Below are 69,895 nucleotides of genomic sequence, written 5' to 3' on the forward strand. Positions count from 1 at the left end.
ACACCAAACATAACTTTATCATAATTATGTTATAAAAAAAATTATTATAATTTATGTTATTATATACTGCAAACATACATTTGTTGTATATAAGATGGGTAAAGTTATTAGGTTAAAATTAGTAAATTGCCAAATACAAAAGTAAATCATAGGTTTTTATTAATTAAAACACCTATGCATTAAAAATTACAAAATTTAATTCTCAAACGATTAAACAAACAAGTCGTTAATTCAGATGTTAACTTAGACAAGATTGCTTCTCCTAGAAGATATCTACAAAAAAAAAAAAGTTAATTTTAATTTTAATTAAATTTTCAATTTGCTAAACATGATTTTATTAGTTTTAATTAAATTAACTACATATTAAAAGCGCGACCAGGTAGAATAAAGTTTTATTAGTGTTAGTAAGTCAAAGAGAATTAGTTGGCTTCACCAACTATTGTAGCTTTGAAAGTATAGACTTGGTATGGATGAAAGCATTTATGAAATATCATCCCAATTGTTTTCGATGACAAGGACAGGGCGGGACGCACCGCATTGTCGAAGCTCCACACTTCCCAACAAATAAAAACGGTTACTGCGATTTAGTTAAGTTCATCGCTCACATCACATTAACACCATCGCTCAGACCTCACCTCAACATTAACGACATCACTCGGAGCCTTTATTTATTAGGTTTGCGTGCCTCAATTCCACTTCCAACTTTGATTTTTGCTTTTGCATGTTCTTCTCTGCGAATTGCTTGCTGCTTCGATTCCAATTTGTTTGTTTTTTTTTCGTTTTTCGGTGCTGGATTCAATTAGGTAGGTGAAAGGAAAGCTCGTTGGTGTTAATCGATCTCTAAAGATGGGGAAGAAGCGAGTAATGGTGCCGGCAAAGGATGTTGACTTGTCATGTGTCAAATATGAGCCTCAAGTTGTGCAAGGTAATCTATCTGTTTGCTTCTTGCAATCAAGCTTCCTGATTTTCCTGTTTCTAATAATAACATTTGATTTGATTTTTTATTCTCTTTTATTTATTTGTTTAACTTTTGCAGCTCCACATTTGGCTGGCTTCATGTTTAGATTATTTGTGAGGATACTTGAAACTCCGGTGATAGGTCCTACTCTTATAAATTACTTGAAGAAGGACAACAAATTTGATGAGGTGTGTGTATGCATGGTTCTCTTTTTGCATGAAATTAGTGATGAATGTCTTGCATGTCATGATTAAAGGTTGTTTTCTTTGTGATGTTATGATTTATGAATACTTGAGTTGTGTGCATGTGCATGCAGTAACATTGTGAATTGACTAAATGTTGTAGGCTGTTTTTGATTTTTTGTTTATTATTATGATTATGAACAGATATTGCGGCAGACTGCAATACCTGAGGAGCCCATGTTTAAACCTGAATATCCACCACAAGGTTGTTCCTTCTCAACGGTAGTCTGAATTGCTGCTGCATGTCAGTTTGCAGCCTTAATGTATTTATATATTTGAATTGCAAGTTTTATTATATCTTGAATTTACCTAGATTTGAAGTTTTATTGCTAGTGATTGTTTGGGATAATTAGAATGGGACAGGAGGAACAAATCTTTGTAGAGATAATAGAAACTAGTGACTGTATCAAATCATATGCATTGCATTTGTAGAAGTATACTTATTATATAACCCACCTTGATGTCTGTGACATTAAGTTTAGAAATGGAGTCTGGTGTTGTTGTCCTTGATGAAGATGAGAGACCTGAAGGTCGACTTGAGTCTGCATTGAAGTGTCTTCCACATTATGATCCTGCCGGATTATGGGAAAATTTGTCTGCATCCTTTCGGTACTGGAAAATACGTGACTATGCTTATGCTTATCGATCTAGAAAAGTAACCCCATCTATGGTATGTAGCTTTAGTTAATAGCAACTCTGAGTACAGAATTGACTTTATTCAAATTAAATTGTAAAATGAAATGATTTCACGCTGAATATGTAGGTTGCTGAGCGCATCATATCAATTATAGAAGCCAATGGAAGAAATAAACCTCCAACACCACTATTGATATCTTTTGATGCTGCAGAAGTCCGAGAGCAGGCAGCAGCATCTACTGAGAGGTTTGAAGCAGGTAATCCTGTATGATTCAAATACTTAGATAGATGTTACAGTCTAAATTTTCATACATGTTTATATTTAGATACAACAGACATGGATGATTGTTCAACTTACACTCCAGGACTTTGATCATGTAGGAAACCCGTTCTCGATATTGGATGGAATTTTCATGGCCATCAAAGATGATATAGATTGCTATCCTCATCCATCCAAGGGTAAGTAAATATCTTACTTTGTATGAATAAATAAAAAGAAAAAAATTGAATTATATGTTTTGGTGATGACAGGTGGATCTGCTTGGATGCACGAGGTACGCACGGTAAAGAAGGATGCAGTCTGTGTTTCAAAACTGCGTAGCTGTGGTGTCATATTCATAGGGAAAGCAAATATGCATGAGTTTGGAATGGGTACAACAGGGAATAATTCTAATTATGGGTAAGCTTATTTATATATTATTATTCAAATGTTTATGTCATTATCAACATAAAAAGAAAAAAGAAAGTAAGAAAACTGTTGGGATGGAGAAACAGTAAAGATGATCTCTGCTTACTTTACTTGATATATTTAAGTTTTAAATGTGTCCCACTCATCCTCCTTCCAAAGTAGGAGACAAAAGTAATCAAGTAAAAATGTTAACCAACTGTTTTCTTATCTTCATTCCCTATTTATTCACTTTGTTTTGTTTTTTCTCTTGTTGATCACAAGCTTAAGAACTATTATTGAAAGGTACAAAATGTTATATGGTAACGTGATAGACACCCTCTCATAACTAGGGTTTATTACAAAACAAAATGAAAAGTAGCAGGGGATTGCACACTCGTGTACAATGAGGAGAGCATGAATTAGGAAATCTGCCAAAGTGGCAGCTGGGGGCAGGGAAGAGAATCTGTTAGAGTAACAAGATACAAGGAAAGAAGGGAGTGAGGAAGGGGAAAACAAGAATTGAGTGTCAGATTAGATGTGAGGTTACAGTTCTCTCAAAAGAACTATGTTGTCTTTTCTTCTTTGTTTTCTGTTATTTCTTTGTCAGTTCTATGTAATTCTGGATTTGAATCACAGTTTCTGTATTTGAGAAGACTTTTCTATTACAAAGACAAATGTCAAAAGTCTTTAGGAAATTAAAAGAAAATTTTCTAAACCATTTAATTTCTGTGTATCTAATATAACCTCAAACACCATTTTGGTTTTCTCATAATTCTCCTATGTTCTTCATAAAAAATACCTATGTTTGATTATTCTGAATTTTCTTGAGTTGCAGAACTACAAGAAATCCTCATGCTCCTGATAGGTACACTGGTGGATCTTCTTCAGGTCCAGCTGCAATTGTTGCTTCTGGAATATGTTCTGCCGCACTAGGAACTGATGGTGGAGGTTGTGCAAATCTAATGCATTAAACCAATTGTTTGGCTTTATTTTTTCTACATGCTTATTTTTTGAAAATTCTGGAGAAATGCAGGTTCAGTCCGTATTCCTTCTTCCCTTTGTGGTGTGGTGGGACTGAAGTCAAATTATGGCCGGACAAGCATGGAGGGGTAATTTCTCACACTATGTGATGGATCAGTCATTTGCCAGCTCTTTATATGTACTATTTGCTCAATTGCTGCACAAGAAAGTTATTTTTACTACATTGTGGGAGCGATTATATTTTGTGATCCTATTCTACATTATTTGGGGTTAGGATTGCCCGTTTTCTATTATGACTATGAAATGAAATTACTGAATTTTTTGGTCAGCGTTATTGCTTGAGTACTTAACAATCATATCAAAGACATGAATCTGGGAAGATTGGTAAAGGAAGACAAAGTCTGCAGTTGAAAACTAGTTGACAAGATCTTGAAGAGACTCCTTCAGTGCCTAATTTAAGAAAGCTTCTTGCATTAGACTTTAATTCAAATATGTCATAACTACGAGGCCAGAAATCATTAATTAAAGTTCTTAGGATAAAAACGCCTTTTTTTTTTCATCATTAAGGATATAATTCAACGTACCATTACATGGTATTGGTAGGAAAGTAGGTTACTTTATCAGTTTATCTAAAAGATTAAAATTTAAGTGATTGACCGCTTCCAGTTATTTTAGCTCAGTAGATAATACTCCTTTTTTATAGGGTGAATAGGCTGGTCTTTTGAGTGGTGAAGGAACTTTATTAACTTCTTGTTTGAATTTATTTTCCTTTTTATGGCGATGCTTCCTTTTATTGGTTGGCTGTATAAATTATAATGGATCACGGTTCTTGAGTTTCTTTGAGTTTTGTTTCACATTCTGGACTTTAGTCTAAGGCATTGGTGGAGAATAGTTATTGGGAGTTATGCAACTGTGCGACATTTTTATCTTGTAATAACCTGCATGTTCTTGTTGGACTCAAAAAAATAATCTATAAAATCATGTGATCAGATCATTTAGACATGCGTTTATTGTTCAGTAAATTTCAAAGCGCAATATGTCTGAATAGCACTTGTATGAAGTCTCCAAGAAATTTGACAAACCAGAGTTTGTAATATTCATTGTTTAAATTGTTATAATTAAAAAGGATATAGTTGCATTAGAAGACAATAAAAATGCTACCCTAACACAATTTATTATATATGGAACACAAACACATTATTATTATTTTTTATTTACAGGTCATTATGTGATTCTGGAACAGTGGAAATTATTGGACCAATTGCTTCATCAGTGGAAGATGTCATGCTAGTGTATGCAATCTTCTCTTCTTTTCATTCATGCTTTCTTTTTTACAGACTCTTCTATTTTACTTGACTGCTCTCTATTTTGCATGACTCGGAAGACAAACCATTTTCATCATTTCTCCATTAATAGGAAGTTTTTTTTTAAGATTTTACTGACCATTTTTTTTTCCAGTTCTGTATTTTAGCCCACTTCTACTTTTCATTGTCTCAGAATTGCTCCTACTTCTATTATTTTACATGCTAAAAGATTGGCCAAGTGTCTTAAAAGCTTATCATTGTTAGATAAATTAGCATGATTTTTTGGGTTCAAATTTCTGACTTTGAAGAACATGTTTATGTATGTCAAAGTTTTATCAGGGATTTTCAGTAAAAGTGTTTATTTGGTAAATTACTTATTAGAATCTAATAGACAGTTACAATCAACATAAATTAACACTCTAAATGCAGTAATGAAAACTAAACTGGTTAACTGCTTGAATTCTTATACAATGCCTAAGGTAAACAGTAACATCCTTGCTATTATCTTTATGGTTTAACCCCACTCTTTTGTATAACACTTTGTTGTAACTTTTCAAAATTACTCTACTTGGGCAGAAAATTTCAATGACTGACCATTGCCATCATTATAATTGCTCATGAGTGATAAGCACTGCTGTTCCAGATACAGCTAGTGCATTGAAGGTTTTTCTATAACGTTACTGACTTCTGCTTGCTACATATATTTTCTTTAATGGTTGACTCAAGTAAGAGCTTCCTAATTTCAATACTTTTTACTTGCTCATCAATTGAATATATACGTGACTTCAAGAGTACATGTGCAGTTGTAGTTGTTTGGTTTAGCAATTCAATTGTAAAGTATAAAACTAGATTAATATGGCTCAGCTTCTTGAAGATATATGACAGTTCTTTTTGGTCCTAATATTTCAGGTATGCGGCAATGTTGGGTGCATCACCTGCGAATAGAATCAGTTTGAAACCGGTAATCCTTTTCTATCTTTTGTTTGTATGTGCGTGCTTCTTCTTTTTTTTTGTGGGGGGGGGGGGGGGGGGGGGAGGGGGTGGAGGGATACAGAAACTGTTAATCTTTAATCCCACAGTTGAAATTCTTAGTAATAAGATATCGCCCCTAAAGCTAGCTCAAGGTAGAAGATTGCCCAAGGTTTTTAAAGACTACGTTGGCCACATTCCTAGTCAATTTCCATGTGGGGCATCTTAATGCACCCTCTTGGTTTCCAAAACATGATATTTGAAGTGTGAAGTTTACAGGATTGGACTTCTACAAGTGGCCCAATATCAAGATTGTAATAACTCTATTACCATATTAGAAATGAATCAGGCTTAACTCCCAAAAACCAGTTCAAGGAAGGATTGTCCAAGTCTTGTAAGGACTACTTCGGTCATATTCCTAATTCATGTAGAACATCTTAAGTCTTAACAACTACCATATCATCAAAATAAAATTAGGAGGCAGGAAGAAAAGTAGATAACATTTTCACATTCACATATCTATGATTGAGCTTATTAGGGATTTATGTCATGATTAAGCTCTTGGGTTTTCTTAGAATGTTCATTTGCTAAGAGTCTTGTTCAATTTCTAAATCTCTCGTTTGGAGTTCTTTAATACATACTAGTGTTCTATACATTTGTTGCCTTTTATTATGATTACCATTTCATTTAAAACAAAAATATCCATTATAAAATATATTAAGTAACATAGCTTCTACAGAGTCATCTATAATGAATTTTAATGGGACAGTACCAGTATTTGGAAACTCCAATATTGAATAAGTTGAAGAACCACTTCATCAAATAGCTTGCTGCAGCTGTAGACACAAAGTCTGCCCAGAAATGGTTGAGAACTTTCATGTGGAACCAAAGTGCTCATGCTATTTCCATAAATTAGTCTGATCCTTAACTCACCCACCCTATTCTGTTGGGCTCAGCTGCACATGTAGATTGATGAATGATTCCATTGTTAGTCATGCATGGAAAAAACAAATCTCTTATTGTCAATTTTGTAACAAGATGATCAAACTATGTTTTAACTTCAGCTCAAAGGCATTAAATAAAGGCATCCCTTCAGAGTATATTTTCATTAAAGTCAACTAGTTCTTGGAGAAACCTTTATAAAAAATAATCAACAAGAAAAACTATGATTGGACTCTAGAACATGGACATCTGTCATTGAAAAAGACCAACTAGAAGGGGATGTATTCAACCTAGGAAAATAGATTATCGTTGAATATTTGGCAATTCTCAAGCCCAGCCATGGCATAGTAAACCTGTACATTTATGGTGTTCCAACGATCATTTGTACTGCTACTCTGTATAAGTCAAAGGCTCCTTTAGACAACTGATGCAATGCTATGTACGTGCATATGGCAAAGACAAACCACAACTCTTGTTCAACTGTTCTATACCTTATTCTCTGCGTAAAACTTCCGCTATTTTTCTTTAGTAAGTATGGTTACAATGCATATATTTTTTTGTTTCTTGTAGTCACCACCTTGTTTGCCAACTCTGTCGTTCAATGACAATGCAAATGCCTTGGGATCTTTAAGAATAGGAAAGTACACCCCGGTAATCACCCTGTAATTTAAACGTAATTTTTTTTATGTAGTTTGAAATGTTATTTTTTAAAATAATATGTTTGTTTTTGTGTAGTGGTTTAATGATGTTCTTTCAACTGAAGTCTCTGATAAATGTGAGGATGCTGTTAAGAAGCTGTCAAAGGCACATGGTTGTGAAGTAAGTTCATCACATTATCATGTACAGCATGATTGATTTGCCCTTTATATCTAGTTGAGCACGATAGATTCAAAGTGAAAACAAGGCTAAATAGTGTATCTTTCTTTTATATTTGAAGGTGATAGAAATTGTTATACCAGAGCTTGATGAGATGCGAACTGCCCATGTTGTTTCCATTGGCTCTGAATGCTTATGTTCGCTGAATCCTGATTGTGAAGATGGGTATGTTTGAGTATATATCAAAATTTAATGCTGGTAATTTCATTTTGTAGTCTAATTCTTCAAAGGCATTGTTTTCATCTGTTATCCAACAAGGTTAATATTAGATAGTGACTATCTTTGTCTGCCTATTTATATGAGAACTTATGGTGATTTCCTGTATTTTTTTCTTTCTTTAATAGCAAAGGTGTAAGATTGTCATATGATACTCGTACAAGTTTGGCACTTTTTCGATCATTTACAGCAGCAGATTATGTTGCAGCCCAATGTATTAGGTGAGCTGATTTCATAATAAATATACCATAATTACACCCCTTTCAGTGAAAGTATACTTTACTGATGGCCTTGGAAAATTCTATGGTACAATTTTTTAGAAATTATTACTACCGTAGATGATCTAATATGTAAACCATACAAAAAAGATTGTCTGTGTAGCTTCTAAATTTTTTATCTTATATGTTTCAGACGAAGGCTTATGTATTACCACATGGAGATTTTCAAGAACATTGATGTCATAGTGACTCCAACAACTGGGTATGTACAATAGCATGGTAGAATACACCTTAGGCTTTGTTTGGATCTTTAGAAGGAGAGAGAAAGGAAGGGTTTGAAGGGGGAAGGTGGAGAGGGGAAAGGAGGGAGAAGAAAACTTAAACCTCACTTTTGATTGGATGTTTAATACTAAGAGGGAAGGGTGAAAACTTAATCCCACTTTTGATTGGATGTTTAATACTAAGAGGGAAGGGTGATAGAGGTTTAATCATACAAATAATATTATTGTCTTTGATATCTTTTATTTATATTTTTAAATAAATAAATAATAATTTTTTTCTCTCTAAAAATTAATAATTTTAAAATTAATATTTTTTATATTTAAATCACTCTAAAAATTAACATATTTTGAAAAAAAAAACAAATTCCTAATCATGAAAGAGTAGGAGAGAGTGAGAGATAAAACTCTTAAAATGGTGGAACTAAAAAAATTAATGTTGGGAGGGTTTTGGGAAATTTAAAAAAATTATGTAACCCTTCCTCTCCTAGTTAAGTAACTCCCAATTAAGGGTTGAACTCCACTAACTCCTCCCTTTCCCTCCCCTCCTAAACATGATGACATCTAAACATAACCTTAGTGTATCGAACCCTTGAACTGTTGAAAATTCAGTTCAAATAATTTAATGTGGGTTTGTTTTCTTTTATAATTATTTGAAGGATTATAAACTTGTCTTAACAGCCTCGATAACAATATATGTTTTCTGGCATTCAGTAATAGTTTATTAGTATTAAGAGAACCATATTTTCACAATAGCATCAGAAATCTACTTTGCAAATGCTTTCATTGAACCAAGAAAGAAAAAGATCAGCTGCATTTTGTATCTTGTTAGTTCTAATAGCAGCAGCTTTTGTGGGTTATATTTGTGGATAGTTTTGGGGAGGATGGGACTGAATAACAAGTGTCATGGATGTGTAAACGAATTCTTACAAAATTCAACTACATCTTATTTTTGAAGTAAGGTTTTGTTGTTGAGGCTGGAATAATTGATATAGAGGAACTGCAACTGAATTACTTTTGTTTGTATCAGCACGACAGCACCCAAAATACCTCGTAGTGCTCTTAAAAGTGGTGAAACAGATCTGCAGACTACAGGTGATTGGCTTCACCTTTAAGTTGCTTCAGGATATTTTTCTTCCATACTAATTTGCAGTGCATCATTGTAATTAAACATTACATCTTTCCTATTGTTGTTACTCATGCTCTCTGATTACATAAACAGATAAGTGTTAAGTAAATGGATGAAATTTAGATTGTTTACTGTATACTTATCAAGTTCTCAAATAAATATTGATATATGGATGAATTTTTAATATTAAATAGCTTTCATTGAGAATGTCTCAGAACTAAAAAAAATAAGAAAATTCACTGGTCCTTATTTTGATCTTGATAATTAGAATTCAAGGAATTTATCTAATTTTTGTCTACACTAAATTTGACCGTTGATATGAGTTAATGGTCTCTAGATCTTAGGTCAACAAAAGAGGTAAGTAAAAGTTTGTCCCTTGGTGTAGCCGTGAGACTCTAAATCCAGAATGTTTATCATGACTGAAAGCGACATAAAGTTGGTGAGAATTATTTCTACTGAACATTATGATACTCCATTCAAATAAGTCCTAGCCATGCATCGTTGAAACTTTTGGACTGGATATGTATTATGTGACACTGGTATCTTGACTGATTTTACCTTAGTGGAAGTTAGACCATATTATTCGTGACTGATCTAAATAAAACGCCATGCCATGATTACGACAACTCTGCCTATTGTATTTAACTTGCCTCATCATTTGCTAACTTGAAGCTTGTTTCTCAGCTTATCTTATGCGGTTTGTTGTTCCAGCAAATCTTCTGGGATTCCCTGCTATTTCTGTCCCGGTGAGTGAGAGTGAAACTTATCACTCAAGATTGTGTTTTTTATATTTTGTTCTGATGAGCACTTTTAGTTAAATGACCATAATAATGAATAAGCTTCTCAACAACAAGTGCTTATATATAAAAAAAAATAAAAAATCAATGAGGTAAAATGAATCTTACTTCTTTCGTTAAGTTAATTAACTTATGCATCTCAACTTTTAAAAGCTCATTTACATAACTGCTGCATAATTAACTTACGAGGACTGCTTTTTAAGTTAGGAATCAAATATTTATCTCAACTGAACAGTTCTTTTAAGCTAGAAGCTAATCAAATTGGAATGATCTTACACTGTTTATTCCTTTAACTAACATCTATGGTCTATAGGTTGGTTACGATAAAGAAGGGCTTCCAATAGGTTTGCAAATAATGGGTCGACCATGGGCGGAAGCTACTATTCTGCGTGTAGCATCTGAAGTGGAGGTACGTTTATTGTCATACCTGAATGTAAAAAGTGCTAATACCCCTGTTTGACATATATTTTATTTTGTTATTCTATCTATTATTGTTTTACTTTTTGGTAAAATTTCTACCTAATATGTTCAGAAATTCTGCGGTGAGTCAAAGAAAAAGCCCGTGTCATACTATGATGTTCTGAGGGCTAACTGAAGCTAAGATGTTCTTGCTCGTTACGGTTAATAAGCGGTCGAAGCCTTTCCTGTGTTGTTTGGAAATCGCAATCCATTTGGCAAATAATGTATGCTTCATCCTCAAGGCATCTAATTGCTCAAATGGATTTATGATTTGCCAAGATCTTAGGAAATAAATTCTGCAGAGCAGACAATAGTAGTAAGACAATGTTAGCAATACACTCTTCAATATACTCTTTATGATTGATTAGTTTTTAAAAAAATTAAAGCATGTCACATAAGGAGTATGTTAAAAAGTATATTGCTAGCATTTCTTGTAGTAGTGGAAATTTGCACATTTTCAAGATGTAGAAGAGTTTAAGAGCTTTCTTAAGAACTTCAAAAATACAATGTTTACAGTTTTCTTATGTTTTGTTTGGATAAAAGTGAATTAAGAAAAAGTAAATTAAAAAATTAGAAATGATATATTATTTGATAGATAAAAATAAGCAAAAATGATAAATTTTCTTTCATTTGTTTGGATGAAGGAAAAAATTATTTATATCACTTAAAAATTAATTTAAACTTTAAATAAAAAAAATTATATTATTATAAAGAGTATAAAATTATTCATATATTTTTTGTTTTGAAAAATTAATTTTATTATTGTAAATAAATAAATTAAAAAAGAAAAGTCAGCACCTCCCTCCCATTTCACGTCTTAGGGCCGGTAAAATGTTAAGTGTGAACCCTACAATATTTTCATCAGTCCAAACGACTGAAATGTAATGTCCACTTCCCAAATGACTTTCCCTTTATTTTCTTCCTTTCCATTTCAATTAAAAACAAAGTGTTAAAGATTATACCTTTTTAGTTATCCCCTGATCTGTATTTTCATATTTACCACATATTACTGTTCGTGAAGTGATATACTGAGTAATTTATACATACATTGTGTTCAATTTAATCTGCTATTGGTCTTTATTATGATTACGTCACTGTAAATTGCAGTAACCGAGATTCATGCTCCTACAACATAATGAGATACTTTGTTTCAAATATTCCAAATAAAATATTTCTTGCATATATGAAATAAGGAGAATTATCATTTGTGAATTTAAAATAATCATCCTAGATTTCCAGAGAGTCATGATGAAAATATCTACAATACCCTTTTTCTCAGCGTTCTCATGCGCAACATCAGTAGACGTCCATCCCTGGAGGTATCTTGCCTGGAGTATTAGTGGTTGATTACAATCCTGTCACACTAGAAGATAAGGATAAATCGTAAAGCTTAATTATCCTGATTTAGATGAAAGGAGGCTCTTAAAATTGTTTAGATTTTATTCATACCAATCAACAATGACCACGGAACGTAGCTCACAGTTGGCGAAGCTGCAAGGATTCGAAAAACTAGTTAACTATTTCCTACTAAAAAAGTACCGCTGAAAACACACATTGAGTGCATGCAAGACTGAAAACAACGGGAATAGTACTTTTTGAATAGCAAACCAAGCTGGTCTGGAATAAATTGTATTATGCAATCCATGGAGAAATCAAGATATTTTCATTTAAAATAAAATCACGCATCATCAACTCAATTGGCCAAGAGGACATGAATCACAAGTAACTAAACACGAGGCATTGGCGGACTTACAGCTTGGATAAATCTTTCTTCACCAAGGGATGGCTATAATTTCCAAATGCACTTAGAGTATGAAACAAAAATGCTTTGTGTGTCACAATTGCTATCTCCTTCTCTTCTCGTGTCCACAACCTGTGATGAAGCGAAAAATAAAAATAGAGCCTAAAAAATGAACTAAACACGTTTGACGGCAATTTCCAGTTACATAAAAATAACGGAAAGTTACAAGAAAAAAGGAGAAAAAAAGAGTATTTTGTTTTTCTTAACGAAAAATTGCAAAAAGAAAATCACCGATAATCGCTGCATATATGAAATACTATTTGATCGCAATTTCTAATTACCAACATAAAAGTAACGGGGAGTTACAAGAAAAAAGAAAATATTTATTTTGCTTTCCTTAACAGAAGTTGCATAAATCTAATTTTTGGATATCTAAATTAATAAAATAAATACCATTATACCTGTTATAATTTTGGTTCCTACTACATTTTAAAAGTTTAGTTTTTGGTCCTTGTAATTTTAATATTTTAGGTTTTGGTACCTACTACTTACTAGTAATGAAATATGCCAAAACATGCGGCTTGCAAGGTACAACCATTTGGACCAATAATGTATTAGGGGAACCAAAATCTAAACAAAATATAACTATAAGGATCAAGATAAAATAAAAATTATAAGGATCAAAAGCTAAACTTGCAGAACTACATGAATCAAACTTCTAAATGTAAGAACCAAAACCAAAGTTAAGGTAAATTATAAGGAATAAAAATATATTTAAATCTAAGCAATAACATAAAAAGTGCAATCAGCAAGATGTTATCTATTCACTTCTCGCAAACTCAGACAGACATAAATGGAGCGACAGCCCTTAGAGAAGCTTTGCTTACATTCAAGTCTAGTAAGTTAACTATTACAAAACCCTTGACGTGATAAGTACATTAATTTCAAGAAGGTCAAGTTGATCTTATCTTTGTATTACAAAGACCAATCAAAGTAGGAATATATTACGTATTAACTTGGAAAACAATTAAGTCCAACTTTACTATTCTGGTGTATTCCCCAAATTCAATATTCCTGTGGTAGCATTCTTCTTTTTTTTTGTTGGTGCTAGGGAGGGGGTCAGGCCTTCACTAAACCACAACTATATTAATTAATGCAGTACCAGAGAGGTCTTGCTGAGGAAGCAAATTGGGCTTTGATATTTTATCAATATAGTTCACAATATGAAATGATGATTGAACACTGTGGAAAGTGGTTTGATCACATGCAAAAAAAATCTTTGAAGCACTAATAGAGAGTAAATGACATGACTTTTAGTTCATCAAAAAAGAATAAAGGGAGACCTGGAAGAATTTTAGAAAAATTTATTAAAAGAGATATTTTAATTAATATTTCTGAAAATTTGATTTTTGACCGAGTTAAATGGCATAATGTGACCTATTTAGCCGACTTCACTTAGTGGAATGACTTGATTGTTGTTATTATTGTTGTATAGTTCACAATAGGAAAAGGTCAACTTAACTTTCACAAAATGGACGGAGCATCACATGATTCACATCTACAATGCATGAATGTTTAAATACATCGTTCTCACTTGGATTTCAAAGACCAATGATTAAGAAGGTAATGCTTAGCCATTATAGATCTAAGAATTGAATGTGTCCTCTAATGGATCTCAAGGGGCTAAACATTTTGAGTCTTTACTTTTAATTACAAAAATGCCACATTGTTTTTATTCTATTTCATATTTTCAAATATTTACATAAGAAACAGAGAAAACATTAAAAGCTTATTTTTACTGTTTTCTAAATCTATAAAAACAAAGTAACATTTCTATGTAAAACAGAAAATGCTTTTTGAAACCAAATAATCCAAAAATTTTCACTCAAACAGTGTTTTCTACCCCCTTCACTCGCTACATTCCTCTCAGGTCTAATCTAGCAATTGGTTGGGTTAAAGGAGTTGGTCAGATTAAGTTAGGCTGGGGGGTGGGGGGTGGAATGTGAAAAATAAAATTTCCCAGTAACTAAATTATACCATTTCATGAACTTCATTCCTCTGGCTGCAAGCTCTTCCTTTGTCTCTCTAACATCGGCCTTCCACCAAGTATCATCATTACTATCTATCTGGAAAGAAAATAAACAGATACTCAGCATAAGCCAAAAGAGAATAAATTACAATTTGCCCAGTACTTGAAGAGCTAAAGAAAAATGTTAGCCATCTTCTACGAAATCGTAAACCACAAGGGTGCATAAAGTGATAAAATCTAGGTACTTGCCAGTGAAAAATCAATTGCAGGAAATAGATATTGATACTCGCTGATGCTTCTTCTTTTGTCACAGGGATGAACTCCCTGCATGAGAAAACACATGGAGAAATCTGTAATGGTCCACATGTAGATGTCAACAAGTTTAAAGAAGGTTATATCAAAAGAGCAAAAAATTGTCTTTAAACATAAAAGACAACTTCTGACAATACTGTGGAAAGGAAAAGAAAATGAAGAAGTAACTTTTCTCTTTTATTAGTAAATTTATGTGCGTCCATTATTTAAATTTAATTTAACCTGTGATTTCATATCTTTCTACACCAGTTATTCAATGTCCCTGAAAAATAGCTGGATCACTGCTCAATAAATGCTATTCAAAATTCAGACCATTATATAGTTGGTCCATAATGCCATTAATCTCAAACTTTATTTTTTTTATGAAGAAAAATATCAGTTTGTTTTGAATAGGATATTTCACATTTTTATTTCATTCAAGTCTTTATTAGAAATTTAATCAAAATAATGTCACATAACTCTTGTAAATGCCCACTAGCAACAACTTCAGCTGTTTAGGCTAAAGTTTGTCAAGCTTTTGTATTATGTATCGACATGTCTTAAATGTCATGTTGTCTAAATAAATTGAACAAAGTTATTATATTAGCTAGGTTAACACCTGTACAGAAAAAATGATTTTTTGGAGAGAAAGGTAGGCAGTAGTTTGAAATTCATGACTTAAAATTGAAAATACAGGGATCTTTTCCCTCCAAAGCTAATCTTATTAAAAGGAGACTAAATCATATTTTAGAAAATGATAGATGTATTTTTTGTAAAAGAGAAGTAGAAAATACTGTACATTTATTCATAGATTGTAGTTTTGTAAAGTCCATTTAGGAAGACATTTAAGCTTGGTTAAATCGTTTATTATGCTCGTATTTTTTCTTAGTACAGAATGCTATTGGTTTTTCTGAGCTGCTACCAGGTAAAAAACGGTGGAAAGTCACTTTGATTATTTGGAGCTTGACATTGTGGTATATTTGAAACTTGAAAGCATAAAAATGAAATTTTTTTTTCTAATTGTGAATTGGATGCCCTGAAAGTGATGGAGATAATTAAATTGAAGACATGGCAAGCTCTTCTAGCTCGTGCTAAAACAGTTTGTTTCTCATTCCTTGCTTGGTGATCTGAACATGTTCTTATCATGGAATTGGTCTTTCCTACATAATGACAGAGAGCTATTACTTCAGAGCATACTTTCCTTCTTATTACATAAGAGAAGGTTAGGTCTAGGAGAAATTGTTTATTTTGGATTAATCTGTGAGACTTAGTATATGGACCTTAATTATTGAAACTTTTGTGCTTATCAAAAAAAAAAAAAACTGAAAATACAGGGGACTTGGTTTGTAAATTTATATGTTGAGGGCAGATGACATAAAGATTGTATGCAATTATATGTGTAAATAAATTGTATGCCAGCTGTATGAACTGTAAAGCGGTAGATTAATTGTGGCTAATGTTATAAATAAGCTAACATTTTGGAGTGAAAATAATTACTCTCAGGAAAACATACATGACATGGAACATATAGGCAGAAATCTTGTTTTATAGATAAAGTATTAGAATAGACACACAAGAAATCAGCCTCAAGGTCCTTGGCAGTGTCTGTTCATTGTGTCTAAAGTTCAAAATCTTATGGCAGTTTGGAGTATTTTCAATTGTATCATCATACCCTAATGATTTTCCAAACCCACCCATAACCTATTATTTAAGTAAGAAAAGTCTATTGACTAGGAAGGAATAACATTCTGAATTCTTCATGCTCCCTTTTAAGTACAAGATATCCATTTTCAGACTAATTTGAATGCATTATCTTGATGGCTAAAATATTTTTATTACCAAGACAAACCTTGCCCATGATGTGAAGGAGATTTCTAGTAAATGTAGCAGAAATATGGTGAAAAATGTCTCCTAGAAGAACGTGCTGTTCCTATAGATTAAAGAGATGTTCAGATTATAAAATGACATACCAAATGTTCCCGACAAAGTTCAACAGCAACAATTGGTGGGTAATTCAGACTTGAAATTGCAGCACAACTACTGTTTCCTGCATTTTCCACCATAAGACATAGGAAATCTGCTCTATCTGTGTAGCCCTCACCTCCAAACACCCCAACAGCAGTTTGTAAAGTCCTAAAACCATACGTTGTAAGTCATTTCAACCAAATCATAAAAACAACATTCTGATATAAACCACAAAAACCCAGAATATAGATAACTTGCAAAGCCCTAATATGGATGTCCCAACCCAGCTCTTTTCAACTAATGCAACCTCATTCATGAGGACACTCTTAGCTAGCAGATCAGAAAAGATGGATAACCTAAATTCTGATAACATTAATTTAACATCTGAGCAACACACCAATGTTTAAAATGTGAAAAATTAAAGATTTCCCTCTGATGTTACTTCATATGTAATTAGCAACATGGCCAGTCTATTAAATCCATTAATCAAGGGAAGCTGATCATGTCGCATATACAACAAACATAAATAGAGAATACCTTTAGTAGCCATTGCAAAACAGCACAATCTTGCCAAACACAGGAAATTTCCCAGAAAATATGAATGAGTTCTAAGCCAATCACAAGGTGAAAGAAAGACAAATGAAGAAAGCATGTCAAGTCTACTAGATATTGGAAATTCATGAATGTGAAACAAGTGCCCTTCCAAGAAGTAAAGAGTCATGTGGTTTCACAATCCATGTTAAGCATTTGAGTCAATGAAGCGGCACGCGGCTTGATACCTCAATAAAGGAGATGCTATGACAAGATCAATCCTCTTCATAAGCCCAGAAGCATGAACATGCTCACGCAAATTGTCAACCTGTCAGCAGCAAAAGATTATCACATGCTAACAAAACTAAACAATCTTTTCCGTCTCTAATATACAGGACTCATGCCAGCTTTTCCCTTCTGAACTTGTTTTGCTCAATAAGGTGCAGTGCTTTACCTGTTGCCAGCCTAATGGAGTAAGATGTGCATCAAAATACTCAGGGTTCATGTATGCTTTGTAGTTCTTATCTCCCTCTACGTTGTGGATCCCCTGTCCATGCCTGACCTGGACGTACGTGTTTTATAAGTTGACAATGCCTTGATTTGCATGGAAAGAACCAAGAATGAAGGCAATCTTGAATATCCTCGTGACAACATACATAGCAGCATCAAGTCCACACTGGATACAGTGTGTTGACTGAAAATTGAGTTCAATTTCAATACCAACCAGGTGAATGGTTTTGCAACGATGCAATGGAAACATATATGAACCACCACCACAATCCATATTCTCTGACAAACCTGGTAAACATTCACGCAGCAGAACAGAACAAAAAATAAAATAATATAGCATCAGACTTCTAGTGAGCTCAAAGATAGAAACAATCGAAGGGTAAAATAATTGTCATCATAAGTAATTTGAACTAATAATTCACTAAATAAAAAGTTATAGGGAAGCACATTGAGAAGAAAAACTATTACCGGAAAACTAGATCAACATACAGCGTTACAATTATCAACAGATTGTTAACAATTTAAGCAAATGGATAAATTGCAATTATTCAAAATCCTTTTCCCTAATTCTTCGAACGCTGCTTAAGCAAATATGCGATTCTTAAAACAAATGTAGTATAGTGTGTAACCTATACTTCACAAATAAAAAAGGAAATTGTAAGAGATTGAGAGGCGTAGATAAAGTCGAAATAAAGAAAGCAAAAGCAGAAAGGAATAAGATCGTTGTTTGGAAGAAGAGATTGGATTGAAGTGAAAAATGATAGCGATCAGAGTGGGGAAGCACCGGAGAAGCAGAGAGCGGAACGACGGGGAAGGAATTGAAATGCGCAGCGAAAGCGTATCGAAGAAGGAAAAGAAGATGGAAACGTTACTGTGATCATACTCATGCTTCTCTATATTTTTTTGGGAACAAATGGGACTGGAAGGAGCTCCTTTGTTTAATTTTAGTTAATTTGAGAAACTTTCTCCTATGATGTTAATGACATGTTACCCACCATTATATAAAGAGGTATGCTTTAAACACATTTTTTTAGTAGTTCAGATTTATTAAAAATACATGAAATTGTTATAATTAGTATTTGTTAAACAAGAAGTGAGATTATATAATTTCATGGCTAAAATAAATTTTAGTTTATATTAAAAAAAATATTTATCTTACAAATGCAGCAATATTAGTGGGCGGACAAAATCAAACTATTTTAAACACCTTTATTTTCGATTAAAAAGATATTTAGATAAACTATTTGATTAAAATTTTATCCAGTATTTTTTATTGAATTCATAATTTTAATTATTAAATTCACTAAAATAATTATATAAATATAAATAAAAGCTTTTAAATGCTCTCTTATTCAATAAAAATTTTGATAAATTAAATTTTCAAAATTAAAAATATAAAAAAATTGTAAGTTATTTTCAAAATTTTAAATAAATGTTATAAAAACTTTTCTAAATACATTTACAATATTTTTTTAGAATAAAGAAGCTATTATTATTTTCTCTTTTACCTATAAAAGTTCATAATTACCGGGAGAAAGTCATTTTGCCAAAAACTTAGCATTTCTTTTATTTTATATTCAATAAAATAAGTAAGATTTAATTAATTTATAAGTTCTTAAATTATTTAAATATTTTTAAATAATTCTATAAATTTTAAAGTTTTTAAGTGGATATTTAAATTTTAAATTTGTTTTTGTACTGTATTTTTTCAGAATACTATTAGTCTATATTTAGATTAAATAAAGAAAGATGAAATGAAATATAAGTTGAAGTTCGATTTATGTAATTCTTTTGTATTAGTGCACTTTTCTTCCCTTTTAAATTGAAAAATATAATGCACAAAATTTATAGATAAAGTCTTTTACATAAAGATTATTACATACATTCCTATTTACATAAATGTTCTAATTTAATATAATAAAAGTTAATTAAAATTAATTTGTGTAAAAGAATAGTTTATCATAATCAATTTTAGAATTTTTATTTTAAATCATGACTGTTCTTCTTATGCATGTTTTTACTATGAAAAAAGACTATTATAATTAACTTTTGTTTATGTAAAAAGTCAATTATAATTGACTTTAGAGATTGCATGCTTAGAAATTATTTGATGTAAAGTTAAACAATAAAGTTTTTATTTGTTTTTACTTTTGATATCAAATTAATGAACATGTGTTTTGTGATGCATTTCTAAAAGTATCTTTGACCCACTAAAAAATATATATTCATCACTTTTTGTCAAATATATTAATTTTTATGCTTAATATGTTTATAACATGAGTCTTTTACATAAATAATATATTAAAAAAAAGTTGCATTTAAGGACACATATATATACTCCAAATCTAACTTTATAATTTATTATGATGATAATCCATAAATATTATTCAATGAAAATTTATATTTATACAATTAAAATATATAATAATGCTTTAATGACCATAGGCAAAATATTATGAAATTAGCATAACAAATTCGATAAAGTGATGCATCCATGGAAATTGGGGAACAAAACAATTAGCATGTGAATGCCACCCATTCTATGCAAAACATGTTATTCTCTAAATTCAAAATCTTTTCATACAGCTTTTTTTAGCAAATTTAATGTACAAATGTATAGTAAAATTCAATTATAATTGACTTTTTTACTTACACCAAAATTGATTATAATCAATTTTTCACATACTTTCTTATGTACAGAAAAATAGATTGTAATTGATTTCTCTCACAGTTAAAAAAAATTCAAATTTTCTATATTTTTGGTAAAAATTACATTCTGCAATATATTTTTAGTTGAATGTATTTAAATTTGTTTAAGTGAAAATTAAAAATTTTGCTTAAGTAAAAGATGGGAATAAAAGAGAGTAGAAGAGGGAGGAGTAGGAAGGACAAAGCGGAAAGAGAAAGAGTATAAAGAGGTTGGGTAGAGTAAAGGAGGGGGAGAAGAGGATTAAGTGGGAGAGATAACAAGTAAGAAAAGGAGGGGTGTGAGGAAGAGAGACTACGAGAGTGGGAAGCGAGAAAAAAGAAAAAAAAAGATAATTACATTTTTTTAAAATAAATATAAACTTAGAAAGTGAGAAGTTTTTTACAGTAATATTATAAAAAAAAAATACTCAAATAAAATAAATGCTATTTTAATTACCCAACTAGACCTAAATTTTGAGCAATAATTTTGGCACTCAAAATTCGCTTCCCAAACAACTGAATTTTGAGTTTTTTATTTTATTTTTTTATTTTATTTTATGTTTTTATATAATAAATTAAATATTATTATTTAAATTATATTTATATATTTATATTTTATAAAAATAAATATTTATAAATATTTTGTTAGTTATATATAATAAAATAAGTTTTATTATTTGAATTATATTTATATTTTTATATTATTTAAAAATGAATAAAAAGAATAATAATATTAATTTTAAATATTTATTAAAATTGATTTCACATATTTAAAATAATAAATAATATTTTTATTTTTCTTATTATATTATTTAATATAATTTTATTTTTAAAATGATATTAATATTAATTGAGAAATTATATTTTAAAAAAATAAAAATTACAATAATAATTTATTTAATTTTATATATTTATAAAATAAGTAAAATTATTAAATAATAACTAGTTAATTTATTTATTTTGAGATATTAATCTTTATTAAAATTTATACATAATTATTTATTTAAAAAAATATAATATTAATATTAATAAACATAATTAAATAATACTATGTAGATATATTATATATATAATTATATATTTAATATAAATTACAAATACTAAAAATTTAAAAGTTGCAATGACATTCATAAAATTAAAAATGACATTAAGAAAATTTTAAAATAATAACAACATAAATCAATGACAGAAACTAGAAACTTGAGTAATGTTTGGACATGTCTTCCTTGTGTGACCAGGAGTATGACAATAAGAACAATTTTTTGCCTGACTTTGTTGTTCTCTAATATCCATCTCTGTTCTTATCCTATTGGACTTGGGTCGACCCTTTGAAGTTCTTTTCAATTTTGAATTTGGACACAAAGTTAGGCCTGTGTAAGTTGGCCAATAGTCTTTGTGTCTGAGTTCTCCAAATTGACCTTCGTATATCTTAGAAACTTGTTGTAAGGTATACACGAGAGATATGTAGATGTCAAAGTTGTGGTGTGTGTGTAAGCATGAAGCAAGTACATGCAAGCATGAGATGTGAACTTTTTGAAACTTGCCACAATCACACCACATTTCATCTAACTGTACTATAAATCTTCCTACAGGTCGAATTTCTGTCTGATGTTGCATTTCTTCGACTAAAAATCTAGTACTTGTTCTGTCAAAGATGATGACTCTATGAGTGTTCGCGTTTGATTGTGCATCTTAAATTGCTTTAGTTGCAACCTCCGAGTACATATGTCCAGCATTAATTATTGCATCTACTTCCTTACTTCTGTCAATGAAGAACTTATTGCAACAAGTGTATGTTGCCATGACCATGGAGCAAATTGGTAGGGTTTTAGTTTTCTTCAAGATTGAATTGATTGACTCCGCTAGGTTGTGTCCCCAGCATCGTCCGTTGTCCCGTGCTAGTCAAGGAAGAGTCACTTATTGGCTCTATTCTAAAATTGAAGTGGCTGAGAGACAACATGTTGCCATTACCAGAAAAACTATATGAAGAAAAAGTTCACGCCTATTGTAGGGCTTATATATTAGGTTTAATTGGAGGTGTTTTGATGCCCGACAAAACAGGAAACAAAGTACATCTTATCACTTATGTATTTAGCTTTATTAACTAATCTTAGAAGAACAAGACGATATAGTTAGGGTTCTGCTTGTTTAGCTATATTGTACAGGGAAATGTGCAGAGCCACGGAAGTTGGTAGCAAAACAATGGGTGGTTGCTCATCATTGTTAATGTCCTGGGCATGATATCGCATGCCATATATTGCGTTAATTTCTAGTAATTCACCAATATACCCTCTTGTGTGCAGATGGAGCAGTGGTAGAGTACTAAACTTTCGAAATAAACCTCACAAGTTGTGGGGTACAGATCAATATTTGATCACATTTAAGCTAATCAGGTAACTCTTCATATTTATTTTCTTATATTTTATACATCATCTTAAGTAATAAAGTTAAATATATTTGTAGTTTTTATGGGCACCATATCAAGACTTGCAAACATCAATACCTATGGAAGCGTATAAAGATGTCCAACTGTGGACTTCATGTACCACCATCCTTTGTTTTATAATCGTTGAATGACACAAAACAGATAGAGTCAAATTACAGTTTTGTCTCTTCCAAGAAGTCTTTTCTCTATCGAATAATTTGAATGACCTCCACAAAATTGATATGAGCGGAAGACAGGATGAAAATTAGATTACAAGACATGGTCAATAGATCGAGATATGGAACAACAGACGTGAGCTGACAATAACTGGTCATCCAATGTAAGGCTTATACATGGAATGATACATTGTCAATTTCATTTATTTCTTATATGTGCCACTACTACTACAAGATCCAACGAGGAGCGAGCAACAACTAAGGACTACCAACACATTTGAAATCGGTACGACTTCCACTCCGTCGTATCACGAGACTGCAACAATTCCTTTGAACATTACGTCAGAAGCAAATATAATTAAGACAAGACATTTGTTTGCAACAACATCGAAGGATTTTTTTTACAAACTTATATGCATTCTCTTTACCAACCAGATTTTGCTAATGAACCTGGTAATTCATCAAATGCATTTCAACAACTAGACCTTCATGATGATCTAAATCCTCCACAAGTTCATTCTGAAATTTCAGAGCAACAACCACAACGACGAAACCCACCACGTCATAAACATCGCCCTCGTTGTGGAACTGACCACCATTACAGAGATAATTAATTATTAATGTTGTTATGAATTTGTTATCATCTTTATTAATGCACTTTGTCTTCATCAATGTTACCTTAATAACATGAAAACGTTAATATCAAAATATTTGTCTCAACTATAAATAATTAACTTATAATTTAATATTTTATTGACTTTTAAAAAGTAAATTTTTTATTCTCAAATAAAATTTATTCAAAATATCATTTTATCATACTAATATTTAAAAATATTAAGTCAAAATTACATATTTAAATAAATAAATAAACAGAATAATATTTTATATATTTATTTAATTTTAAAAAATATATTTATTATTCTTTAAGTATAAATAATCTAAGCATTAACATTATTATCTAAAATAATATACTTATTATTTAAATATTTTAATTAGTTTTTCAAAATTATCTAAAATAATTTACTTATTATTTAATTCTTTTAATTAGTTTTTAAAAATTTAATTATTATTGTTTTCTAAAAATATTATTTATTATCTTAAATATGTCAAATATATTTTAATAAACATTTAAAATTAAAATTATTATTATTTTTATTCATTTTTAAATAATATAAAAATATAAACATAATTTAAATAATAAAACTTATTTTATTATATATAACTAACAAAATATTTATAAATATTTATGTTAATAAAATATAAATATAATTTAAATAATAATATTTATTTCATTATATAAAAACATAAAATAAAATTAAAAAAGAAAAAAAAAGCAACTCAAAACTCAGTTCTATGTTAAAATTGTTGTAAAAAATTTGAGTGCAGTTGAGTAATTAAAATAACCTCCATTCTATTTACGCATTTTTTTTATAATATTGCTGTAAAAAACTCTAAAGTGAGAATGACTTATTTAAATAAAGATATACTATAAATTTTATAATTTGCGTCAAAATATTATAAAATTCATTTTTATCATAAACATGTAAAAAATAAAAAAGAATTATGGTCAAAATTAAAATATAAGTTAATTAAAATAAAATTTTCTTTTATCATATCAAATTAAAATATTTATGTAAATATATTTAATTTGAAGAGATGTATAATATATCACCTTATTTATTTATTTATATAAAAGACCTATATATATAATGAATTTAAATATTTATTCTATTATATTTTACTTGAAGCTATCTCTTTTTAATCTATTCTATTTTTCTATTAATTGCAAAAGGTACTTAAAAGTTTTATTAAATATAGTCACAAATTAATTTTTTCAAATAATTGATTAATTATTCAGTCCTTAAATTATTAAAAAATAGTTAAATTTTTGTATTTAACAAGATCTTAATAAAGAAATATAATTGAAGTAACTAAAAAATTAATTACAAAATTTTGAAATATAGAGATTTATTATAAATTTTTTAAACAACTGAAAAACTTGTTGATTAATTTAACCATTAAATAAAGAAAAAACTTAGCACAATTCTCTCTTTATTTTTTCATAAAAAAATACAAAAGAAAACAGGTATTTTTTCTCCTCAATTTTCTTTTATGTGCTGCTAAACGAATTTATATTTGTATATCCACAACCACAGGAAGGATACTACCCCTCACTATTTCCCTGCTGCTTGGCTTGGAGTTGGAAATCTCCAATTCCATCCCCCCAAAAACCAATATCTCAATCCAATCCAATCCAATCCACACAAATGGCTCTCAAGATTCAGGTGATTCCCCCTTTCTTCTCCAACTCGCCGGTCGCTCTCTTCACCCATAAAAGCAAGACCCGAATTTCATGCAGAGGCGGCGACGGCATCAGCGACGCAGCACTCGCATCAGAGTTTGCCGCAAAGGCTGCAAAAATCAACGCGCATTTGGGGCAAGCGGAGGAAGCCATGAAGAAGAGCAGAAAGCTTCTCTTCGGGGAACTGTGCGAGTACATGGGCCTCAGGGAAGAGGAGGTCCAACAGAAATGGAGCAAGATGGGTGAGGACGAGAAATGGGTTTTGGTTAAAGGCTTTGTTGCAGACTGGGGTGCGCATTTTCATCCCTTGTCCGCAAGGTCCACCAAAGAAATGTTGGAGGAATATGTACGACAGGGACAGGGGAACCCACCTCCAAACCCTCCTCCTCCTCCTTTCTTGTTTCCAGGACTCAGCGGAATAATTGGTTTTCCTTAGTTGGTTTTTCGTACTTTTGTTTCTCTTTTACAAAATTAGCAGAAAAAAAAAATCAAGGTTACTTTATTTGCTGGGCCGAAATAAATATTTGAGTAGATACGTTTCCTCGCCTGACTTTATAAAATGAAATTGATGACATGTGAACCACATCTCTCATGTTTGCAAATTGGCTTGTCCAATCGTTAACAATTGTAAACGAGTTCAACATCTACTCACACACACCATTCACGGGGCGTTAAGTCGTTTTCCCAATCTCCATACATTGGTTCCCAGTTTAGTTCTTTTTCGTATAATGCAACACCGTCTATCTTGTAGATCACATGAGGAGTGATGTAAGCAAAGAAGGATAATACAAGTTAGGGTACACAAACTAGCAAATTATGCATGCAGCGCTATTCACATTGTTAGATTATTTAAGTATTGAATAACAATATTAGGTATGTTTAGCTTAAATTTACTTATTTTTGAAAAAGTAAATATACTTTAAAATTTTAGAGAAAATAAAAAAGTTATTTTCTCGCAATGGGCAAAAAAGAGACCCGTTGAGCCGCAAAATGGCAAGGGCTTATCAATATATGTGGTAAAAAAAAAAACATTGCCACTAACCAAAGGCTTCGAATGATTCGGTGCTGAAAAACATAACTGGCCGAAATATAGTTCGGGTAATGGCCGCCGTCAAGAACCAATATGAAAATGGCATAAAGTAAAACTCAATGATCCAAAGACAACTGTGAATATTAGCAGAACAATACCATTTTTATCGATCGCAAAAGTACAGTAGATATACGTAGTTGTGCGCCATCTTATGATACTAATTTATAGCACTGAGATCATGGAAGCACCTGTACATGGAAAAGCAAGAACTGTCGGTAAAATTGGATATTCCAAGACAATGTGGGGAGGGGAAGACGGGGACGGGGATGTTGGAATCAGAGCTCCCGGTAATAGACAGGTTCTTTCAATTTTTATTCACTCGGTCTTATCAAATGTAAAGGAGATTTTATAATATTTATATACAACCACAAAGCTATAAATGCTGTATTGTACCAATGAAATATATGTGAGAGAAATGCACAAACACCATCAGAAGTACAGCTGTCTGCATTGTGCAACTGTAGCATCGGCTGGACAATATGGACACTTGAATGTTCGGGTGCTGTTTTTTGATAACTTCATAATTGATTGCTTGCAAAGGACATGTAGACATGGCAACAGCATTGGAGGATTTTCTTCACTTCCTTGATCCCTACTCACAGGGCAAACAAAAATCGAATGGAACTGAAATTCCTTACCCAATTCTACAGGCACGGGCAATTGTTTCATTTCCTGCCACTCCTGCTTCTTTGCTGCCATTACATTTGCAAGCTTTAACAGTGTAGGCAACCCCTCAACTCCAGCTGCAACTGCTACACTGAGTGGGTTCTCATAGGACTGCCCCAAGAGAGTGCAGAACTGCCGTGCCAACTCTTCAGTTGTCATCTCCCAATGAATTGGGGATATCAACTCAGAATAAGGGGAGCTCTCTAGCCTTCCTGCATACAAGAGGCAACCCATAAGCTTTTGGAACTCATCCTTGTTGAGGGAAGCAAAAGGAGCAAGATAAGTTCGGGCATATTTTAAGGCATCAGCTCGGGTTCCATTTTGCAGGACCTCTACAAACTGCAGTGTGTGAATCTTAAGCTCAAGGTTGGAACCAATCTGAATAAGTTTCTCTCGATGGGAAGAGACCCATGTGAGAGCAGGCTGAAGGTTTCTATCCCTCATAGCTCCAACAATCTGGTGCATTTCCAAGAATTGAGATTTTAGTGCAGTTGCATCAGGCTCTCCAGCCTCATTTATGATGCTATCTCCAAGATCAAATAAGCCTTGACGGTAAAAGTGGTTTGCAATGATCTGATTGACAATATGAGTATCAAACTCCACATTTCTGTATGCCTTTGATATGTCAGGATTTAATGATTTTTCGAGGAGTTTTTGATACTTGGTAAGACTTATGTTCAATTCCTTATTTGATCCTTCCAACTGTTGAAGTGGCCCAATATCATTAAGCTTATACTTAAGTTCTGTAAGAATGGATTTCTGGCCAACAGGAGATGAGGGGTCATGAGGTGACCGAATTGTTGCCAATGCCTGCTCAATTTCACGCCCCACCTGGTCAACAACTTCTTGAGACTTGGAAGAGGACAACTTTTGTTTCTTAGCTACACGGTCAAATGCATCTTTGATGCTACTCAGCTCCATGATTACATTCAGATCACAAACTACAAAAATGTCACAAAGAACAGTTAGTCCTGTTCAGAAAGACACAATAAACTGTTTTATTAGTGTAAAAACTAAGAACCTAGAGTAACACGAGAGGCACCCAGCTAAACACAATAGCAACAATAGTCCCCTATTAACAATTGTTAGTAGTTACAAGGCTTTATTAAGAACAGCAATCACAATCAGTCCAAGAAGTTGAAACTATATGATTATTAGCTGTTTTCTCCATCAGAGCTTAAAATGTACTCTTACCTTAGCTCAATTGAAGGGGACGATAATTTTGAGCTTATTGAGAACATCAGTACTACCAATATAAAGAAGCAACATACAAAAGATTTTGAAGGACCTATTTATTAATTAAAAATCATGCAAATCTCAAAGCCATTGCACAGAGTTTCAGCTCAGCCCAGTCTCAAATAACAATATCAAGGGATCGCCAACTGATTATGTAAAAAGGCTACTTAAACTAGGGTTCTGAACTCTACTCAGAGGATCCTCCATTTGGATTTAAAATCCTGAATGAGGAAGACTCTAAGCTAAATGTTGCACGATCATTATCAGAAACACTGCATGTACGACATTATTTCCTCTTAGAACTTAGAAAATAGGGATTTCATTCATATTGAATAATACATCAACAGGTGAGCTATATAAATGATAAGTCAAAGCAGAATAGGGGATGAATTAAAAGTTAAATCCCGTTATTTGTGGATATTCCAGCTGACTAAGGATTACAATTATTAAATGAGCCTAATTCTATGGATGCCCTCACTGACCCCATTCTCAACTTGATAGTTTTGGGTCTTTGATTGACCAGGTTTTCCACCTTCAATGCCTTGTTCTTTTCCAACATTTGCAGCTGATTTGCCACTAGCCACCATGGCAGCAGTCCTGCTGATTTTTGGTTCAAACACCAACCCTCTCCTATTCTCTTTACTTGGAACTATGTACGCAACTTCATCAAGATCTAGAACCTTTAACTTGCCAAGAGTCTGTATCCTTGCTTGACCAAACTACAATTAAAGTCCAACAAGAAAGTAATTGGCTCTATCTTAATCAATGAAGTTGTTTTATCATAGCTACATCATCAGGATATTTGGTTTGTATGACTCTATTATGATCCAATTCTTGCCATAAGGACTTCAGTTGATTGGCATATGCAATGTATTGTTTCCCTACTTTACTGCCAGTCTTTGCACCTTTGCCTTGTATACTTGAGCAGCACTCTTGACCTTGGAAATCGGAATAGGTGCACAATTGCTTCTCAAATGTCCTTGGCAGAGTCAAGAACATGACTGTGTCATTGATTTCAAGGGCAATAACTCAACAGACATGACATAACAATGCAGTCTTCTTCATTCCGTACTTAAAATTTGGGATCTACTTGCTTTGGTCTACGTATGAGGTGGCTAATCTTCCTGTTTCCTTTGAGTATGGTGCAAACCAATTGACACCATTGAAGTTAGTTTTTTTCCCAATCAGCCAGTGTGCTGATTGAATGTTCTACTATTCTCCAAACTGTTAAAATTGCATATCCTCAATATCTTTTCTCTCTGACATCATTTGCACATAGCACTCCCTAGGCAATTAAGGCCCACTTGCTTTGAACAGAAATGGCCAGCAATTAAGGCCAGCAGGTGCATGATGTCATCAGCAACAAAGGACAAATGACTAACAAAGAGAAATAGAGGTATGTGCATCATATTGTTGGCAAGAAAGGCTAATCAATTGATAAAGCAGAAACACAGGAGGTTTCAAAATGAAAGAGAAACGACATAGTTGCTATGACTTGTGGGATGTTCTAACTGACTAAGAAATACAATAAAAAAAATCAAATGAGCCTAATTGAAAGCAAAGATTCTGTTTCTGTTAGATTTTTTTTTTTTTTCTGAAATAGCTGACTTACACAGTTCCTCAAGTTCATGTTATAATGGGTCCTTGTTTAGCTGGGGATTGGAACTACAGAATAAATCATTTGCCCATCTTTATCCTAACTTGTCCATATGTCATGTCAGTTTTGTAACAAAATGATATCAGTGAGCTGTCGTGCACGGAGATGTATAGCTCACCTGAACTAAGAGTTGAAAACAAATATAGTATCGAAATAGAAAAACATATAGAAGACTGGTTGTTACAATTGTCACAAGTGAACAATACCAGCTAACAAAGAAAGGGGGGTAATTGAGCACTGAAAATCAAAATGGTTAGTCCTTTATATTTAAAATAGAATCAGCAATAGATACAGGTCTGACCAAAACAGTATTAAGATAACATTAAAAAAATCTGTACATATAGACATCAGATTCAGCCAAAGGGTAAGCCTGTTAGCTTCTTATGTAAAGATGAGGGTTCATGGTGTTAATTGTACGCCCAAATGTCCACAAAAGATAATGGCATATTGTAATGGGTAAGTTTTAGGTGTAAATACTAACCTAAAAGATCAGCAGCAACTATATCAATAAGAGCCTTCTCCTTGACTACAGTTTATCTCTTTTCTTATTGATAGCAATTACCTCATGACCTAATTTTCAAATTAATGGGGGGTCACTTTGACATATTATATGCATTCTCAGTTATATAATAAAGTGCAATGTGAACCACAAAGTATACCATGATGTGTATTCCTAGCAGCAGAAATGAGCTATTAAAATTGAATAAAAAAAGAAGAATTAAAATCCTTATCTAAGTTAAACAAAGAAATCTGAAACCTCAAATGAATAATCTTAAATTAACTAGTGATGACAATAATCCTTACTTTTGGAGTAATTATAAGCGGCAGCAAATATCTGAAATTGTTCATTTGGTGTCTAAAATTGAGCATGGATTTGAAGCTTCAAAATTAGAATTGGGCCTATTAATTCTAATTTTTATGTTTGAAATTCCTTTTGGATTAGAATCAAATTCAATGACAATTCCATGGAATTTTCGAAGCATCCGCTGCAAAGCAAACTGTTCAAATCTATAACTACTTGGACAGCTTAATACCAAAAATATGTTTCTAAAGAATCAATTTTACCCATAGGATAGTATCAAAATGTCAAATGAAGATTACAATGTTCAGAGCAACTCAAAATTACAAAATTCAACACTGTAAACAAAGGAAATAAGAGATTCCGTTCTCAAATAGAAAGCACAACTCTTCCAACGGCAGCAATCGAATTCAACAGAATGAAATCAAGAGGCGTAAGCAGTAAATAGTACATAATTGACTTTCTTTCTTTACCATCATAATCCCTGATAATACTTAAAAAAAAAATTATATTCAAAATTTCACCTGTTAGAAACAGTGAATTCAATCAAGAAAGAAGGAACCGAAGAAAAACAAATCAAAAGTCGAAAAAATAAATAAAGGCATATATTTCGGTAATTTGTAGTCGGTTTTATAGGCGAAACTATGAATCCTTGAAATTAAGTAACGGAAAACAGAAAATGGAGAAGTTAAAAGAGAGAGAGTGAGTGTTCTGGGGGAAAAAAAAAAGAAAGTGCACATGGGTTTCTGTTACCTGAGAAACAGTGAGAAAGAGCGAAAGCGTGTGCGATGTGAGGGAGACGAGACGAAGAAGGGAATGCAGACGTGCGACTAAATCGGGTTCGGGTTGGCCACCAGGCACACGTGCGAAAGCAAAAATCCTCCTTTGGACTAAATTACCCCTTGTCTTCTTTGAATTCACTCTTGTACCCTTCAGACGTTATGGGCGTACACTACTACGAGGCCACGTGCCTTATTTGAACCAATGAAAATTAAACACGTAAGCGAGCCCCTTCGATTGAACTACCCCAACAAGACTTTGTCTCTTGCCTGAAATGTGTTATTTTCATATTTGCTTTTCCAAAGTATATTTGCCATGAAGTATTTTATTCATCTATATTTATAGGTTAATATGCTTTCAAGTATTAATTTTGAAATTAGTGTTCAAAACACTGGACAAATTGTCTTAATCTATTAGGGTGTTAATAATTGTTACAATTAATAAATTAATGACTTTTATTTTAAAATGACTTCTAGCTTTTTAAGAAACTTATTAAAATAAAGTTTTTAAAAAAACAGGAAGAATATTTTAATTCTAAAATGTATAAATTTAGAACAAATTTTTAAATAATTAATTTTTAAAAAAATGTCGATATACTTGTACACTAATATATATTAACAAACTTGTACAATATTCTTTCTGTAACAATTTTGCACAATTTTCTTTCTGTAACAAACTTGTACAATATTCTGTTATTTTGTTCTCTCTATTATTTGTTATTTTGTCCTTTCTGCTATTAGAATTCTAGAAGAGTGTGAGCTGTATTTAGGAAAATCATTGTATATAAATATTGGATGATCTTTTGCTGAATAGTAACGGAGATAAAAAAACATTCCAAAACACGGTCATTCTTACCTTTTGTCATCTTTCGTCATATGGTATCAGAGCTCCCTCCTGGAGCTCTGCTTATTCCTTCCAAATGTCTTCTACTCCTCCTGACAGTCCAAAGAACTCCAATAATGAAGGTCCTAAGAAAGAAAACCATGGCAATGAAGCCACTAATCCTACCATGAACCCATCGAGTCCCTTCTTCATTCATCCTAGTGAAGGACCCTCCTCTGTCTCCATAACCCTTGTCCTTGACGGCACAAACTATCAGTCTTGGTCTCGTGCCATTAAAATGACTTTAATCTCAAAAAACAAGATGGCTTTCTTGTTAGGCACCATTCATGTTCCTAAGGTTGAAGAACCTCTTTATTCTGCTTGGGAAAGGTGCAATACCCTCATCATGTCGTGGTTACTCAACTCGGTTACTCCCTCCATCGCCCAAAGCGTTATTTTCTTTTAGTGTGCCATAGACATTTGGAATGACCTTCGCGAACGTTTTTCGCAAGGCGATCTCCTCAGAATCACAGAGCTCCAGGAAGAAATATATGGACTTTCTCAAGGAACTCGCCTTGTCTCTGAGTTCTACACTGCACTGAAGACCCTCTAGGAAGAACTCGATAACTACAGACCCTTTTCTTCTTGCTCGTATCCTGCAAAAACTTACCACCAACAGGATTTCATAATCTGATTCCTTAAAGGTTTGGACGAGCGCTTCTCTGTTGTGCGTTCCCAAATCCTTTTGATGTATCCTCTCCCCGCTATCAACCGCATCTTCTCCATGGTTGTCCAGCAGGAACGACAACTCGCTTCGTCTTCACCTACTGAGCCCAACGCCTTTGTGAACGCAGCTAATCACTCTTTCTCCGGCAAAGGGCGTGGCTCTGGTCCTTCTTCTGCTGTCAAAGGAGTCTCCAACAAGAAATGCTCCTACTGTCACCGTCTTGGACACACCATTGACGTGTGTTGGGGAAAGCATGGCTATCCCCTAGCCATCCTTGATACCCAGGGAGGCCAAAGTTCAACCGCGATGCCTCTGGTTCTTCCTCCATCAACAACGCAGCTGTGATTGACCAATTGAGGGAGGCAACGATTCAGAGAAGGAGGGAGGCCCCATCACATAGACCTAGACCCGATATCAAACCCTAATGTCTTTGCTCCAACCACAGCAACAACAAAAATGCTTATGATGTAACAGGGCCCAACTTTCTCGTTCAACCTAATAGAGTGAATCTCATCAACACTCCAAATGCTCAAAAAATTTTTGAGTCCAGTGGTACCTCCTTTGTTTTTTGCACTAACACACACAACACCTTTTACACCACTCACAATGTCCCCTGGATCATAGATTCAGGAGCAACAGATCATGTTGCATCTTCTCTAAATTATTTTTCAAATTATTCTAACACTAAACCAATACAAATAAGTTTACCTGATAAGTCCATTGTTACTGCCCATATATCCGGAACAGTCATTTTCTCTCCCGAATTTATCATTCATAATGTTTTGTTTGTTCCGAAATTTCATTTTAATCTTTTATCCATATCCAAACTCATAATGACTCATAAATATATTCTCATCTTCCATGATTCTTTTTGCACTATCCAGGACAAGCGTACATTGGGGATGATTGGTTTGGCTAATCTTCAACAAAGTCTCTATCATCTACAAGTCAACAAAGAAGCCAAGATTCTTTCACCAAACAAACCTTCCATTAATGAAAGTGCTACCAATGCCGTCTCAAACTCCAACCTTTGGCATTATAGATTAGGACATCTCTCAGGAAACCGATTAAATATGTTATGTGAACAATTTCCTTTTATTCCAAAACATATTAATGAAAATTGTGACATTTGTCATTTTGCAAAACAAAGAAAATTGTCTTATTGCCTTAGTGATAGTAGAGCTTTTAAAAACTTTGATTTGGTGCACATGGACATTTGGGGACCTTTTTCTAAGGCCTCAATTCATGGTGAGAAATATTTTTTAACTATCTTGGATGATTTTAGTAGATATACTTGGATTGTCTTATTGAAATCAAAATCCGAAGTAAAAATACATGTTCAAAATTTTATTTCCTTAATTGAAAACCAATTTGATTCCAAAATAAAATGTATTCGGACGGATAATGGTTCAAAATTTTTTCTTAAAGATTTTTTTACTTCAAAAGGGATTATACATCACACCAGTTGTGTTTATACTCCTCAACAAAATGGGCGTGTTGAGAGAAAACACCAACATATTCTCAATGTGGCACGTGTTCTCATGTTCCAATCTTAATTGCCCAAACATTTTTGGTCTTATGCAATAAAACATGTAGTTTATCTTATTAATCGTATACCTTCTCTAGTTACAAAGAAACAAATTCCTTATGAACTTTTGCATAATTAAAAACCTGATTTTTTCATGCTTAAAGTTTTTGGTTCTTTATGTTATGCATCAACAACTGGGCCCAAACAGAAATTTGATCCTAGGTCTAGAGAAGGAGTTTTTCTCGGTTATTAATTTGGTACAAAAGGCTATGTTATTTTAGACTTACAAAATAAAGACATTTTTGTCTCTAGAGATGTTATCTTTTATGAGTCCCATTTTCCTTTTAACAACAAACATGAGGCCCAAGAAAAGGAAAAGTTATTTCCTCCACAAACAGAGACCTTCAATGACTTTGATCCTCTCCAACTCACACCTCATCCCAACAATTTTACACCTCAGGACCAACTTCCATCACAGACTCTCATTTCATCTCAAAACTTATCTTCCCCAACAACCTCAACCTCTCCACAAATTTTGCCATCAACCTCTCCATCCTAGTCAATCTCGCCACATATCTCTTTATCACCTCATCTAAGCCATATTCCTTTCATACCAAGACGAACCATTCGTGGCTCTAAACCCAATGTTCAACTTGCGAATTTTGTTTGCTACAACATAGAGACCAAACCAAATCAATCATCGTCAACGTGCAGGTATCCTATTCAATCTGTTCTTTCTTCCATTACTGAGTCTGAGTGTCATTATATCATGAACCTAACTTCTGAGATTGAGCCCCGAAGCTATCAAGAAGCAATTTTGAAGTCGTGTTGGAAAGAATCCATGAAGGATGAAATTGAGGCTTTAAAGCTGAACAAAACTTGGGAAATTGTGGAAACTCTTAAGAATGTCAAGCCCATAGGATGTAAATGGGTTTACAAAGTCAAAAGGAAACCAGATGGGAATGTGGAGAGATATAAGGTGAGGCTCATTGTGAAAGGATTCTCTCAAGTTAAAGGGATATACTTCTTCGAGACTTTTTCTCCAGTGATTAAAATGGCTACCATACAAGTTATCCTTGCCCTAACTTCTATAAACAATTGGCAATTGTAGCAACTGGATGTTAGTAATGCCTTTCTACACGGTGACTTGTCCGAGGAGGTTTACATGAAGATTCCTCAAGGTCTATATGGGCATGAATCCTCACAGTGTTGCAAGCTCAAGAAATCTCTCTATGGGCTCAAACAAGCAAGTCAAAAATGGTATGAAAAACTATCTAACCTTCTTTTCTCATCTGGTTATTCACAATCACATGCTGATCACAACTTGTTTATCAAGCATGAAAAAGGAGAATTTACTGCTTTACTGATATACGTTGATGATATTGTTTTAATTGACAACTCTTTCACTGAAATAACAAAGCTCAAGCATACACTTCAATCCAATTTTTGAATTAAAGATTTGGGGGAACTCAAATATTTTTTGGGATTAGAAGTAAGCAGGTCTGATGATGGCATCTTTGTATCTCAACGAAAATACTGCCTTGAGTTACTTTCAGATTCAGGATTATTGGGTTGTAAACCGAGTTCCACACCTATGGATAGCTCTCTTCGTTTAAAATAGGATAATTCGAGTGAATTACTTGATGATCCCCTATCCTATAGGTGCCTTGTTAGTCGTTTGATTTACCTCACAACGACTCGTCTAGACATCGTTTTTGCAACTCAGCAATTAAGTAAGTTCATGGCAAATCCTACAAAGTCTCATTTAGGTGCTGCAAAAAGAGTTCTTAAATACTTGAAAGGCTGTCCAAACAAGGGGCTCTACTTCAAACAGAATTCTCCTATCCACCTAATTGGGTTTACTGATGCCGATTGAGCAACTTGCGTCTCCACACGTCGTTTAGTCACAGGGTATTGTTTCTTCATAGGGAACTCTTTAATTTCCTGGAAAACCAAAAAATAGAATACTGTGTCTCGTTCTTCCTCCGAAGCAGAGTATAAAGCCCTTGCTACTAGCACCTGTGAGTTGCAATGGTTAACTTACCTTCTCAATGATCTCAAAATTCAGTGTTCTAAGTCAGCAGCACTTTATTGTGATAATCAGAGTGCTTTACACATTGCTGCAAATCCCGTATTTCATGAAAGAATGAAACACTTGGAGATAGATTGTCATTTGGTTCGAGAAAAGGCACAAGCAGGTTTAATGAAACTTCTACCAGTTCCATCATCTCGACAACTTGCTGATATCTTCACTAAAGCTCTTCCTCCTCAGCTATTCCATGCAAACTTGTCCAAGCTAGAGATGGTTGACACTCCTCTCCTGTTTGAGGGAGGCTAACAAACTTGTACAATATTCTTTCTGCAACAATCTTGCACAATTTTCTTTCTGTAACAAACTTGTACAATATTCTGTTATTTTGTCCTTTCTGCTATTAGAATTCTAGAAGAGTATGAGCTGTATTTAGGAAAATCATTGTATATAAATATTTGATGATCCTTTGCTGAATAGTAACGAAGATCAAAAACATTTCAAAACACTGTCATTCTTACCTTTTGTCATCTTTCGTCATATATATCATACTAGCACTTATCATAACCATCTAATACATGTATTAATTAGTATGAAATTATTTAAATTTGACTATTTAAGATATTTGTTTGTTCTAATGTTTTAAGCTAGTGATAATTTAAAATTGAAATTAATTAAATATAATAATAATAATATAAAAATAGATATTATCAATCTATTTTAATTTGAATGGTCTCACATCCACCTCCACCTTCATTTCAAAAGAAATATGCATGTAGTTTACCAAAAATATAAATAAATATGCATGTGGGAATATATTTGATATTATTAATATTAGTTATTTAAAACATTTTAATTCACATGTTTATAAAAATTATATTTAAATTTTCATTCCTAAAAGATATAATATTTTTAAAGCTAGCTATATCTATCTATATATCATATGAACACGCGCACGTATGCCATTTTATATTTATTAATTAGTTTAATATTTAATTTTTTAATTTAATAATTTTCAATTAAAAAATATCTTTTAAATTTTTATTAACTTTTCATTAAATTAGACTAAATATAGTCTAAGCCTTGTAATGTGAAATTAATGTTTGAAACTTGAAAACCTTGTCCTCCATCTCATACTATATATTTTCTTTGTGAATATCATAGTCTGTTATTTACTTTTTATTTAAAATAAAAAGTATTCATTCTTTTCTTTTTTTTAGTAATACTCTTACTTATTGCTGTCTCACTTAAATACTCAAATAAATGAACAAAATACATTTTAACCTTTTTAATAATGATATTTTGGTTTAATAAAATCATTCTATATCAAACAATTCATATACTTTATTTGATTATTTTATATTTAGATATTTAATAATTATATATTAATAAAAATAATAACAAATATTTAATTATATTATTTTTAAAATTTTATAAGATGCCAAATTAACCATCTTTCAATACCACTGAACTAAAATTTATTATTAACATTTTAATTTTGAAATTTTACTTCTTCCCTTATTAATTATAATTCACGAATCCCATAATTCTATTTATTAAAAGTAAAAAAAATTATAAAATACCTATAACAAGAAGCATCAAAACTCTTTAGATAACAACTTATGAAAATTAATAATTGATAATATTTATAACAAAACATTTATTATTTTAAAAATTATCAATTTAATTAACTTCAGTCTTAAACTTAAGTATATAAAAAATATTTAATTTTTATTTTAAAAAGATTTATTGTCTTTTTAATATAATAAATGTGTTTTAATAAAAATATCAATATTTTTTAATTATTTAAAATATGGAAATTGATAATTTTTACAAATAATATAAAACTATTAGGATAATAAAAATAATGTTCTTATTAATATTATTTTTTAATTTAAAAATTTAAAATTAATAAAATAATTTAAATTAAAAAAATGAAAAATAGTTTTATGATAAACATTATTATTTTTAATAATGAAACACAACCATAAAATAAACAAAATGGATTTCGAAATAATAACCGACCCTAGTAAAGAAAGAGACGAGGTAAATAAAGGGTGATTGTGATAATCTAAAAACTGAGGGTTAACAGAATAGTAGGCATCATCGCCATGGGCTTCAATGTTCTGAGAACCACTTTTTCAATGCCCCTTTGTTCTTCCAAATCCATACCCATTATCTCAACTCATCCCACCATTTTCCCATCAAAGCCCAAGACTCACACTCTCCTCCTTTCTGCCTCATCCACTCACCACTCCAAACGTCCTTTTCACAGTGGAATTGTTGCCATGGCCGCATCTCGCTCTCTCCACAAATCCGACGAAGAGTGGCGTGCAATTCTCTCGCCTGAACAGTTTCGAATTCTCAGGCAAAAGGGCACCGAGTAACTCTCTTACTTAATAATTTAAGCTTCCAAACTGCTTCGCTGCTTTCAATTTTTTTGTTTTTGTATTTGGCCAAGTTTCTGCGATTGTTGATTTTCTTTGCCGTAATTTCCATTTATTTAATTTTAAAGAATAGAACGGAATCGTGAAAATATGGATTTTTTTTTCTCCCCTCAGTCATATAAAAGGAAGGTTTCATTTTGCGAATTCATTTTCTCCCTTCCTGTTACTGATGTACCGTTTAAACTATGTTATTGAGTAATGGCTGCAAATAAACCACACATAAGTGTGGTCTATACTTATTAACTGTTATGATCTGAGTGTTTTGAGATCCCTCGTTGACCGCAGATATAAATTATAAAGGCTTGGGCAATTCTTCGTAATTAGCTTTTAGGAATGAGTTAGTAGTTAGAGGCCATGTGTAATTTGTTGTTGTATCTTATTGGAGTACAAGTAGAAATAGTGTGTTTGGAATCACGTTCGAATAAATATGGGTTTACATTTACTTCAATGCTTTTGGTTGTAGTCTTTGTGTTGGATCCATGCTTATCGGCTTTTCAACGTGTTTTGAAATACACACTACATCCGGGTAGGCTACAAAGTAAACGCCTCTCGAGTGTGTTCATTTGCTTGTGTGGTTGCTGTAGAGACAGGCTGTGTTGGTTCTTTATTGTGATCACCCTCGCCAGATGTTCTTTTACTAATTTCCCATATGTGATTCTCGGCACTTTGAATGCTTAGAGATGTTCAGAGAAAAACTGAGGCGTGAAAATGGTGCACAGAGTGGATAAGTCTCCCAGGAATTTTGAGTCTGGTCAGAATTTTTGGGTGAAATGGTGGTTCTAGATTTTCTGAGCAATAAATTCACACAGTAGAGTTAGTTTGTGAACGTGAACTAATCATCAATGATGGTAATTAGTTTTAATCAAGATTGGAATTTTTGTTTCTGTTATAAGAAAATGGTTTGGTATTGTTCAGGTTCCCTGGAACAGGCGAGTATGACAAGTTCTTTGGTGAGGGAATTTACAACTGTGCAGGTTGTGGAACTCCTCTCTACAAGTCCATAACAAAATTTAATTCTGGTTGTGGTTGGCCAGCCTTCTATGAGGGTCTTCCCGGAGCCATAAATCGCAATGTAAGTTCACTTCTTCTTAGTTAAGACATTTGTTAAGGAATTAAAAAAAAATTTAATGAAAAGTATGATATTTAATATATTGGGACTTGGAAACATAAAAATCTTTGTTTTCTATTTGATACTTTTATTTTGAATCCTTAACAAGTATCTTAAAACATTGCTTAACATTAATCATATCTTAAATTATGTCAACAATTGAGTTTAAACAAAATTGATAACATTGTCATGTATCATCAGCCGGACCCTGATGGGATGAGGACAGAAATTACATGTGCTGCTTGTGGGGGACATCTTGGTCACGTGTTTAAAGGTGAAGGATTTCCAACACCCACTGACGAACGCCATTGTGTTAATAGTATTTCACTTAAATTTGCGCCAGCCAATTCTCACTGAAAATGAGCCTTCTGTATGGACATGGTTGCCTATGTACTTAACATTTAACATTCGTAAATAATTATGTAATGTACTTGTATTACGAATGAAGTTCATAGAATGATGGCTAAACAGTATTTTACTCAAATAAAAGAATGATGTTTGATCTGTACCCATAATACCTCTGTTCCATAATACCTCTGTTCCTCTCCTCTCTTGGTGCTACATTCTATTATGTTCTTTTGTGCTTGTATCCGCACTTGGGTATATTCGATGTGGGAAAGTTACAAACTAGAACTCTCAATAAAGGTTGTTGAATGGTTAAAATATAAAATATTTAATAGTAGAGAAAAACGACTTAAAGAAAGAAAGAAAAAACAGTAATCTACTTTTTTTTGTTCAAACAGCAATATACTGATTTGAGGATGTTTTGGTTATGCCTGCGTTTGACGTTCATAAAGCACTGGACTATGTGACACCTTGGATCAATGCCATCTAAAAAGAGTATAGTCCACATGGGGATACATATGGAATGTGCCATTACGTTTAGCTTCGCATGAAATGACACCTCTGTAATTTTGTCGCATGCCATCATCCTTTTATTCTATTCAATTTCAACGCATCTTTTATACACTTGCATGCATACACAAAAATATATCAAACTATACAATTTCATTATATCAAATTTAGAGACTAGATTTATCATCAACGGGACAGTGCTCACAAAGACATTTGTTTAAAATAATTTTAGATTAGATTACATAAATGGATATAATGTGATTAATTCACATTTAACTATGAAAAATGAATTATTTGACTTCATTTTAAACATGTAATATGATTAATTAACATATTATAAATATATCAATAAAGATTTCCTTAATTACCTTATTTTTCCTGGTTATCTTAGTGTCATTTAGGATACTTAGGAGATTACAAAAATATAAATTAAAACAAATAATTTAATTTTTGGAGGGAAAAAATATTTTGTAGGGGGGATACATGGCATGGAATATGTTTGCTGAAACCTAGTTTTACAGAATAGTAATATATTTAATTATATTAAATTTATGACACATATAACGCGATTGTATAATAATATGCAAATAAAAATTTTCTTTTTAGTATTATATGAACAAAAACTATCTTGTTATTGGTAATTGTCTTGAATCTCTTAGGGAATTTTAGTAAACTATAAATATGTAACTTAGTAAATTTTTTAAAATATTATATGATTTATAATTTTGGAATTAGAAAACAAGTGTAACAATAGTACATGAAATGGAACTTATTTACAACAAAAAAAAACCTTGTTTTATATAATAGTATTAGATTAGATAAAATCAAATCAGATTAATTTTTTTTAACATTTTATTTGTATTTAGAAGTACCCTGTGGAATGTTTCCCTTTTGATGTAAGTAATTAAGGTGAGCAACGACAACGACCACTGTGTTCGAGTCACTACCTTATTGCCCAAAGCTTTTAAGGTACCTACCATCTTGCTTGATATTTTTATTTCTTTCTTTTGTTGCTGGCCGCAAGTTTTTTTCCTATAATACTATGTCACTTCAATAGACATGTGTAGTCAAATTATTTTGAGCGAAAAAATATGTATTTTTTAAAAAAGTGATAATAATATTCTCTGACACACTTTTTGTAACACATCTTATTAACACATTTTATTATTGATTAAAATTTATTAAAAACTAAAAAAATTATATAGATTTCATTTCACTTTTATATTAATATTTTTCTCTTATATTTTTTAATTTTCAATAAATTTTAATCAAATAATAAAAAAAGTGTGTTAGAAGTTATGTTGCTAACCTTTTTCTTTTAAAAATACTCCATGCTTGTTCTAACATTTCCTTGAGTTGAAGGTGCGTGACCTTAGTCTTACCAAACAGAAGAATCATCGTTGTTCACATGTTATGTCTCGAATCTATAGAAATTCTATTTGCATGTTTTATTTAGATAACAAGCAAGTGCCGACACTATCAAGTGGTGTTAGACACAGGATAAGTTTGCAAACTTGTGTATTGGAAAGTTTCTTTGAAAACGAAGGAGCTTTCATTGTTCCATCATTATCTAGGTGGCAAGCATTCCATTTGTTTAAGATGTAGGCCATTGAATTGGGTACGGGTAAAGACAAGTACAACGCATGATGTTTTTGGTGCTCACGAAATCATCAATGACTTAGGATTGAACACACTCATACTTTCTTGGCTGTGACTGTCTAAATTGCCTCCATATTTAAGTTAATTAAAGTTAGTCCTGTAAGAATTTCTTGGTTTTTTACTTTATTATCTTTTTAAACACAATTTATGTTCTTGATATTGTCATAATTGTTAGTGTTATCACATAGTCTGCTGTATTAGTTTAGCAATTATTATATTGGTTTAACAAGTTCATATGGCGGAGGCATTCTGTAACGATTGTACAAGTGTGAGCATTGAGGGATGAGAAAGTTGCATGGCTTAATTTTAATTGATAGCTGAAAACTGTGGATCATGGATACTTTTGAAATGGGATTTACTATCCTATGAATTTGAGAGTAGTGCAGTTGTATGTATTGCAGAACATCTAGATTTTCAGTTATGACTTAAGAATCAGAATCTCTTTCCTAGCTCTTCCATGGCTCTCCCAATTGGGTGCATGGTTGTGACTTAAGAGGGAAAATTGAAGGATTTCTGGAATGAACAGAAACAATGATATGAATAGATTTGTTTCTAAAATGAATGCCTATAGACCCCGATATCTTGGGAAGCTTCAAGAATGTCATTTTATATATAATTCCTAGTCTCTCCCCGAAAACATACACCCCTTTCTCCAAATTTGTGCTCACATAGGAAAAGGGTATCTAATGCATTGGAGCTTGTACTTGCTAGGTTCAATAATTGCGAAGGGGGGCTTGGCTGACAATTTTTTTAACTATATGATTTATTTACCCTTATAATTTTTTTAATGTTCTTCTTTCTCATAGTTTAATTGCTTACATTATGATGCAATTTCACAGATTCCAATCTATGCCAGAGAAAAATATCTTGAGCATCTTTTAGATCTAAAGCAGGTGCAACAGATGCCATTTAGGAATATGCAGAGGTACTGACAATTTTCTCTCTTGTCCTTCTGTCCTGATGGTTGGAGCTTGCAAGTTGCAACAACCATGCACACTAGTTTACTGCTCTATGCTTCTGAAAGGTCTTGGCATGATGTTTGATCATGTAGTGCTGTTTAGTCAGAGCATTAGAGGTTCCATGGAGCTACAATTTCAAGAAGCAGTCAGCCACTCTGAATACGATGAATTAGATATGATGAAACCGCTGCAGGTAGCTGAAAATATTGATGTGTCTAGGCTTTAAGCTGAAATGTGGATTTTGCCAGAATTTAATACAATACTTAATCTACCAAAATCTATTTTAATTGTAGACACAATGGTTTCCTCCCTTGGACCTGCTTGGAATATAGCCATAGATTCTTCTTCTGGTTCTCTTTGAATATTATTGTTTTCAACATGTTTCTCTTGCGCACTATAAAAATGTCTTGGAAAGAAATTGGTGGGAAGGCCTTTCTTTTGTTTGGCAGTGATTATATATCCTTTGACATGATAACTTTTACTTGGGTGACTACATAAATTTCATTGGCTTCCAATGTTTTCCACATGGGTCAAGGATAATGTTTCCTTTTGAGAACTAGATTTCAAGCCAACATATTTCATATGATTCATATTTTCCTTTCTAAATTTCTTATCTCTTATAATTTTTATCACTGATATTTCCATAAAACTGGTACGAGAAGAAAAACTGATGTGTTAATATTGCAAGGTGAGAGTTGGTGACTTGACTGAGGCATGTGTACCTATGGCAGCAGCTTCACCAGCATCTGAATTATCAGGATTGAACCAGGCAGATCTAGTTTGGGTCCCTAGAATTCAGATGGAGTAAAACAACATTATGAGCTCAATCAAGCTGTGAATTTTGAAGGAAATGGTGTGTTATGTTGTAAAGGATCCATAGTTGGATTTCAAGATGCTCTAGGAGAGGATCTGGTGGACTCATCAATCCCTTGTCATGATGCCATTGAGGAATCCTCACAATTTTGGGTAGTGCTTGTACATTTCTTTCCATTACACTCCCCTCTAACCCAATAGCTTCACTTCCTTTGTTCGTTGCATATTCTATAGAAACATCTCAATTTAAAAAGAGCTTTTAGTCGTTTTTTCGCTTAAGCGAAAAAATTTGCTTAAACGAAAATGGGTTATTTTCGCTTAAAATTATGACAAAATGGCTTAAGCCAATTTTCATAAAACAAATGGCTTAAAAAAATAAAAATGGCTTAAGCGAAAAATAGCTTAAGCGAAAATAATAGGATTAAGTGAAAATAATAGGCTTAAGCGAAAAATGGACAGCGAGTTTTAATTTTCACTCAATTTTCTCTTCTCCTTTCCCCTAAACATAAGACTTTCTCCTCAACAATATTCTGGTACTCTACTGGTTATTACTTGCAACAGAACCAATATATACTCTTATACTTAGTTCTTCTCTTTCTCTCCTAACTTTCTTTTCCTTCAACCTCATACCTAACTCCTCTCTTCCTATTCTCATTCTCACATCACCAAATACCTATCTCTTTCTTTTTTCTCTATACTCAACTCTTCAATTTCCTCTTCTTCCATCGTCACTACTATATCATCCGCTCTCCTTGTCTACATCCATTCTTAATCATCTTTTTTCTCTACACTCAGCCTTCATATCTTCAAACACACAAAATTCACTTAAGATAAAATAATTCACTTAAGCGAATACACAATTCGCTTAAGCCAGAAAAATTAACTTAAGCTAATTTTATGTAAAAAAAATTTGGTAGTGGAGGAAGAAGAAAGTGAAGAGTTGATTGTAGAGAAAATAGAGGATTAAGAATGGATATAGACAAGGAGAGCGGGTGATATAGTAGTGACGGTGGAAGAAGAGGAAATTGAAGAGTTGAGTATAGAGAAAAAAAGGAGAGATAGGTATTTGGTAATGTGAGAATGAGAAGAGGAGGAGAGGAGTTAGGTATGAGGTTGAAGAGAGTTTGGAGGGTAAGAGAAGAGTTAAGTATAAGAGTGTTGGTTTATTTTCCTTCAAACACGGCAAGTATACTGGTTTTGTTGTAAGTAATAACCGGTAGAGTACCAGAATATTGTTGAGGAGAAAATGTTATGTTTAGGAGAAAAGAGAAGAGAAAATTGAGTGAAAATTAAAACTCTCTGTCCATTTTTCGCTTAAGCCATTTGTTTTATGAAAATTGACTTAAGTCATTTTTCCATGATTTTAAGCGAAAATAACCTATTTTCGTTTAAGCGAAAAAATGACTAGACGTCCAGTTTTCGCATGAACTGAAAAGAATCTGGATCCTTCTTTATAAGATTACACCATCACAATGTATACCAATTCCATTGATTGTCAATTTGTCATGCCCCTGATGAATTTGGATAATCAATCCATTTCCATTATATATATATATACACACACACAAGAAACTTTTATTTCTAATCTTCAATTTTCACCTTTATTTTGATTACTATTTTGTCCACTTCTTCATAATTTTCTGTCTCTTCAATTTTAACATATAAAGATAACATTACGTCATAATTATAATATAAAAATAACATTAAATCAATAATAAAAAAATATTTCTTTAAACGTAAGTTAAATGAATTTTTATTTAAATTTTTATGCAAGAGAAAAGATATTCTTTTAAATATATTTATTACATATATAATTTATTTATTTTTATATTTATAAATTAATTTTATGACTATTTTAAGAATTAAATATTAAATAATTATGAGTATACTTTCAATATATCAGTTATATAAATTTTTTTACACTATCAATTAATTAGAATATATAATAGATATAAAATTTAAAATAATGACTATAACAATCAATTATTTGTTAATATGATAATTTGCAACTAAATAACAATATAAAAAAATATTTATCTTATCAATAAATTTTAATTAAATATATTTTATAAAATTTTAAAAAATATATATTTCTATAATAAATACTTATTATAAATATTTATCCATAAATTAAAAATATTTTAAAAAATTAATTAACAATAAATTATATTTTTATAATAATTTTTATTATTAATTGTTATAAATAAAATTAATTCTCTATGCATTTGTACGGGCATGTGTGTGATTAATTATTTTCCGTTATTATGTTGTTAGTAATATTTGTTGGGGCATCAGCAAAGGGGTTCGTAAAAATATTGACAAATTGGGACTTTGCCATGTGGGCCCACTATAAGAAAATGTCTACATTTAAATAAATAAATAAATAAATAAATATATATATATATATATATATATATATATATATATATAACATAACTAATTTTTTATTTAATTTAAATTTAATAAATTATAATTTATTATTTTAAATTAAATAAAAAATTTAAATCAGTTATAAGAGTTTTTAGAGTTATATAAAATTTATATATATATATATATATATATATATATATATATATATTCAACATATTAATTATTATATTTTTTAAAATTTTCTCTAACTCTTTATTTGTAAAGAATGGAAGCAGGAGTTTAAGTTAAACCATGGCTAACAACAAAGAAGAAAAGAAGGGAGTGGATGGGGCATGGAATCCGAATCACAAAGTGGCATGATCCATATATTAGCACAATTATTAACGAAAAAAGTCAAAAGTTTTTTTGAAAAAGGAAAAGTTTAGACGAAGCAGAGATCCCAGACTCTTTTGTGCTTACTTTGTCTGCCGGCAAATGCAAATCCAATTTAACATAAAAACTACGAAAAAGAAGGAATTGTTTCACAGTTTGGTAAAAAGTTAGGAGAGGAAAAAAAGGTGAAGAAGGGGGAAAACAATTCTTATACATCAGTTAAATGAGTTAATGGCTGTGAAGTAGGTGACAGAAAATGAGAAAAAAGAAAAGAAAAAAAAGAGGTAATGAATGATAAGATAAAAAAGAAGAAATATATATACGTAAGAAAAAGTGAATATTAAAATAATACTGGTTGGCCAAGATTGAAAGGGAAAGATCTCCCCCAACGAAATTCAGTGAAGTTAACTAACTACCATTCAAAAACATTCAATTTTAGTACAAGTGTTGTGTAGCATGTAGGTGTCGGAGTTAGTCTATTGAGATGGCACAAGAAATAGAAAACTACCCACAAGTCAAGCCAAAGCCTTCCCCACAGTTAATGCCTTCTCACTCTGTGGAGCTACGAATCGCCACCATGATTCCCACAACTTCATGGTTTACACCCAAGAGGTAATGTAATGCACCTTTTCTGTTTCCGTTCCCACCTCCAAGATCCGTGCTTGGTAAGTAAAGGAGAGAAACATTTAAACCAATTCTGGGTCTTTTTGAATTTTCATTTTTTGGTTGGTGGGTGAAAGCAAGTCGATGTTCTTACGAAGTGTTTGGTGGTTTTTGGCCCTGTGATTACTTAATCCTTGTGTCTTGTTTGGTAGGCTACTTGCCATATTTTGTGTGATTAACTTGTTAAACTATGTGGATCGAGGAGCCATAGCAAGCAATGGTGTTAATGGAAGTAGGGGAACATGCACTGACGGTGGTACCTGCACTTCTGGTACTGGAATACAGTAAGATATACTCAGGATCATTTCTCTCACCTCTTGGCATTTAATTTTCCATACACTGATTTTAAACTGTTTGCTTTATTCCAATTTTTAGGAGGGGTTTTGCCAGTGTTTTCCATTTTAAAGCTAGAGATTCTCATATTGTACAATTGATATAATAGCTGAAAAGGGCAGGGAGAAATGAAACCCAAAAAGAGGGGTTGGGCAGATGGAAAAAGCATTTCTTTGGTCACTTTTTATTTTCTGTGATTAAAGTGGGATGATTGCTTATTAATTCAATGAATTTTAAAAAGGAGCCAGTAAATTATTCCTGCGTATGAAACTCCAAAAAGGCAAAAGAAGTAAGCTAATTGGAACAGGAAACCAAGATTTTATCGTATGTACTAACAGGCAGTTCTCATGTAATAGGAAATCTGAGTTACTGCTTAGGATAAATCATAATTATTGATTATATTTTGCATGTATTTCCTTGGCCACCGTCGAACAACAACTGACACGAAAAACTCAATGCCTGTGGTCAAATTTAAAAATTGTCTCTAATCTTGATCCATATTCTTGTTATATTCAGCAACAACATGCTTAATATAGCTGTCAAAGGTTTTGAATCATTAGTGCATGAGTAACCAAATTATCGAACCTAAATTTTCAAAGTTACATCTTTGGTTTTACATGCTCCCTTCCTCTTTCAGAGTGAGAAATCAAGAAAAGGGGGTATTATCATGGCTTTAAAATGTGGTTTTCCTTAAAAAGATGAATAAGAAATGAAAGCAATCTAAATTGAAAAGGCATTCATGCATGATATCCTTAAATTATTGCAATAAGAAGAGAAAGAAACCGGGGCTCTTGCATGTTGAAGCCTAGTTTTTGCCCTATTGTTATGCATGCTTGTCAAAATGGAGAAACATAAAGCCAGCAAGATGTAGAATTTAATTATAGTCCAAGATAATTTGTTGCCTGTATAGGCTACTCCATGTGTTATATGTCATGACATTAATAATGTAATGTGCAGAAGTAAATTTTCAGCCATTTAGACAAAATATTTTTCTCCTTTTTCGTAGGGGGGATTTTAACCTGAATAATTTTGAAGATGGAGTTTTATCATCTGCTTTTATGGTTGGACTTCTTGTGGCTTCTCCAATATTTGCCTCTCTTGCAAAGAGGTAATAACTGTCTTAGTTGTAATTAGTTGACACCTATTCTTACTGTCAGTGCTGTACTTTGTATCTTAAATATTCAACTTATTAATGTTTCAGAAGATGAATTGTAAATGAGGAAACTTCTGAAAGCTGAACAGGCTTTAAAACCATTGCACATCAATTATATTGAATTTCAAAGTGTCCTTGATGTATCTTTGTAGCTAGGACTTCTAGATTTTCAAATCAATGAGACCAGGTATCTAAAATACTTTGCAGCATATATTGTAATTAAAGTTGGATACTTGGATTATCAATTTGTTTGAAGTCTATTAAACTGAACATCTTATGTATTACAGACATAGGCCTAGTTCAGATTAACTTTTTAACAAGTATTTATAAAAGACAAAAATCAAGAAGAAAAATATATCAAACTTCTCTTATAGGTTAAAATTAACTTATGTTCCTCTACCTTTTTAGAAACTCTCTCATTTAACTTCTCCAAAATATGAGGTGTACAAGTTAACTTTAACTTGTGAGAAGACTTTTATTTATTTTATTATCTTATTTTCTTCTTCTATAAGTGCTTTTACAGAACTATACCCAAACTGTGCCATAATAATAATAATAAAAAGAATTACTGACCTATTATGCCTTGTACATGTACCACATATGGTGGTTGTGATTTAAAATTGCTATCATTAACTTACATAGTGATCGCAACTTTATATTTTGCAGTGTAAATCCATTTAGACTTATAGGAGTTGGATTGTCAGTTTGGAGTCTTGCAACTCTATGCTGTGGTTTTGCTTTTGATTTCTGGACCATTTCAATCTGTCGCATGTAAGTGGTCTGATTCCCTTATTTTTCTAGTTATGCAATTTTAATTGAGTTGTTAAGTAGTAATGATTTGCTTTTTTAATTCGTATGCTTTCAATATTCCGTATAGGCTAGTTGGTGTTGGTGAGGCTTCATTTATAAGTCTTGCAGCACCTTTTATTGATGACAATGCCCCAGTTTCTCAGGTTTGTTTCTTTCCCCTGGAAGCTTCTCCTGCTTTCAGATTTGAAGAATGTCTGTTCTCTATTACTCTGTTATGCTCACTTCACTATCAAGTTCTCGCATATTGCTTAGTTGTTAAACTATGAAGCAATGATTTTTATGGAAGTTTCGGTGGGTTAAAGCTCAATCAGCATGTATGCTGTGAATATATGCTATCTGCTGAGGGATGATAAACAATTACTTTGTGTAGTAGAATGTTGGTGTTTTGGCTTTTAGGAAAAAACCATCATTAAATTACTAGGGTCAAGAACTTTATGAAGCTTGATAAGCGGCATCATAACTGAAATGAAAATAACACTATGCTCCAATGTGTTGGGAACCTTAAAAATTAGTAGTGTTTACTGATCAAACTGACTTTAACAGTTTTACTGATATTTAATGCTATTAAGCATTTGTAAAGAATATTAGCTCTAATCAGTAGTCACTTGATCAGCCCAAGTTGTACTAGGTTTGATTCATTTCAATGTTTTATATAATCTTTTAAAACTTGATGACATCCTCGGTATTCTTCTTGGTGGTTGGAATGGCATTTGTAATACTTGATTGCCATTTTTGTTTTCCTGGTGGAAACCTCTGTCTCACATTGGTGTATGTACCAGAAAACAGCATGGCTTGCAATATTTTACATGTGTATACCATCAGGATATGCGCTTGGCTATGTCTACGGGGGTTTGGTAAGTCTTTATCTGGTTTTTGTACCACTATTAAATACTGAATGAAACACCCATGGTTAGCAAAAATATATAACTCTTAATTTAAATATTGGATGATGACAGCATACTTCTGTTTTTAAATTTTTAAAAAATTAAGTGAAAATTAAAATTTGACTTTAAAAATTGTAAATGATAAAGAATTTTAAAAGTGATTTTCTTAAAAATAGGAAGTGGATTTATAATTAATATGGAATGACAATTTTCCTTCCAATTATAATAAATAGAAACAACCAGTCAATATTTCGCTTCTTTTATGCTTTTATAGAAATAAAATAAATTTTCCTCCTCTCATTTCATCCTTTGTTTGTTTACAGGTTGGAAGTCATTTTGGTTGGCGTTATGCATTCTGGGTAGAGTCTTTATTGATGCTTCCATTTGCCATTTCAGGGTTTTTTATGAAGCCTCTGCAGTTGAAAGGTGCACATTTGTCTTGCATTGATTTCTTGAGAACTCCTATTACTGGTTATTCATCTCTAAACTACTAGTGGATCCAGGTTTAGTTCCTGCTGATTCAAAAAAGGCACTGGCACCTGAGACAGTTGTGTCAGAAGTTCAAGGTACACTAGGAGTTATGCATTATCTAAACACATCTCCATTTTTAAAATACCATACCTTCATCTAATTCTTTTGATCAAGAACAAATTCCAGTGTTTACTATAGGCGTTCTTTTTTTGTATATTCATTGGCAATTTCATAGATTCAAATGTATGCTACTCATTTCTCACCTACTATATTGCAATGTACTGAAAATTTAGGTTTCCATTTTGTTGACTGCTTAATAATTTCTAATTTACAATCTCTCTTTATTAGCCTAAAAAAAATTCACTGGTTTGATTGAAAATTATAGCTGCTTCAAATGGAAAAGATGAATCGCTGTTCTTAAAGGCAGAACTCAGAGATAAAAGCTCAAATGACCATTCCAAGTGAGAACACTTGCTCTGATTCAGAAAACACCTTCTGAGTTAATTATTTTTTTCATTATTGATTTTTTTCACTGTCTAACAAGTGACAACCATCACTTATTGGCTGATATATACAAAATTCCATCTGATTGATTCTTATTTTAGGTCAAAATCCGCAACCAAAATATTTGATCAGTTCTCAAGATTTTTGAATGATATGAAAGCACTTTTGCTTGATAAGGTTTATGTTGTCAATGTTCTAGGTACTTCTTTCTCCCACTAACTACTGTATGCATCAACAGCTTTTATAATATTTCCTTATTTTGTTGGTAATTTGTGCCAGAGGCTGGTATATGGATAGCTTTCATCCCTTTGATTTTCATATCTTAATATCCTACATGTATTTTCATAACTTGTATATCTATTTGCAGGTTACATTGCATACAACTTTGTCATAGGTGCCTACTCGTATTGGGGGCCCAAAGCTGGCTATAATATATATCACATGGTGAGATTTTGCTTTATCCAATGACCCCTTTTGCATATGATTATAGTTTCATTGTTGTTCCTTCTTTCTTATTTATATTGTTTATTGCATGGAATAAAACATACCCGGTAAGATACATTCCATGCAAGATATAATATTATTGTGCAATATTAAGGTTGGATTACTTTGGTAGACTAATGCAGATTTGATATTTGGAGGAATTACAATTGTATGTGGAATAGTGGGAACTTTAGCTGGAGGCTTTGTTCTGGATTTTATGACCAACACCTTATCAAATGCATTTAAGGTTGGTATCCGAATCCTGACAAGGGTTTAATTTTACGTTGAAAGAAGTGTTTTATAAGATTGAGACTCTGGATTGGCCTCGTAATATTGAATAGACCCACTTAAAATGTAACTGTACATCGATTGGATTGCTCTAATGAGCTATTAAATGAAAACTTGTAAACCACATTTGGTGACACTGCGGTGCGTGTGTATATCAGAGCACGTCATTTACATTCCATTGTTCTGCCCTACTAAACTAAATACACTAATTCTTTTGCAGCTTCTATCAACAACGACATTTATTGGTGCAGCATTTTGTTTTGGTGCCTTCTTATTCAGAAGCATGTATGGCTTCCTTGCTCTTTTCTCCATTGGTGAACTTCTTGTTTTTGCCACTCAGGTACTTTCCCTCTACCGCTCTACGTGAGGAGAATCTCTTCACATTTAATTGTTATATCGAAACACTACCCCTTTCTACATGCTTATCAGCTACCATCTTAGAATGTTTAAGCAGACTGAGTTTTCTTCTGTAAGCTAAGCTTTTGATCTCGATGCTCCCAAGTTAAATTCTTGATGAATAACAATGTGTTTGTAAGTAAAATCACCTCTACATTTGGGAAATTAAAACTTGCTCTCTGAGAACTAAACCTTGTCATATGGCAGGTTGTCTTTTGAATTCTAAGCTTGTTCAGTTCTGCTTGTTTCAGGGGCCAATGCTTTTTGTCCCGTTTTTTTAATCTATCAGTATGCACTATGCAGAGTACATCCCTGCTTCTTAATATCAATTTGACTGAATATGGAGGATAATCTTTTAGAGTTAATAGCTGCTGAGTTTGTATATCGTACCTAGCTTAGAACATTACTGAATTCTGTATCTTATATATGAGCTTCAATGGAATGTGATCATTAGAATTCATCAAAATTATTTCTCCTTAGAAAACATTTTGTAACCTGATCTGAAGTCAGAAATTTTGCTCTAGATGTTTGCTTGCGATTTTCTTTTCAGGGTCCTGTGAATTACATATGTCTCCGTTGCGTTAAACCAAGTTTGAGGCCTCTATCCATGGCTATGTCTACAGTTGCTATTCATGTCTTTGGAGATGTACCTTCCTCACCTCTTGTTGGAGTTCTTCAGGTCAGCATTTTATAGTTTTATTTGTTTAATAACTTGTAGCAGCATTATATGATATACAAGATTCTAATGGTTTGTTCATACATTATGGTAACACAGGATAACATAAATAACTGGAGAACGACAGCATTGATTCTAACATCCATATTGTTCCTAGCAGCTGGAATATGGTTAATCGGTAAGTTATCATCATGGCAATTCCTTTACTTACTACAAAGTACAAAGAATCCTCTTTAGTAATTCTTTTGACATATCATAATTGCAAGAGCAAGGATATTTAATATTGAAAAATGCTAAAACAAAAACACGTTAGGACCTTAACATTGTTCAAGATATAGTTTTCTTTTTGTCAGCACATATAGTATTTAAATATATACAATCATAATAAAAAATCATGAATGTCTTAATACATGGAAATGTTCGAAAAATTTCTTGAACGTGTGTTCTCTGATTCATGTACTTGTCAGGAATATTTTTGCATAGTGTGGATAGATATGATGAAGACAGTGAGCATCAGGTATCAAATGTAGAGAGGTCAAACACCATGCCGTTGCTTCTAGAAAAGACTGGAGAAACATCTGCATCTTCTGCCCAACCGCAGTCCCCCTGAATGTTGATTTTGTGGTTTATATATGCCTGTCCAAGCACAAATTATGTCGCACAGTCACAATCCCTATGATGTTAATATGTTTCTTTCTTTTCTTATTTTTTGTACATTTATTATGTGTATAAGCATCAATTTGCTCTTGGTTATAATGGAAATTATTTAGCAAGTGTATTTCAGTTTTATGCTTCACCATCCGCATAACGTCCCTTGAATGTTTGAACGTATGGTTGGAAATCATGCTATTTTAAGCATAACGTATCCAATTAAAAATCATGTTGTAATTGGTCGCAATTCTATGTTATAGTCAGTAGCTCCTGGTTGGAAATTATTGTGAACTGTTAAAAAGATTGGCTCATTTAAAAAATATATATATATATTAAGAAAGTTACAAAAATATTTCGCCAAATCATGATTTTTAGACTTACACTAAAAGTCGTCTAACTTTTAAATTCTATATTTTTGTAATTTTCAAAAAAACATCATACTTCAATATAAAAATTTCTAAATACCATAAAATAATAACATCAAAGAATTTCTGCTAGATAACTACCAGAAAAAGATACCAATATTTTGCGAGAAACAGCGCCTACTTAAAATTATTTTATAACTAAAAAGATCCTACCAGGAAGCTATCGTCATATAAATTAAACGTAACGCCGATTATTTATAAAGAAAAAACAAAAAACTAAATTTCACTGTCATGCAGGTCCCTTCCTTACGGAAAGTGACCTTCCAAAAACTATCGTATGCCACTTAATGCAGCGAGCACACGGTATTCTTTAGTAAAAGGCGAAAGAATAGTTCGCTCTGTGCTCACTGCGTGGCTCCGTGCCTACCTACGAACGAGTCTTGACTTTTTATATTGTAGCAATAGTTGGCTCTTTCTTCTATCCGTCGATGTGGGACTAATTATTCCCACCGTACTTCATTTTAGTGGTTGACTACTTGATGGTTCATTACAATGCCACACTAAAAGAACACGATGTTATTCAATAAAATAACGTGCATACTGCTGAAACTACTGTCCTCAATTTTTACTTTTATTAGAGAAGACAAGCACTCAAAGTATTCTGTTTCTTCAACTCATCTGAACTAATTGGCTTTAGGCCTCTTGGAGTATCTTGTATCTTGCTAGTTCTCAAGCTCCATTGAGATAACGTGTAATATTTTATGACCACGAAGCTTACAAGTCATAGGTTTAACAATTTTTTTGAAAAATGGTAGACGTTCTCCATGACGAAATCGTCGAGATAGGCTTCATTATGAAATAGGCACGTGCAAAGACTCTTCAAAATATCATGCCCTTTCATTTTGATCTAACGGGTTTATATTATGAAGTAAATGCTTATATCTGTTTGCTACTTATTTATTTATAGAAGATTGGTTTTCTTATTTCTTTCAATACCTCTCATCCAAGCACAGCTTATTTAGCTGAACGATAGCTAACGCAGTGTAAACAAATTTCTTTTGTAGTACATACAAAACGTCCTCTATATTTCTAGAATCAAATTACTATCAGCTATCCTTTTATGCCTTTTGCTAAACCAGTAAACCCTCCATTTATATATAGGAAGTTATGATCCTGTAGGTTGTTCTATAAGAAGCTTTTGGCAATTGCTTCTTGTTTGTGGCCGTGCTCAGTTGCTGAAAGTTGGTGAACTTGGAGCTTAGTGAACTTCACTAACTTCACAATTACTCAAAAACATCATTATGCATAATTGTTGTACCATTCATAGAATCAAAAACCTCGTAGCTGCTACCTAGACAGTGAAGTTGGTTAGCTTCGAGGCAGCACTGTAATTGTGTTGATGGAATGGATAAGGTGCCGATGATCACCTTAAGCTTTGGCCTTCGGGGGTTTTCTCCATCTTTATAGCTTCTTGCGGCTGCCATGAAAGTGTCCTTTATTAGTAGTTAGTTCTTTTCTTGTAATCTTGCGTCTTCAAATGCACCAAACAATAAACAAGAACTATGAAGAGATAATTCACCAATAGAGGAAATAAACATTCAGTGTCAAAGACATAGCTTCTCAAAACTCAACTCATACAAATATGCAGGCCATCCCTTCTAACATTTCTTATCACAAGATTTTCTTTGAAGTTAAATTTCTTTATAACTTAATATAGGATTTGATAGGCATTGTTATTGAACCATTGCCAAAGCAACCCTCCTTTTTCTGTCTTTTTATATACATGAAGCAACGTTTAGGGCTCCTCAATGGCGTCGACTCCATCCAATCATGAACAGCCAACACCAAAATATGTCGTCCAACATATCCATCTTGTGCAACTTGCACGAGGTCATAAGCCTCTGAAGTCAGAACCAAAATGATTTATGGCAGATAGCAGAGACCTCATTTCCAAAGCATTTTCAGAAAACAATCAACGTACATAGTTAAATTCTACTACAACCAAAAGAGGCCAACTTGAGAACTACACTGTGAACACCACTAATTATAAACTAAAATGTTTAAACTACTTGAAATAAACGTAGCACCTGAACTATCTAATACCAGAAATAATTTTAATTTCTCCAAATTATAATTCCTATCCTCCTTAACTATCTTAAGAGTCAACTACAAACAATAGGCACCTGAAAATTCAATCACACAGTAGTAGCCATCAGCAGCTTAGCGCGGATATTTTTACCCTACGAATAGTAGGGACCTTCCATAGGAAAGTCAACCTCCAAAAATAATCGTATGCCACATATAGAGGAGAGCACACTGTATTCTTTAGTAAAAGGCGAAAGAATAGTTCGCTCTGTTCCCACCTCGTGGCTCCGTACCTTTGACTGCGATAAACCTAGTGATATATATTGCAGCTAGGCCGGAGCTTCCCTTTTTTGTACAATGTGGGACTCGTTGGTGGTGCTTCGCTCACATGCATATCTGATACAGATATACGAACACCCAAAATAGGGATGTTATTCCATGATGGATACTATTAAAATTATGGTTCGAACTTTTATTTTCACTTTGAAAAGATTACCACACAAAATAATATGTATTTTTCTATACTCTTATGAACTGATCAACCTATGTTTCTTCCAAGTTTTAAGAATAATTTTTAAGTAAGTACAAACTTAACAGTTCAGTTTTAGATACAATCAATTAAAGAATTTCAATTCGTTTAAAAATAAAAAATAAAAAATTAACACCCTGGAAAATTTTTAAAAGATACATTATGAATTTAGGATTTAATATCAATTTTTTCTTCTCTCTTTAGCTAATTTTGTTACATTTTTCTATTCTTATTTAGAAGAGTGTTACTAACGGACTCTCTCTGCACAAATATTTTGCTTGTGTAGCCAAGAAGCAAAAAAGCAGCGCCAGCGGTGCTAAAGCCCTACCTGAACATATGTCGCATCATGCTATATAAAATGCACCTTCCTCTTGAAGATACCCCAAACCCTGGGCAGCATGATTATCGGTATAAATCATGAAAATACAAAACCAGTATCAAGCAACAAACATGATATAAGCGAGAATGTCATAAGCCTTGTGACTTGCTTCAGCATCTATGAAATGTTATAAGTTCATTACAAAAATGGTTTCGCTAAACTTAATCTGGCTAAATTTAAGCGTATAATTATTTTTTTAAAAAAGACTATTAGTTACATTAAAAATAGTATATTTTTATCTAAATTCAACTCTCAAAACTAAAGTCAACAAAATCGATCTTTATCAAAAAATAATAAGTCAACGAAACCGATAATAATATGCGATTAAGTTTATCATTCATTCGTATTCAGATTCATCACACAAACGCCGAATGCCAGCAGTTTTAACTTATCATTGCCGGTTGAGTGCTTCAATTTGTGACTTACAATATTATAGTAATATTTTTTTAAGTGCTTGTTTAAAAGCAAGTTATTTTAAGAAATAATTGCTTATAAGATGAAGCAAAGATATTCGAGTTGTATTCAAGATTTTTCTCATTAGAATGAAATATGAATAAAGAAAGCCCAAATAAAATGCACAATACATAAGCAATATGGATATATTGAACTACCGCCTGGCCAAATGGGCATTATGTCAAAGAGATAACCGGAAAGCTCAATAGAAGAATGTGCTACGTCATAAATAGAATTGTAGAAAATTCAAGCAGTGGCATGAACATAAACCCCGCCAATACATCTACACAAGTGATAACTCTCCTGCAGGAATGGATCTCTTGATAAGTTTATTCCATGACTCATTGGTCTCTGTGATGACCTTCAGCGCATAATCCTGTTCACCAAATGTAAGTTTAAGAGTTAAGAGAAAATAAGCCAAGCCAAAATGAGGCTAAACACATTACTACCGATAATGATGACAAATGCCTCGCTTTTATCTTTCTTATTATCAGTTTATTTTATGGAAATTTTCAGCCAAGTTCAAGAATCATACTCAGTAATCATACACAAAGAAGAATACATTATATCACTTGTAATCCTAAAACACTCTCCATTCTAATGGTAATCAAGGCAACCAACTTCTTCTGGAGAAAAATGGTCAACAGAAACAGAACACCGCCAGAAACACAATTTCTTTTAGTAACCAATAAATCCTTTAAAAGAAGATGTAAAGTGCTAAACTAAGTCCTGAAGTATAAAAACACTAACGAATTAGGATACTTGCATCAAGAGATTCATGCAGCAAAAGTACCTTATTTGCTGCTTGGTTCCCAAGTCCAAATTTATTAGCAGGCTTTCCATCGGGTATCTTGTAGTCTCTGAACCAGTCCCTAATTGCAGTTAGAGTTCCCTGAAGACAACCAAAGATTATATATGACACACAAGTTGCAGATCATTACACCGACTGAGCATCACATCTAGCAAGAATGATTCCATCTTAAATTAAAAAACTTCGACACAGATTGCTTATGACTAAGGAGAAACTCATAACATCTTGTCCTCATAACCTAATCAGATAAAATCCCTGAAATCTACCGTAAAATCAATACTGTACAAATTGACTCATCACAGTCTCGTTAATCATTTTTCCAGCAATAGTGAATAAGTTGACTGTCCTAAGTAGGTAGCATGGATCAGACACTAAATAAATGTAAACAAATAAAAAGAAGAGAAGAGACTTAGGAGTTGTTTGAGAAGGAAGATTTTGGAAAGAAGGGAAGTGGAGGGGAGGACAAAATTTCGATTTTAAATTAATATTTTTTTTCAAAATAAAAGATATAAAATGATTGATTAACATAAATTTAATGTATTAATCATGTATTTATCATTATAAATGATATATAATTCTCTTAATTTAAAAATATGTCCTTCCCTTTCCTCTCTTTCAAAAACTCTCTCCCAAACAAGCCCTTAGAAAATAAAAGATCAGCTAGATAGGAAATAGATCTTACAGGGAAATGCTTCTCAACATCATTAACATCATTCACAAGTGAAGCCTTCGGATCATCTAATGAAATTGCTACTATTTTCCAATCAAGTTCTCCTTCATCGATCATGGCTAATGCACCCAAGGGTTTGACCTTGAGAACCTCACCTATTTTCCTCCTGGTTTCGCCAATCTCAACCACATCAACTACAGATTAACAAAAATTTTAGACACATTTCAAAGATAAAATTGTGGAAAAGATGGGATTCTACAATCATTACTAATGATAACCTGGATCATTATCTCCCAATGCTCCTTCAACTTCAGAGTTTGCAAAAGATGGATCTTCCCATGTTTGAGGAAGTAATCCATAGTTCCAATGTATGTTATAGCTGAAGAACAAGCAATAGTTGTATTTTAGAATACACTAACTGTGGAACCAAATCTATCTAGCTACATTAACAAATGAGAGGTTTCAAAAAACACAAAAAGAACCCAAAGAACTGATAAATGAGATGCACAAAATGCAACAGGTGTGATAGGTAAATAACATAAAGATGGCATCATGGAAGGAAGGTAATTATCAAAGGTCAGCAAAGGGTATTGAAGCTCCCAGGTAGATTTATGGTTCTAAATAGACATCAGTGCACAAGAAATACAATAGGACATTTAAATTGACAATATACCATTGATAAAGATAAACTCTTGGTTTTTGATTGGCAAAATAGATTGATGTTAAAAGCATATGGCCAAAAACAAATAATAGAATAAAAGCAAGGAACAGCATGAGCTTTGAAGTTGTATCTCACGGATAGTATCGAAGCTTCCCCTTTTTTATATCCTGTTTTATGGGAGTGAAAGGCTCATCAGTGGCAACCTCCATCTTGGCACTGGATTCTTTAGGAATTTCAACAATGAAGCTGAATACATCATCACCTAACCGCAATGGAATATCATGCCAGGGTGAAACCTGCATATTTAACAAATTACTTTTACTAGGTACAACTCTGCAGGTAGCCCACAGAGCAGGAAACTCATTTCACAACATTTTTTTTTAACTTTCCTTGATGAAAAAGCCAATATCTTTTTGTATCCTGGGTCTTATTATGTAACCACACAGTTTCTAGCTTACAAAATATTAAGCAAATCTAACTCCTGACTCCTCAGACAAGAATGTAACAAGCAAAAAGTAACAGCTCACTTGGCACCTGCCTTTATAATATAACAAAAAGGGAAAACACACGCACATATAAACACACACAGAACAGAACATCCCAATCAGCTGGAGAACTTTGAAGTATAACAATATTTGTAAACATGACCATTTTTTCTCAGTTAACTCCAACATTCAAGAATTCAATTACTTACAATATTTCCATCAAGCAAATACTCAGGAACCGAAAATCAAACTTTTTCAATTCCGCATTTTGATTAATCAAGAGGCCACACACCATCCTCTTTCCGTTGCAATGATACAAAAAGGACGAAACATTGAAGGCCCAAAATCGCATTTTTATGGTTGAAAGCAAAACCAATCAACACAGAGACTCAAAAATATATCCCAAAATTTCGATGCCCGTTTAATAAAAATGAAAAGGTTACCTTCTTGCCAGATTTGTCAACAAAGAAAACTCTGTAATCGAGGGTTTCTGGTTGACCTTCTTCCTTGACCACAACTTGAGGGTTATAGATAGCCCTGCAAGTGTAAGACCTCCTAGTCCTAGAGAACTTGAGGTTGTTGAAGCAAAGAGAAGTCGCACCCACAAAGGGCTTCTTTGTAATCAGAGAGCAAGTCGTGTTGCTGGCTATGGCTATCGCTCTCGTGGCCGCCATGGATGCTTCTTTCTGTTTTTTCACTCAGACAGTGTGTGCCTCTTTTTGCTGATAGGCTTCTCTCGCTCTTTGTGGCAGGGTCACTGTTGGGCTTTTTTTGTTTTTATTCGGTGTTACTACTTATTAGTAATCAGCGTCCTAAAAGAAATTAATAAATAAAAAATTATACGAATTAATATTTTAAAAATTAATGAGTACAACAGTTTTAAAAATATTGTGATAACATGTTTAATTTCTTAGTATTTACCCTTTTCTGGTTTAAATATTTGACCAATGAGGTGCATCATACTCTTACTGGATGGATGTCCATTACTAGTGGTGTTCACGGGTCAGTTTGGTTCGGGTTTAGGAGAAAAAAAAATCCGAACCAATCAAAAATTGATTGGTTTGGTTTGGTTTGGATTTGTAAAAAATAATTGAAAATCCGAACCAAACCGAACCAAACACGAACGGGTTGGTTCGATTTGGATCATCGGGTTGTCCGATTAAATAAACTAAAATAAAATATGTATAAAAAAAATAGAAAAATATCAATATTTTTCATTTGAATAATTTTTTACACATAAATTTAACACAATTACACAACATTCTAATACAAATATATAAATTCAAAATAAGTCTCAATCAAAACAAAAAAATTAAATTCAAGAAGTGGATATATTGGGTTGAACTTGAACATCTGTAAATGCTTCAGCCTCAGCCATCTTTGAAGCCAAAATAATTCAAACAGAAACATAAAAAGGGGAAAAAAATTAGTTCAAAACGAAATAAATATAGAACTTTGAAGATATAGATTAAAAAATTAACAAGTTCAATACCTTCTCCAAGCATCGTAAGTTGATCCATTTCAGCTTGTAAATCAACCTTCTTGCTAGCTTTTATCCAATTTTGGGTACAAATTAAAGCTTCAACAGTTGTGGGACTTAAACAACTACGAAATGGGTCAAGAACTCGACCTCCTGTGCTAAATGTTGACTTAGAGGATACAGTAGACACTAGAATAGCTAATACATCTCTAGCCATATGAGAAAGAACATAATATTTTGTTGAAGACTTTGATTTCCACCATTGCAAAATATCAAATCCAGGAGCATTGTCTTCAACATCATCCTCCAAGTACCTTTCTATCTCATTCCTTTTCACTTGACCTTGCTTTTTTTTCACATTCATTCTAAATTCATCCTCCCATGCATCATCATCATCATCATTACCATCATTGCTAATATCAAGATTAGACTGAGAGGCAATACTACTAGATTCATCAATAGGATACTGTGTCATATAAAGTTCAACCAATTTATTGATGAGGTCCTTCAACTTTTTCATCAATTCATTGCATTTTTCTACACCATACATCCGCTTAAAACAAAACTCAAGGTACTCAAGCTTATAGCGAGGATCAAGGAAAACAGCCACAAATAGGAGATAATTTATAGTGTCATTCTCCCAATACTTGCTAAACTTGACTTGCATATTTTTGGTTTGTAATACAATATCATTACTTTGCCTCCACTTATTCAATATTTTTTTAATATCTTTCAACTTATGGAAGAAAGTATTAGATGTAACATGCAATGATCCAGAAAAGGAAAGAGTTGCATCAAAGAAAATTTTCAGAAACTTCACAAACATGCGTGCACGAGTCCAATCATCGCTATTAGGACACCCCCTTTCACTCTCAAGATTTATTAAATAGGCAGGATCATCATACTCAAGACGACTAAATGCTTTCTCATATTTTTCAGCAACTTCTAACATTAAATAAGTGGAGTTCCACCTAGTGGGACAATCAACAATTAACAATGCTTGACTAGGTATATTTGCCTCTTGAGCACACCTTTTAAAAGTGGCCAATCTAAGCTGAGATCCCTTAACAAACTTACATGCAGCTCTAATTCTAGCAATTGAGATATCAATTTCCTTCAAACCATCACCAACAATTAAGTTCAAAATATAGGCACAACATCTCATATGCATGTACTCTCCATTTAATAAAGTTCTACCATTCCAATCACTCATGCCCTTAATTAAATATGAAATAGCCAAGTTGTTAGCACTTGCATTATCAACAGTTATACAACAAATCTTTGAAATCCCCCAATCTTTCAAGCATTTCTCTAGGTATTTACCTATGGTGTCACCTTTGTGGTCAGTAATCAACCCAAAGCTTAATATCCTTTTATTCAATTCCCACCCAGCATCAATATAATGAGCAGTCACACAAATATAATTCATGTTTTGAATTGAAGTCCAACAATCAGTCATAAGTGAAACCATTTGATCATTTTTAGACAATATAGCTTTCAACTTCTCCTTTTCTGATTCAAACAGTAGCATGCACTCTCTAGCAATAGTTTGTCGAGAAGGAATTTTGAATCTCAGTTGAGCCTCAAGCATAAATTTTCTAAATCCGAGACCCTCAACAAACTTAAAAGGTTGCTCATCCATAATTATCATCCTAACAAGTGCTGCCCGGGTTCGATCTTGATTAAAATCAACAAGTTTAAAACTAACAGTAGAGGCATCCTCACTCTCCTTTCTAAGTGCAAGTGTTTTTTGTCTCTTATCAACTATCCTATTTGGGTTTTTCGGACAACACAAAACATGCTTATTCAAGTTTGTGGTTCCATGGGTAGAACTATTAGATGCATATAACTTTTGGCAATAGTTACAAATAGCCTTGTCATTTTGTCTAGTGAAATGTTCCCAAGCATTGGATGGCGGTCAACTAGGTTTTCTTTTTAATACCTTGAGTCCTTGAGTTTGCGTAGGAGTCTCTTGTCCCTGTGTAGGAGTCTCTAGTCCTTGCGTAGGAGTCTCTTGCAGCAATGGAGTGTCTACACCACCTTGCTGTAGTTCCATGCCACTTGAACTTGTTGGGGTATTCTCAGCAGTTTCACTGTTATTTGCCATTTGTGGGCTGCAAAATCATAAGCATAAACAGATTTCAGAGCAGAGTAAAAATTAAAAACAGAAAAAGGAGAGAAAAAATTAGACATATACTCACTTTAATTCAGAATTGAGATGCGGAAGCGAGAGAAATCCAAGTTGAGCTGTAGCGGAACAACAAAACAGGTTAATGACGGTTGTCCTCACCAGCGGCGTAAGTGCGTAACTAGGTTAAGGGGTGCAACATTTGCAGAGCGGTTCCAATATAACCACTCTCCGAACCGCTCTCCAAAGGTCACTTCTGAGAGCGGTTTGGATTGAACCGCTCTCTAAATATCACTTCTGAGAGCGGTTATATTGGAACCGCTCTCCAAAGGTCACTTCTGAGAGCGGTTCTGATTGAACCGTTCTCCAAAGGTCACTTCTAAGAGCGGTTGAAATTGAACCGCTCTCCAAAGGTCACTTCTAAGAGCGGTTGAAATTGAACCGCTCTCCAAATGTCACTTCTGAGAGCGGTTGAAATTGAACCGCTCTCCAAACCGCTCTTCAAAGTGAATTTGCTCGGGTTCATCGGGTATAAACACGGGTAATCGGGTTGATATAGTAATACCCGTTATCCAAACCAAACCACGTCGGGTTTGATCGGTTTGGTTCGGATCGGACCCGTTAAGCATTGGTTTGGATTTTTTTTAGTTTGGATCGGTTTGGATTATCGGGTTTATTGGTTTACCCGATCCAATGGACACCCCTATCCATTACACATTGCTTATTGCTACATTTACTTTTAAGCGCGTGGATGTGACACTTTCCCTTTGCCCCAGAAAAGGCATTACCTCGCATTGCTAGTTGGAACCTGACCTTTGTTTCCCAAATCCATAATTTAATGCATAATCTTATATGTTAACCGTTAACAAGTGTTTTATTTCATGCATAATCTTATATGCTACGTATTAATATGTGTTTAAATGTATTAATTTAAAGGAAAATATTTTTTAATTGTATAAAATTATATAATAAAAATTAAGAAATAATATTTTGTTATTAAAAATTGTGACATTTAATAATATTAATACATTGTATTAAATTATGGAATAAGATACATTTACACTAAAGTCTTATACCAAATCTTAATCGTATAAATCAAATAATGTTAGAAAAATTATTTTTTATATATTTTTTAAATAATTTTTTAGTTATTAAATTATTTTATTTATACAGTTGAAATAATGAATCTTATCTCTTAAATTATTATATATATTAGAAAAATAAAAAAATGGAAAACAAAAAATATTATTAATATATGTTTTAATAATATTTGGTAAAAATATTTTATTTATTATGTTAAAATATGAGTTGATAATGACAAGACTTATCAAAGATAAAGTTAAACATAAATTCTTTTTTTTTAAGTTAACTTAACTGATTAAATTATAAATATATAAAACTAATTACTTATAATACATTGCTCTCTTTCTCTTTCTTTTTTTATTTTTTTATCCACTCTACCTTTCTTTTGTCAGACCTATTATTAATTTTTTATTAAATTAAAAAAATAACACAAATATGTCAAAGTTTACCTAAATTTAAATATGGTTATTTATTTGTACGAAAGGTAAACAAGGACCATTTATCTTGATAATAATTTTAGCAAAAAGAAACTATTAGAATCTTTTATGTTAAAATTGGCAATTTTATAGAAATAATTTAAAAAGAGAGAAAGAATTTAAATTAAGAGAAAGGTTAAAAAAAGAGTAAATGGAATAAACAATTAAGGTTAAAAAAAATTGTCCTCTTCCTACCTTAAATCCTTAGTAAATTAGAGTTATTAATTTAATTTACAAATTTTATGATATTAAATTGTTAAATATTTTTTAAAAGATCGATGGACTTTGGCTTTATAATTGTAAGAATATGATTCCGTCTTTATTTCATTTTATAATTGATCAATATATATACAAAATATTCAAGAAATTAGTTTACAAGAAGTCATATCAGCACAGTCAATTATTTTCTAGGCATATTTGCGTTGTGATAGAAATAAGTTTCTTTTTTGTGAGTCATACTTATGCCCAAAAAATAATTCAAAAAGCCCAAGTCTTTCATAGCAAACTCAGAGCTAAGACTAGCCATTAAAGATTGGCATAAATCATCAGAAGAAGTAATCAATATAATATCATCAATATATAATAATAGGTAGGCTATATGAGACCTATTCTGATAAATGAACAGAGAATTATCTGACTTGTTAGTAAAACCAAAGACAAAAACAAAATAAATAAATCTCTTGTACCACGCACGAGGAGCAGCTTTTTTGGTGAAATGGGGTGAAGGGAGAAACAAATTCTCCATATAAGGTGATTACCAAACAAATTCTAGGGTAGAGAATGTTACGTGGTATAAGTGTTATAAGATGCAGTGCCAACACAAATAAATTTTTATTTTTTTTAATTTAAGTATTGTCAAACTACCTACCAACACTAAAGAAAGCTAGACACGTGTCACGCAAACAACGGGAAGAAATTTAAAAACAATCATCAATGGTTGCGATTGTAACACATAAATGTTCCTTATAATGTCAGATAGCTTAGATCCGACTTTTTGTTTTGGCACTGTTTTAGCCGACATGTGTGTCGGCATGAGTAGGACCAATACACTTTTAATTGGTCCATGTGGAAGAGTTTCTGAAATGTTTCCTGCTTGCCTCTCTCTACCTGCTTTTTCTTCTTCGCTTCGTCTTATTCCTTGTTCAAAAAGTGTTGGAGAAATCAGGACAGTGAAAAAATATATCATTTTACATAAGTTATTTCGCTGTTTTGAGAATTTGTAACGCAGGAAGAAGCTATTTTGTATTAAGTGTAAATATTAATATATTTTTAAATAAATAAAATTATTTTTCATTTCAGGAATAATTATTGAAAAATTAAAGAGTAAAAGAATAATAATTTAAGTGCAAAAAACATAAATCTATAAAATATTATAGTTTAGTTATAATATATGTATTTATTTAAATTTAGAAGTATAAAATTGTAATTATATTATGTTATATAAGTAGTTAATATTTGATGAAATTAAAATGAAAATTATAATAAAGGTGTAATATATTCATCACAAAATTAGTAATAAATATATTTGAATATGTTAATTTAAAATAAAAAATACTGAAAATAAAATAAAATAAAATAAATAATTAGTAATTTAGAGATTTGAATCTTTTAAAAAGATTGATATTATTTATATGAGTTAGATTAATAATAATAAATTTATGTGTTAAAAGTATTAATTGAAGTGCAATAAAATATAATAGTTAATTACATTAGTAAAAATTTAAATAAATAAATTTTGTATAATAATATTTTTAATATATAATTATTTTTAAGCTATTATAAGCCTCCATTATTTACATATATGCTGTAAAAATACTAATTATAGGTAAATTTAGTAAAAGAGTTATTTTTGTTAATACAATAATTCATAAACACTGTTTAAGGTAGAATTTGTTTAATAATAAAATAAAATTATTTTTGTTAATTTTATGTTGCTTACATTTAAAATATAAAGTTTATGGTTTATTTGTTTGAATAGATTTCAGATGGCATCATCTTCGTCTCCTAGTAAGGTGTTAAATTCTGACCTTGAGGATGATTTATTATTAAGTTATCAGTCTATTCATGTTTCAGAACATATTTAGGATGAGCATAAACACCCAATTTTGAGAGTGAAGAGAGGTCATTTCATACATGTTAGCATGGAAGGAGTTCCAGTAGAGATTTTTCCTCATTTGACATTAGCAAGATTTGCCGAAGTTGCACAGTTGGCTAGTATTCCTAGTAACCACCAATTGATTATAGTTTTGGTGGAAAGATGGAGGCTAGAGATTTATACGTTTCATATGTCTCCTAGAGAGTGTACTATCACTCTTGAAGACATCATTATTCAGATAGGTCTTCGAATTGATGGAAGGCCAGTTATTGCCCCTACAGGAGGTGACAGGGCACAGATCGTTAAGGATTTGCTAAGAATTAGACCACCTAGTTTCGCATTTATGGGAAACATCTTGAAACTTACCTGGTTGGACGAACATTTTTTTCACATTGGCTTGCACAACCAAAATGCATTTAAGCTAACTCGGTTTGCTAGAGCTTATATTTTGAGACTGATAGGTGGATTTATGTTGACTAATCATTCTAGTTGTAGGGTCTCAGTTAAGTACCTTTCATTACTTGAGGATTTGGAGATCACTGGACAACATAGTTGGGGAGCTGCAGCTTTAGCATTTCTATACTGAGAGTTATGCATGTCTACAAATATTGATCACTCTGGTATTGGAGGATTGACTCCACTAGTGATGATGTGGGCATGAGATATGTTTCCATTTCTAGCTTTTAGTAATTCCCCTACACACGAAATGATCTTTCTTATGGTGCATGGTATGCTTACAATGTTTTTTTTCATTAAATAATTAATTTAAATATTATGTTACAACTATTCTCACTAATCTTTATGTTTGTATAAGTGGTTAGCTAATCAAAATTATAGGAAGGGGAGAAAGGATCTTGCATACTTTAGATACAAATTTGATCATTTGAAACATAATGAGGTATTTTGTTATACCTTAATAATTTGTTATAATTAATTTATATTTATGAATAACTAAATTAATATATTTTTGACTTGCAAATTGTGTGATAATTGTATAGTATGGATTTAATGCATACTTTGCCCACCATATGCACTGAGGGCATGAATATTTAGAGAGCAATTATGTCACTTATTTGTTTTCAGATATATGAATAGCACCAACCCGACCGTGTCATACGCCAATTTGGGATGATATAACATATTTCTTATGCTCATTATCAGCTAGACCAACTACATGACATTATTCTTAGAGGAAAAACTGGTGACAATTGGGAGTCCAAGTTTAGGGACATAATGGAGCATTGGGACAGAACATTAGATTGGGTAGTGAGTAATGAACCACAGATTGGTCTATTGAGTTCAAGCTCCAAATACATATGGTGGTACATTACTCATATTAGACGATGGATGAGCAGGGATGGTGCAGTGTTTGCATTACTTGTAAGTAATTTTGACTATTTCATGTTATTTACTTTGTTTAAAAGATTGTAATAGGATATGTAATGGTAATGCAAGGAAATACTCATAAGAGGGCATATTACTTATATAGTGATGGTAAGAACATATTTTTATTTGCGGAGATGAAGGAATTGTGTAAGACGATGTTATCCTTACAAAATGAACGCATCTTAGAGCTTTCATCCTCATGTGACCCTCCTAACCAAAGTAAAAATTCAGATGAATCCTTAATTGACAT

The 69,895-nt window shown here is 32.3% G+C and overlaps 8 protein-coding genes and 2 non-coding genes across 18 annotated transcripts; 5 read left to right on the forward strand and 5 right to left on the reverse strand.

Moving 5' to 3' along the window:
- The first annotated feature begins 413 nt into the window (after positions 1–413).
- Positions 414–11,199, forward strand: LOC113869543 (fatty acid amide hydrolase). Of its 2 annotated transcripts, XM_027505920.1 has the most exons (21): positions 414–675; positions 804–925; positions 1,037–1,146; positions 1,345–1,405; positions 1,683–1,870; positions 1,964–2,093; positions 2,218–2,295; positions 2,368–2,515; positions 3,339–3,451; positions 3,537–3,612; positions 4,705–4,776; positions 5,698–5,749; positions 7,270–7,350; positions 7,435–7,518; positions 7,637–7,740; positions 7,920–8,012; positions 8,203–8,271; positions 9,318–9,382; positions 10,101–10,162; positions 10,527–10,622; positions 10,746–11,199. In XM_027505920.1, the coding sequence occupies exons 2-21, from the start codon at positions 847–849 to the stop codon at positions 10,806–10,808; spliced, it is 1,824 nt and encodes a 607-aa protein (XP_027361721.1). In that variant the 5' UTR covers positions 414–675; positions 804–846; the 3' UTR covers positions 10,809–11,199. The 2 variants fall into 2 exon arrangements, with proteins under 2 accessions (XP_027361721.1, XP_027361730.1); XM_027505929.1 differs by lacking the exon at positions 7,270–7,350 and having other exon boundaries at positions 485–675; positions 10,746–11,193.
- Positions 11,200–11,936: 737 nt separating this feature from the next.
- LOC113849161 (phosphoglycerate mutase-like protein 1) lies at positions 11,937–18,623 on the reverse strand. The gene is made up of 10 exons (XM_027478857.1): positions 18,524–18,623; positions 17,954–18,027; positions 17,684–17,791; positions 17,478–17,557; positions 16,704–16,866; positions 14,692–14,766; positions 14,451–14,539; positions 12,426–12,545; positions 12,122–12,163; positions 11,937–12,035 (listed from the first exon to the last, which is right to left on the reverse strand). The coding sequence occupies exons 1-10, from the start codon at positions 18,618–18,620 to the stop codon at positions 12,020–12,022; spliced, it is 864 nt and encodes a 287-aa protein (XP_027334658.1). The 5' UTR covers positions 18,621–18,623; the 3' UTR covers positions 11,937–12,019.
- A 6,572-nt stretch (positions 18,624–25,195) lies between these two features.
- On the forward strand, positions 25,196–26,075 carry LOC113853094. The gene has a single exon (XM_027483545.1). It carries the CDS (start codon positions 25,296–25,298, stop codon positions 25,764–25,766), a length of 471 nt encoding a protein of 156 aa, XP_027339346.1. The 5' UTR covers positions 25,196–25,295; the 3' UTR covers positions 25,767–26,075.
- A 289-nt stretch (positions 26,076–26,364) lies between these two features.
- LOC113847779 (protein RMD5 homolog) lies at positions 26,365–31,622 on the reverse strand. 3 transcript variants are annotated; one of them, XM_027477071.1, is made up of 3 exons: positions 31,532–31,576; positions 26,814–28,027; positions 26,365–26,608 (listed from the first exon to the last, which is right to left on the reverse strand). In XM_027477071.1, the coding sequence occupies exon 2, from the start codon at positions 28,005–28,007 to the stop codon at positions 26,850–26,852; it is 1,158 nt and encodes a 385-aa protein (XP_027332872.1). In that variant the 5' UTR covers positions 28,008–28,027; positions 31,532–31,576; the 3' UTR covers positions 26,365–26,608; positions 26,814–26,849. The 3 variants fall into 3 exon arrangements, with proteins under 3 accessions (XP_027332872.1, XP_027332856.1, XP_027332865.1); XM_027477055.1 differs by having other exon boundaries at positions 26,501–28,027; positions 31,532–31,622; XM_027477064.1 differs by having other exon boundaries at positions 26,514–28,027; positions 29,935–31,540.
- A 7,099-nt stretch (positions 31,623–38,721) lies between these two features.
- LOC113847268 (peptide methionine sulfoxide reductase B5-like) lies at positions 38,722–40,729 on the forward strand. Of its 2 annotated transcripts, none has more exons than XM_027476261.1 (3): positions 38,722–39,047; positions 40,027–40,183; positions 40,421–40,729. In XM_027476261.1, exons 1-3 carry the CDS (start codon positions 38,776–38,778, stop codon positions 40,574–40,576), a joined length of 585 nt encoding a protein of 194 aa, XP_027332062.1. In that variant the 5' UTR covers positions 38,722–38,775; the 3' UTR covers positions 40,577–40,729. The 2 variants fall into 2 exon arrangements, with proteins under 2 accessions (XP_027332062.1, XP_027332069.1); XM_027476268.1 differs by having other exon boundaries at positions 38,757–39,017; positions 40,421–40,710.
- A 6,888-nt stretch (positions 40,730–47,617) lies between these two features.
- On the forward strand, positions 47,618–54,709 carry LOC113871871 (probable sphingolipid transporter spinster homolog 2). 4 transcript variants are annotated; one of them, XR_003505813.1, is made up of 15 exons: positions 47,618–47,859; positions 48,063–48,194; positions 49,250–49,351; positions 50,063–50,167; positions 50,274–50,349; positions 50,986–51,060; positions 51,414–51,516; positions 51,594–51,656; positions 51,947–52,022; positions 52,167–52,264; positions 52,433–52,509; positions 52,682–52,795; positions 53,046–53,176; positions 53,783–53,911; positions 54,008–54,026. XR_003505813.1 is itself a non-coding variant. In XM_027508968.1 (15 exons), the coding sequence occupies exons 1-15, from the start codon at positions 47,732–47,734 to the stop codon at positions 54,516–54,518; spliced, it is 1,560 nt and encodes a 519-aa protein (XP_027364769.1). In that variant the 5' UTR covers positions 47,618–47,731; the 3' UTR covers positions 54,519–54,709. The 4 variants fall into 4 exon arrangements, 3 of the variants coding, with proteins under 3 accessions (XP_027364769.1, XP_027364774.1, XP_027364779.1); XM_027508968.1 differs by lacking the exon at positions 51,947–52,022 and adding an exon at positions 54,376–54,709 and having other exon boundaries at positions 51,594–51,672; positions 53,057–53,176; positions 54,008–54,086; XM_027508973.1 differs by lacking the exon at positions 51,947–52,022 and adding an exon at positions 54,376–54,709 and having other exon boundaries at positions 51,594–51,667; positions 52,198–52,264; positions 53,057–53,176; positions 54,008–54,086.
- Positions 54,710–55,223: 514 nt separating this feature from the next.
- On the reverse strand, positions 55,224–55,341 carry LOC113853390. Its single transcript, XR_003502562.1, has one exon. It is a non-coding gene; the product is annotated as a U5 spliceosomal RNA (small nuclear RNA).
- A 1,838-nt stretch (positions 55,342–57,179) lies between these two features.
- LOC113853411 lies at positions 57,180–57,296 on the reverse strand. The gene has a single exon (XR_003502583.1). It is a non-coding gene; the product is annotated as a U5 spliceosomal RNA (small nuclear RNA).
- Positions 57,297–58,393: 1,097 nt separating this feature from the next.
- LOC113871898 (soluble inorganic pyrophosphatase 6, chloroplastic) lies at positions 58,394–61,750 on the reverse strand. Of its 2 annotated transcripts, none has more exons than XM_027508992.1 (6): positions 61,441–61,750; positions 60,648–60,808; positions 60,130–60,230; positions 59,864–60,045; positions 59,164–59,262; positions 58,394–58,746 (listed from the first exon to the last, which is right to left on the reverse strand). In XM_027508992.1, the coding sequence occupies exons 1-6, from the start codon at positions 61,669–61,671 to the stop codon at positions 58,654–58,656; spliced, it is 867 nt and encodes a 288-aa protein (XP_027364793.1). In that variant the 5' UTR covers positions 61,672–61,750; the 3' UTR covers positions 58,394–58,653. The 2 variants fall into 2 exon arrangements, with proteins under 2 accessions (XP_027364793.1, XP_027364800.1); XM_027508999.1 differs by having other exon boundaries at positions 58,441–58,746; positions 59,133–59,262.
- Positions 61,751–68,305: 6,555 nt separating this feature from the next.
- Positions 68,306–68,845, forward strand: LOC113852047 (protein MAIN-LIKE 2-like). The gene has a single exon (XM_027482304.1). The coding sequence runs from the start codon at positions 68,306–68,308 to the stop codon at positions 68,843–68,845; it is 540 nt and encodes a 179-aa protein (XP_027338105.1).
- Positions 68,846–69,895: the final 1,050 nt, after the last annotated feature.

The sequence above is a fragment of the Abrus precatorius genome, unplaced genomic scaffold, assembly GCF_003935025.1.
Source record: "Abrus precatorius isolate BTA unplaced genomic scaffold, Abrus_2018 Scaffold10, whole genome shotgun sequence".
NCBI lineage: Eukaryota > Viridiplantae > Streptophyta > Magnoliopsida > Fabales > Fabaceae > Abrus > Abrus precatorius.

Bases quoted from the DNA above. Each gene is read 5' to 3' on its own strand.
- LOC113871898 (XM_027508992.1), bottom strand. From the start codon at position 61,671: ATGGCGGCCACGAGAGCGATAGCCATAGCCAGCAACACGACTTGCTCT. The intron at 60,046-60,129 runs GTTATCATTAGT...GTTAATCTGTAG, and splicing joins ATTGGGAGATAATGATCCAG to TTGATGTGGTTGAGATTGGC. The intron at 59,263-59,863 runs GTAAGATCTATT...GGTTGTCTTCAG, and splicing joins ATGTTGAGAAGCATTTCCCT to GGAACTCTAACTGCAATTAG.
- LOC113871871 (XM_027508968.1), top strand. From the start codon at position 47,732: ATGGCACAAGAAATAGAAAACTACCCACAAGTCAAGCCAAAGCCTTCC. The intron at 48,195-49,249 runs GTAAGATATACT...CCTTTTTCGTAG, and splicing joins ACTTCTGGTACTGGAATACA to GGGGGATTTTAACCTGAATA. The intron at 53,177-53,782 runs GTACTTTCCCTC...TTTTCTTTTCAG, and splicing joins TTCTTGTTTTTGCCACTCAG to GGTCCTGTGAATTACATATG.
- LOC113869543 (XM_027505920.1), top strand. From the start codon at position 847: ATGGGGAAGAAGCGAGTAATGGTGCCGGCAAAGGATGTTGACTTGTCA. The intron at 3,452-3,536 runs GTTGTGCAAATC...GGAGAAATGCAG, and splicing joins ACTAGGAACTGATGGTGGAG to GTTCAGTCCGTATTCCTTCT. The intron at 7,519-7,636 runs GTAAGTTCATCA...TTATATTTGAAG, and splicing joins CAAAGGCACATGGTTGTGAA to GTGATAGAAATTGTTATACC.
- LOC113849161 (XM_027478857.1), bottom strand. From the start codon at position 18,620: ATGATCACAGTAACGTTTCCATCTTCTTTTCCTTCTTCGATACGCTTT. The intron at 18,028-18,523 runs GTGCTTCCCCAC...AATGTTTACCAG, and splicing joins TTCCGCTCTCTGCTTCTCCG to GTTTGTCAGAGAATATGGAT. The intron at 14,767-16,703 runs GTATGTCATTTT...TTTCTCATGCAG, and splicing joins AACTTTGTCGGGAACATTTG to GGAGTTCATCCCTGTGACAA.
- LOC113847268 (XM_027476261.1), top strand. From the start codon at position 38,776: ATGGGCTTCAATGTTCTGAGAACCACTTTTTCAATGCCCCTTTGTTCT. The intron at 39,048-40,026 runs GTAACTCTCTTA...GGTATTGTTCAG, and splicing joins CTCAGGCAAAAGGGCACCGA to GTTCCCTGGAACAGGCGAGT. The intron at 40,184-40,420 runs GTAAGTTCACTT...ATGTATCATCAG, and splicing joins CCGGAGCCATAAATCGCAAT to CCGGACCCTGATGGGATGAG.
- LOC113853094 (XM_027483545.1), top strand. From the start codon at position 25,296: ATGGCTCTCAAGATTCAGGTGATTCCCCCTTTCTTCTCCAACTCGCCG.
- LOC113852047 (XM_027482304.1), top strand. From the start codon at position 68,306: ATGGAAGGAGTTCCAGTAGAGATTTTTCCTCATTTGACATTAGCAAGA.
- LOC113847779 (XM_027477071.1), bottom strand. From the start codon at position 28,007: ATGGAGCTGAGTAGCATCAAAGATGCATTTGACCGTGTAGCTAAGAAA.